This window comes from Triticum aestivum, chromosome 3A, assembly GCF_018294505.1.
Source record: "Triticum aestivum cultivar Chinese Spring chromosome 3A, IWGSC CS RefSeq v2.1, whole genome shotgun sequence".
NCBI classification, from domain to species: Eukaryota; Viridiplantae; Streptophyta; class Magnoliopsida; order Poales; family Poaceae; genus Triticum; species Triticum aestivum.
In genome coordinates, this window is record NC_057800.1 from 677,047,162 (window position 1) to 677,119,250 (window position 72,089).

General features: G+C 46.8%; 1 protein-coding gene and 1 long non-coding RNA gene across 4 annotated transcripts; one reads left to right on the top strand and one right to left on the bottom strand.

Annotated features, from left to right (window-relative positions):
• Positions 1-13,887: 13,887 nt before the first annotated feature.
• LOC123063137 (uncharacterized) lies at positions 13,888-31,935 on the top strand. 3 transcript variants are annotated; one of them, XR_006430094.1, is made up of 4 exons: positions 13,888-14,029; positions 18,806-18,983; positions 20,255-20,391; positions 21,497-31,935. It is a non-coding gene; the product is annotated as an uncharacterized lncRNA (long non-coding RNA). The 3 variants fall into 3 exon arrangements; XR_006430093.1 differs by having other exon boundaries at positions 22,497-31,935; XR_006430092.1 differs by having other exon boundaries at positions 20,255-31,935.
• Positions 19,534-39,909, bottom strand: LOC123063136 (MADS-box transcription factor 51). The gene is made up of 5 exons (XM_044486879.1): positions 39,542-39,909; positions 22,115-22,196; positions 21,703-21,752; positions 21,523-21,619; positions 19,534-20,026 (listed from the first exon to the last, which is right to left on the bottom strand). The coding sequence occupies exons 1-5, from the start codon at positions 39,724-39,726 to the stop codon at positions 19,937-19,939; spliced, it is 504 nt and encodes a 167-aa protein (XP_044342814.1). The 5' UTR covers positions 39,727-39,909; the 3' UTR covers positions 19,534-19,936.
• Between the last annotated feature and the right edge of the window lie 32,180 nt (positions 39,910-72,089).

Here is a 72,089-nt window from a genome sequence, read left to right on the forward strand (position 1 = left end):
GAAAGTACTATGCGATGGAAAACGCCTGGAAAACCAAAACAAAATTTTGGGATAATCTGGCTCCGAATACACACCCAGTCCGAAGTAAAAGGGTGCACTATCGTAAGACACCCAAGCTAGTTGCAAAGAAACAAAAACCCTCTACAGGGCATGAAACCGTACTGGAGGGATGGCTTAACGGACCCTGCAAAATTCATAGTACAGCGGATACAGTACCAATGCACAGCCTTAGAGCATGTTGGATACTCCGGCAGGTGGCCAAAAGTGGTGAGCATCTTCTTATCCCAAACGCCACAGAGCACCATCCCGTGGATAACAATACGATGTTAACAGTCTTTGAGACCTTTGCGTCAAATAATAGGCGCAAGCGAACACTTCGCACCATGGCCGGAATCTGCCACGTAGCAGCAATAAATCCATGGAGTGACACGGCTATTACCTTCAATGCCAGTGATGAACCTAAATTCCGAACAGCCCGAGCACCAGCCGCACTGGTCCTCAGTCCAATTGTGGACGGCTTTCGACTCACCAAAGTACTCATGGACGGCGGCAGCGGATTAAACCTCATCTATGAGGAAACTCTTCAAAAAATGGAAATAGACTGGAACCGCATTGAGCAAAGTAGCACAACCTTCAGGGGAATCATACCCAGTCGGGAGGCACGATGCGCTGGGAAAATCACACTAGATGTGGTATTCGGTACGCCAGAGAATTATAGGTCCGAAGAAATTACATTTCAAGTGGCCCCGTTCAGCAGTGGATACCACGCCCTTTTAGGACGTGAGGCGTTCACGATCTTCCAAGCCGTACCCCATTATGGGTACATGAAGCTCAAAATGCCCGGGCCCAACGGAATCATCACCCTCGCCAGTGATCCGGACACAGCACTCCGCGCCGAAAACAAAACAGCCGCACTGGCCCTCGAGGCATTATCCGAAGCCCTCTCGGCCGAGGAATTAGCCACGCTACGCTCCACAGTGGACAGGGACGACGTGATACTCGATAAGAGATCCAAGTCCACCTCTTTTAAACCGGCGGATGAAATAGTCAAATTCCAAGTCGACCCAACGGACCCTACAAAAACAGCCTCCATCGGGGCACAGTTAAACCCCGCCGTGGACGCCGCACTACGAGAGTTCCTGCGTGAGAATTGGGACATATTCGTTTGGCACCCCTCAGACATGCCAGGAATCCCACGCAGGCTGGCCGAGCATAGCCTCAATATCCTAAAGGGATTCAAGCCAGTCAAGCAAGCTCTTCGGTGTTTCTCCGAACCTAAGAGACAGGCCATGGGAGAGGAACTAGCCAAGTTATTGGAGGCCGGATTCATCAGAGAATAAAACACCCGGACTGGCTAGCAAACCTGGTGATGGTACCAAAGAAGGATAAATCCTGGCGCCTTTGTGTCGATTTCAAGGACCTCAATAAAGCTTGCCCAAAGGACCCATTCCCCCTCCCCCACATCGATCAAATTGTCGATGCTACCGCAAGACACGAGTCATTGTGTTTCCTTGACACATACTCCGATTACCACAAAATCAAGATGGTGGAGTCCGACCAAGCCGCAATGGCATTCATCACACCATACGGTCCCTTCTGTTTCAACACAATGCCTTTTGGGCTCAAAAACGCCGGCCCAACATATCAGCGCATGATTCAGACATGTCTGGAGAAACAAATCGGCAAAACAGTAGAGGCATACGTAGACGATGTGGTCGTCAAAACCAAACACGTCGACTCTTTGATAGACGACTTGAGGCTCACGTTCGACAACCTCCGAACATACGACATCAAGCTCAATCCGGAAAAATGCGTTTTCGGCGTACCAGCCGGAAAGCTCCTGGGTTTCATTGTCTCCAGTAGAGGTATCGAAGCTAATCCGGCCAAAATCTGAGCTTTGTCACAGTTGGCTACCCCAACAGACCTCAAACAAATCCAGAAGTTAACAGGATGCGTGGCGGCTCTAAGCCGCTTTATCTCCCGCTTAGGAGAAAAGGCTTTACCCCTTTATCGCCTCCTTCGGCGCACCGAACACTTTGAGTGGACGGACGCTGCCACAGCCGGATTGGAAGAAATAAAGGCCATTTTGGCAACCAACCCAATCCTGGCCGCGCCAAATATCGGCGAACCAATGCTGTTGTACATTGCGGCAACTAATCAAGTTGTAAGCGCAGTGCTCGTCGTCGAACGAGAAGCTGACGGACATAAATTCCCTCTTCAAAAGCCGGTATACTATGTATCCACTGTCCTCACTCCATGCAAATCACGGTACCCACATTATCAAAAGATAGCCTATGCGGTATTCATGGCATCCCGGAAGCTGCGACACTACTTTCAAGAGTGTTTGATTACAGTAGCCTCGGAAGTGCCACATAATGATATTATAAACAACCTCGACGCTACGGGCCGGATTGCTAAATGGGCCATTGAGCTCCTCCCGTTCGACATAACATACAAACCTCGACGAGCCATTAAGTCGCAAGTATTGGCCGACTTTGTCGCCGAATGGACGGAGGCCGAACTCCCTAAAGAGTACGACGCATACTCCAATTGGATCATGCACTTCGACGGTTCTAAAATGCTGGCTGGTCTAGGGGCTGGCGTCGTCCTGACGTCCCCAACCGGAGATACCGTTCAGTACGTACTGCAAATATTGTATACAGACTCCAACAACGCAGCCGAATACGAAGCTCTGTTGCATGGTCTTCGGATGGCAGTCTCCATGGGCATTCAACGCCTGGAGGTGCGTGGGGATTCAAACCTTGCAATATCCCAAATAAATGGAGACTTTGACGCCAAGGATCCGAAAATGGCGGCCTACCGAAACGCCGTCCTAAAAATGTCAGCTCGGTTCGAGGGGCTCGAATTTCACCATGTGGCTCGGGAAAACAATCAAGCGGCGGATATCCTCGCCCGCATCGGCGCAAAACGCGATGCGGTCCCCCCAACATATTTCTGGAAAGGCTGTTCAAGCCATCCATAGTATGGGAAGGGGACACCGGTAACAATAGTCCGGACCCGGCCAAAATGCCCGATACCGAACACACTGACACAATCGGAGGCTCTGCCACCAAAATAACACCTTCAACCCACGTAATAATGGCCATCATAGCCCCGTGGACAGAACCATTCCTGGCCTACCTAACTAGGCAGGAACTTCCGGAGGACCAAAATGAGGCACGCTGCATAGTGCGGCGATCTAAGGCCTACAGGGTCCACGAGGGAGAATTGTATAAAAAAAGCACTACCGGAGTCCTTCAAAGGTGCATCTCCGAAGAGGAAGGGCGGAACCTTTTGGCAGAAATCCACGCCGGACTCGGCGGTCACCACGCCGCAGCCCGGGCTCTTGTAAGCAAGGCCTTCCGTACAGGATTCTATTGGCCAACGGCCCGGGCAGACGCACAGGACTTGGTCCAACGTTGCGCCGGTTGCTAGCTCTTTGCAAATCAAAGCCACATGCCACCCACCGCCCTCCAAACAATCCCCATTACGTGGCCCTTCGCGGTCTGGGGGCTTGACATGGTTGGACCCCTTAAAGAGGGAACCCACAAGAAAAAATACTTACTGGTCATGGTGGATAAATTCACCAAATGGATAGAGGCCAAACCTGTTAAAACAGCCGAATCCGGACCAGTGATAGACTTCATATCTGGGGTCGTACACCGTTATGGCGTCCCCCACAGCATCATCACTGACAACGGCACAAACTTCACAGCCGATGAGGTAAAACTCTGGTGCAGCAAAATGGGCATCAAGCTCTATTATGCTTCAGTCTATCACCCACAAACCAACGGCCAAGTCGAGCGAGCAAACGGTCTTATAATGAGCGGCATTAAACCCAGATTAGTGTGTTCCTTAACGGAGTCTAACACGCACTGGGTAGAGGAGCTCGACTCCGTACTCTGGGGGCTGCGGACCACGCCGAATCGTAGTACCGGATATACACCCTTCTTTATGGTGTACGGCGCAGAGGCAGTCTTGCCCTGTGACATAATTCATGACTCACCTCGAGTGCGCATGTACGAAGAAAGAGAAGCCGAGCTCGATCGGCAGGACAGTCTGGACACCCTGGAGGAGGAGCACGACGTAGCCAAAGCCCGTTCCGCATTTTATTAGCAACAGGCTCGCAGATACCAAAGCAGAGAAGTACGGGCCAAAACTTATAACGTTGGTGAACTAGTTCTACGCCTGCCGGATAAGAAAAAGAACAAGCTCGAGCCCAAATGGGAAGGTCCCTTCATTATTGACCAAGTTCTGACCGGTGGAGCGTACCGACTGCGGGATGCATCGACTAGTCGACTCGAGCCGAACCCATGGAACGCGGCCAGGCTCCGAAGATTCTACGCCTAGCACCGGACTCTATGTTCGTCCCCTCCCTTTGTCCATTTTTTGCATATACATTATCTGTCTTGTTTTTCTTTCTTCCTTTCTTTTATTCTTTCTCTAGGCCTTCAAGGGCCAACTTGTGCCTCGCTTGCACATTATAGATGCGCTAGCCGCGCTCATCATACCTGGGGGCTTCTTTCACAGAAGCTTAATTATTTATCTGGGCCTCAGGCCCCGCACATGTGTCATGCTTCCGCATGTACCTTTTTTCGCCATTATATGCATCGATATGACTTAAGTTTTGGCCAAGCTGGGTTGCCTGGCTCTTGTATTTATGCCCTACGTTCCCGTTAATTCGGCTAGGGCATAAGGGGAGCACCTCTGCGATTGTTACTGCCGGGTCAGCCGGATGTGTACCTCAGACTGGGTGAAGCCGAAAGCTAGCGTTCTTAAGGGAATATTCGGTCGGTGAACAAAAGATGATTTTTATTTATTGTCCATATCTGCCCCCAGATGTTTTTCCTGCGTTTCCTATCGCAGTCCGGACATGCACTTTAGGGCATGCTTACCCAGGGAAAGGAACCCTTAACGGAACTATTCTCCCTGGAAGATGTTTCTTACTACCCATGTAATATAACATAACTAGTTGGGCACTTGTCTGTTCAAGCACTAATGACCCCTACGCCTGGTCTCCACGCATACCCCGGTTCTTATATAACTGAGCGGGTATTCGGATACACTCCGGACTATCGGGTCCCGAGGTTGAAGCGAAAAGGTCCGCCAAGACAAATGATCTACAATCCGGCTAGAAGGCATTATACATGTCACTTTAATTACATAGTCATGCAGACTGACTAAATTCCTCTTCTATACCATCCAACAGGCGGTCTAGCTTACAATCCTGTTGGGAATACTTTGCGGCTAATTCTACTTGCCCATAAACTAAGCTAACGGGGATCTCTTTTCCGTCGGGCCCCACAGGTCCGACCTCGGCCATGTGATTTGGGTCTGCCTTGGTATATCGCGTCTTCACCATGGCCTAGGCTTCTCTGGCACCCTGTCGGCAGGCCGATATCTTCCATAATCGGAAGCGCCGCCGTGCTCCCTTGAGCTTCTCCGCAAACTCTGCAACGCCCTCTGGCAGGAAGACGGACGGCCACAAGGCCTGGGCAACACCTTGCATCACCTGCCGAACTTGTTCGTGCAGATGTGAGAGCTCGGATAGAAGATCACCCGCAGACCCGGGCATTTCCTCCGCGGGACGACCCGTCAGCATACCTACAGACATAACGTTGTTAGTCGGCTTCTTCGCCGAACTCCTTTAAAAGGATTCGTTCAAGCACTTACTGAAAATGCCGCGCCGAAGCCGCTTATTCTCCTTCTCGGAGTCTGCAAGCTAGGCTCAAACGTCTTTTAGTTCCACGCTCAGCTTGATATTGGCGTCTTGGAGATTGTTTTTCTCCCGCCTAACCTCAGTCAGCACGCGTTTGCCAGCCTCTAGCTGTCGCATAACATGCTGGTCCTCCGGATTTTCTCCGGATTCATCTGCAACATCTATTGTTAGATCTGCAGCCACGCCGCACACTATATGGTAACCATCATTCTTTAAAGTAAATGTTACCAGCGGGTGACTTTTTCGGTTCCTGCAATGCGGCAACAGCGGCCCACAGTTGGGTCTTGCATTACTCTAACTCCTGTGACAGCCTAGTATTCTTCTCTGTAAGAACCTGCACAATAAAGATGATCCTTAAATCAGTTCTACTAACTATTTCAAGTCTCAGGGGCTACTGATACATATAAATCGTCAGATTTACTTACTCGTACATCCTTTACATACTGATCCGTGGCTCTGGCTAGACCATCTTGAGCATCTCGGAGATACGCCTCTCCAGAATTGAAGGCATCAAATGCCTCTGGTGAGAAACAAGCGTCACGGAGTACGGCCCAGCGGCGCCTATGATTCATGGCGCTTTCCACTTCTGAGTTTGTAGCGGATAATCTATCTGCATCCTCTGTAGGGGATTATCCGGCGCCCGCCCCATATCGGCTTCCGCCTCTATGTCCGGTCCTGGCGCCCGACTGGTGGTAGCGTGATTAGTAACATCGCCGGACATATTCCGGCGAGCGTTTTTCTGTTAAAGAAACACGGGCGTCATTGTATTTTGAGAAAGACGACAACCACGGAGCGGGGTTTTTGTCATACCTTTGCGCCGGCGTCTCTGTCCTGACCGCCTTCCTTTTTGGCCTACCTGGCCTCGGTGCCACTTGTTGGCGTGTTGTTGCGGGTTCGGCAGGGCGTCCCGAATGCCTTCCCTGTAAAAATGCCATGTGTATATGGTGGGTGAAGTGTCTAAAAAGGGATCCTAGTTTTTGGAGTTGGGATTTTTGGTTTTTCTTACGTGCGATGCAGGGAGCAGTCCGGGATAGTCGGTCGTAATGGCCACCATGGCATCATCGCAGCTTAACTGATAGAACTGCCGGTCTATCAGCTCCACGAATATAACCGAATCTTCTTCAAGTCCGGAGTCGAGGGCCCGATCAGGGTCCTCTGATTGTGGAGAAGGGCTGCTGACCTCCTTTATGGCTTTTCGCAGTTCCTGCCGCAAAGTGGCAAGGTGAATACTTACGACAAAGAATGCGGGAAAATGGGAATAGGGAGATATAACTTACCCAGCTTGGAGGATTGTACATGGAGAATCCATCCCGTGGCTTGATGTGGGTGAACTCCTCTTCCTCACCCTTGGACAATTCGGACAGAATTTTCGCTAAAGCGGCAGCATTCTCCGGACCCTTACGCCCGCAGCGGGTGGCGTCATCCGCCCCGTTAAAACACCACAAGGGGTGCCCACGATATTGAAGTGGTTGCACTCCCCGCATTATGCAAATCGACATAACTTCGATTACTGTCAATCCTGATCAAGCCAGTGCTTTAATCTAGTTCATTAGATAGAGTACTTCTCCATTGTCTTCAGCCTAGGGGCTCCGTGGGCGCCAACTTCGGCGTTTCTTCAGAGGAGCATTGTTGAACTCAGGAAGACCCCGCCGAACAGGGTCCGGAAGGGGAACGTCCTCCATATAAAACCATTCTGAAGGACAATCTTCGGATGACTTCTTTGGGGTACCAGACAGGTATCCGGTATCGGCGATGCGCCATATTTCGGCTCCGCCCACTTGATAAAGTGACCCCCTCTGTGTGTGAGGGACGAGGCAAAATAGCCTTTTCCACAACTCGAAGTGAGCCTCGCAGAGGAACAACTCGTAGAGAGCAACATAGCCAGCGATATGTAGGATGGAGGCAGGGGTGAAATTGTGTAATTGGAGGCCGTAGAACTCCAGGAGCCTGCGGAGGAATGGATGAATTGGAAATCCGAGTCCCCTTAATAAATAGGGAACAAGGCAGATTCGTTCCCCCATAGAGGGACAGGGAAAGCTCTCCGCTTGCTCCCCGCCATTGTAGGTGGCAAGACCGGCTCGAACGGGCACCATATACGCCGGAGGGAGAAATCCCTTAGTCTGCAGTTCGACTAATCGACTGTGAGGGACTGAACACCTCTCCCAATCGCCGGTCTTAGGGCTACGGGGGCGGGAGGAGGAGCTGCGGAGGTCGTCCATGCTGTAATGGATCTTTCCGAAACGCACTCTGATGGATTCTCGCTGGGGGAGGATGGTATGGATTGGATCTAAGGATCCCCATCCCTTTAATAGACAATTTATTTATCTGGCTGGGGGGTGAATGTAAAAACGCCCTGGCGCCTCGTATTCATTAGACGCATGGGAGATATCCCTTATTGGGCACATAAGCCAAGAGGTCCAAATATTTATGGGACCAGACACTGCTTTACAAACGTTCGGAAGATGGAGAAGAACCCGCCTTGCAATGCCGAAGACAACACTGCGCGCCGGATTCATCGTCATTGAAGCCTGGTTCAGGGGCTACTGAGGGAGTCCTGGATTAGGGGGTATCCGGACAGCCGGATTATATCCTTTGGCCGGACTATTGGACTATGAAGATACAGGATTGAAGACTTCGTCTCGTGTCCGGATGGGACTCTACTTGGCATGGAAGGCAAGCTAGGCAATACGGATATGTATATCTCCTCCTCTGTAACCGACCTTGTGTAACCCTAGCCCCCTCCGGTGTCTATATAAACCGGAGGGTTTTAGTCCGTAGGACAACATACAATCATACCATAGGCTAGCTTCTAGGGTTTAGCCTCTCCGATCTTGTGGTAGATCAACTCTTGTAATACTCATATCATCAAGAATAAATCAAGCAGGACGTAGGGTTTTACCTCCATCAAGAGGGCCCGAACCTAGGTAAAACATCGTGTCCCCTGCTTCCTGTTACCATCCGCCTTAGACGCACAGTTCGGGGGCCCCTACCTGAGATCCGCCGGTTTTGACACCGACACCTATCTTGTGGACATGCTTCTCTTCTGCCAGCATGAGAAGGAAGAAACCACTGGAGAGTCCATGGACATTTCTCATGTTATGTGGTCTGAACTTCTGTCTGCCATTTCTGAGCGCAAGTGCCCGATCTATGGTCCTTTCATCATGCTGCTCATCGAGAAGGCCTGGGCACATCATTATCCTAGGGCTGCGGTGGAAACGGGAGAGTTGATTTCTCATGATATCAAGCGTCTGAGGAAGAATGACAACTGGGGCACCCAGGCCCCTCGATCTGATGATCCACCTTCTGAGGCTGACATGGAGTCTGAGGACGAGGCTGAGGCCGACAAGGGTGAGGACTATGAGCCCTTCGGTGTGGAGCCCTCATGGGCTAAGAGGATTAAAGCGCAAGATGAAGAAACTTTTCTGCATGGAGTCTCTTGGCCAGTACATGTCTCATGTCTCTGAGAAGAAGGCCTGCAGACGTCACAAGGAGCTCATGCGCCAGTTGGGTGCCACTGTTAACAGCGGATCTGAGGAGAGGATCACCGACGAGGAGGAATGGGTCCAGCAGCATTGCCCATGGACCGATTCAGACGCCGAGCAGTTTCCGACCGACGACGGCGGTGCAGACGATCCCGATGAGATGTGATGTTCGAGATCCTCAGCTTGCTCTCACCTGGAGCCGTAGCAACGCTCTTTGCCCTTTTGGTGTCTCGCTGCCAAAGGGGGAGAGAGTTTAGGGATTTGTGTTGTTGCCGTGTTGCGAGTGTGTCTTTGTGGTTTGTGGTGTCTTGTGTTTTCTCGTCATTTTGCTTGGTTTGGTTTGGTGCCAATGAGACCTAAGTTCTAGACATATGGTGTGAGACATATGCTACCTTATCTTTACCTTTATTATCTATGTCTATCTAGTTCTGTGGTATCTTATGAGTTGCATGCTTTTCCTATTTTATACCCTACTCTCATGTATCCTATGCTTAGAATTGTTGGACTATAAAATATAGGGGGAGTATTGATCCTAATGTGTGTGTCTTGCATTCCAAAGGCACTACTAACTAGGTGCACACATTCAGGGGAGCCGGTCTATATTTTGTAGTTCTAAGTATCTCTACTTTCATGTCTTATCCCTGTGCAAATCCCTGGCTGTCATCAATCCACCAAAAAGGGGGAGATTGTTAAGGCATGTCTCTCTCTATGTAGTTTTGGTGATTGATGACAACATGTTTGCGGACTAACCGTGTGCTTTGAGCTTTTCAGAGATCCATCCTTGGCACGAGACGATTTCTTTCTCCTCAGAGTGTTTTTCAAGACGGTGTAGCTCTTTCATTTCTTGTTTGGTGGACTAGTTTCGTAGGAGTCACCGTACTATCAAGAGGGGGTCCGCTTTGGTATGCTAGGGTGGAATCATCACGTACACTTCCATTTCACACCCTCTGGGCCTTCCCGCGTCGTTGGAGGTTTGTTTCCCTGCTGGATGGGCAGTCTTTGGCCCCAGCGGTAGTACCGCAGTGCCCAGCGGTAGTACCGCTTGAGGGTCCTCAGCGGCAGTACCGCTGCGGTACCAGGCCACTACCACCTCGACTCGAGGGGGGCACATCTCGTGTCGGGTTGAGCGGCACTTGCAGCGGTAGTAGGTGCAGTAGTACCACTCGAGAGCGGTAGTACCGCCCTACCACCGCGGCAGTACCGCGCTAGGCACGATCCCTCCTCTTTCTTCAAGCCCTCCCTGGTTGGGCGGTAGTACCGCAAGGGGGAGCGGTAGTACCGCTGGGTCCAGCGGTAGTACCGCTGCCCCCTGCGGTAGTACCACCCTCTGCGGGGCTGCTTTGGGGGTAACGGTTGGATGGGGCCCTTTAGTATAAAAGGGGGTCCCCTTCTTCCTCGTTGACTTACCTCTTCCCCCATAAGCTCCATTAATGCTCCAAGCTCCATTTTCGCCCGATCTCTCTCCCTAACCAATCATACTTGTTGATTTGCTTGGGAGTGGTTGAGAAGGCCCCGATCTACACTTCCACCAAGAGAAATTTGATTCCACCACCAATACCTAGCGGATCTTGTTACTCCCAAAACGGTTGAGGTCACCACGGAGCCATAGTCCATTGTGGTGAAACTTCGTGGTGTTGTTGGGAGCCTCTGATTAAGTTGTGGAGATTGCCCCAACCTTGTTTGTAAAGGTCCGGTCGCCGCCTCCAAGGGCACCAATAGTGGAATCACGGCATCTCGCATTGTGTGAGGGCGTGAGGAAAATACGGTGGCCCTAATGGCTTCTTGGGGAGCATTATGCCTCCACACCGCTCTAACGGAGACGTACTTCCCCTCAAAAGGAAGGAACTTTGGTAACACATCCTCGTCTTCACCGGGTCCACTCTTGGTTATCTCCTACCTTTACTTGTGCAAGCTTATTAGTGTTACTTCTCTTGCTTGCTTGCATGTTCATTGTTGTTGCATCATATAGGTTGCTCACCTAGTTGCACCTCTAGACAACCTACTCTGATGCAAAGTTTAATTTGGTAAAGAAGAGCTAAAAATTATTAGTTGCCTATTCACCCCCCCCCCCCCCCCGCTCTAGTCAACCCTATCGATCCTTTCACATTGGAGCAAGATCAAGAGTGGAGATAAAGGCGCGCACAACCGAACAAGAAATGAGTTTTCAGCCCTTTGAAGCCCACATGATGACATACAAGGACATGGACGAAATATACAAGATGCCCCTTCGCAAAATTCGTCCATGGCATATTATATGTGTTGCGCCACCTTATATCTAGGTCAGGCCCATGTAATTTTGAAATACCTCTTGTAGGTTGTTATTAGAGTCTGTATCGTAAGGGAAACGACTCAGGAGGTATGTTTAGTCCCACCTTGCCAAGGATGGACCAAATTTCCTCTCTTTTCCCCTATAACTACATCCCTTAAGGCACCACTTAGACATGGATTTTGTTTAGATTAAAGTTCACCGTAGTTGCAACTTGCTTTCTTCATTTTGTTCAACGACTAGACAAAGACATTATAGAACCCCACTTTGATAAAGCATTCCTTATAAATTTACAATATCCAGATTGCAATATCAATTTCTAGCTTATTGTTCCTTTGCATGCGGGAAATAGACCCTCGTGGTCGGGCTGATCATGCTCTGGCGTGGTCAATAACCTTCCGGAGTTGGTTTAGCAATTGCTAAGGCGCGATGTCTTCGCACGTTCGTAGTCGGATCGTCAATGTCAACTTCCACCAAAAACAGTAGCTACCTCTCATCGAAATATCGGGACACCTTCGCCTCTATCTGCCCGTGCAGCTCTTAGACCTTTTTATAGTTGGATATTGGGTGATGGCACCAAGATTTTGCTTTTGGCATGACAACTAGACAGGTGGTTACACCTTGAAAACTCAGTTCATGGATATTTTTTTACCAACAAACTTGTAGTGTGCCTCGGATTTGGGATGTGCAGGATCTCAAACTCTCATTTAGGAGGTGTGTAGATGCTAAAATTATGAGTAGAATCTTACTATAAGACGGTCATTTGGGGGAGGGGGGGGGGGGGCTACTCTATGCTAGAAATGGCTCTGAAAATTTCATATTTTTACATGGTTGGATGTTAAGAACAAGATACTCACTAGAGATAGTCTATTGAAGAGCCAACATGTGGAAGACCGTACATGCTTATATTGCCACGAGCTTGAATCTGTTTTTCATCCCATTTGTGTGTGTGGGGGGGGTGGGGGGGGGGCTACTCTATGCTAGAAATGGCTCTGAAAATTTCATATTTTTACATGGTTGGATGTTAAGAACAAGATACTCACTAGAGATAGTCTATTGAAGAGCCAACATGTGGAAGACCGTACATGCTTATATTGCCACGAGCTTGAATCTGTTTTTCATCTCATGTTTGAATGCATTTTTGCTCAAGCTATTTGGGAGGTGACGGCTAGAATTTTTTAGTTTTCCTGTTCCAAGCTCTGTTTCTAATATCTACAATATGTGGTACAGTTTGGTTTGGATGCTTTGTTGCCCCCTTTTTAATAAAATGGGGCGGGGAAACAAAATTCATCTTCTACTCCGAAGCTCATTTGAGCTCGGGATGAACACTGAAATCAGAAAAAAAATTTGAAAAACATTAAAAAAAATCTGAAATTTCTTTTTGGGCGCAAACATTGACAAAAGTTTTACGTGCCCATAAAGTTTCATCTTGAAAAGATATTCGTGAAAGTCGTGGTAAAAACAAAACAAATCAGCACCCCAAAATGCTTTCGAATTGGAGCATCAATTTTGTTTTGTTTGCCACGACTTTCATGAATGTGATTTCAAGATGAAATCTTGTGAGCACGTAAAACTTTTTTCAATGTTTTCATAAAAAAAATTGATTTTTTAAATCAGATTTTACTGTTCACCGGGCTCATTTGAGCTCGAGCTAATAACTCCGCTTACGCGTGGAAACCCCTTTCGTCACAAATATGGCAAGGGCACTTTTGCATACGGACAAAACTTCGGCTGGACCAACGACTCACACAAATCATCTCTGTCTCCGAGATTTCACATGAAGCCCATGCTGCCCGCTGGACGCAGGAGGCAAAATTTCGTGTTTTGGCCATTTTCTAAAAGTTAATCAAGATCTGATTGTAGTTTGTAAAATTTCGGGATTTAATTCTTTTGCTATCGCTAGGGTCCATGATAATAGGGTGTAACAGCCTACCGCCAGGGACCTTGGCGGTAAAAAACACCCTACCGCCAAACAGTTTGACGGTAGCCTGTACAACCTATCACCAAGGTGCCTGACGGTAGTTGGGAGCATGCACTATGTTTCATACTTAGAAAAAATTTACGGTAGGACATACAACCCTATCGCAAGGCCTTTGGTGATAAAAAAAATGGTCAGATCACAATTTTTTTGCAAGGCAGGATCAGATCTCTATCAAATTTCCGAAAGGGGTCAAAACACGCCACTAGCCCCGCTAGCAGCTACTCGATGCATTGCACGGAGCATCCCACGAGCCGCCGCGTGCCCCAGCGACAAACTCCCAACCCAGCGTACCTCGCGTGCCTGCATACGGCGCTGTGGAGAGGCGTCAGGGGCCGCTGGCCAATGGTGGGTCGACACGCCGGCCCGCGTTTGCTTTCCTCCGGGCCGTGCCGCGACGTGGTACTACCCCACTCCGAGCTATAAAATGCGGCGGAAAACACCAAGGCCTGCCCCCCCCTCTCTCTCTCTGCTTGAGGCTGCGGCCGGGAGGCAGCCAAATGGCGACGCGCGCCTCCACTCCGGTCCTCCGGGAACCTGCGCTGCGCACACACTGCATGCCTCCAGGCGTCGCCGACTGAGTGGTAAGAAAAATATCTTCTCCTCCCTGTTGTTGATGGTTTTCTTGCCGCCTTGCCTTGCTTTTTGTCACCTTCCTCCTCCCATTTCCATCTGCTCTGCTCTTGCCTACTTTCGTTTTGCCTCGGTTCGTTCATGTCTTTGCCTTGATTTCTTGGAGAATCATCGAGGTCGTGTTCCTCTTGCATCGTTTGCCGCCATTGGTTCCTGAACTTGCTGATCTATCTAGATGCAGTCCGGGATTACAATCAATTGCAGCAAAAGAAGAAGAAAAGCTGGGGCAGATCTCATATTGTAGAGCGTGCGTGCTAGATGGGGAGGCGCCGGGAGGAAGGTGGAGAGAGGCGCAGTGCGGTGTGGTGGCCGTCGTCGTCTTGGGTGCCAGCTTAAATGGGCAAGCAGACTTTGAAGTAATGCCGGGGATCGAGTCCGGCGCGCTGGCAGATGAACCGGATGACATCCCACCGCTCCGGCCACCGCCGCACGGGCCCTGCCTAGGATGCAAAGCACGTCCGCGCCATGGGCTCCGGCGTTCCGTCGGTCCGCGCTGCGCAGGTGGCGACGCATGCAGGCCGATCAGGCGTGTTGCCGGACCCCGGACGCGGCCTTCTTGCTTTTTCGAGGCTCTTCTGTCGTGTAGTATAGTATGACTGGCCGGCCCAGAACATTGTAGAACATGCCAAAGATTCCCGCGGTTTTTTCACCCTTGCTTGCTTCTCTCTCTCCGCGTGCATTCATCAGTACCTGTCCAGTCCAGTCTAATACTTCAACGAGGAGTAGCTGCTTGACCCCCGGCACAGCCCAAGGGGCACCCGCCGCCTTCGCCCGCCCTGCAAAGGTGGGCGGCCTCTTTGGTGAAAGGCCTGTCGTTTAGTGACCCGAGGGCATGCCCGATATGGGACGGACGTAGCACAGTGACTCTCTGGCCGGTCGAAACGTATGCCTCTTGCACTGCACCTGCCACGCACGTGGGTGCGCGTGGGCAGCGAGCGGCGCGAGATCCTAGGCTGCTTATTAGGGCATTTCCAGCCGCGCCCCCAACAGGCCCTCCTCAGATGATTTTGTCGCGTCGGCGCCAAAAAAACGGCCCAGTGGCGCTCCCAGAAACCCGTTTTTCGCCGGCTCGGGCAAAAACTGGTGCCCGCGGACCCAGGCCGAACCCGGCGCCCTTGGGGACGCTTGGGGAGTCGGCGCAAGCGAAAAAGGCGCGTGGGCCCGCCTTGGCGGCAACCCGAGGGCCTTTTCCCGCCGTTTCTTGACGCTTTTCCCTCGCATCTCTCCCGCTCGCTCGCGTTCCTCCCGCCATTCTCTTCCTTTCTCCCGCCAAACCCCCTCCAGCTCGCCTTTCAGTCGCCGTCATGCCGCGCGCGGCGGCAACCACGACTGGCACCGTGGCCCAGCCGAAGCAGAGGAAGCCGAGGGCGCCGCCATCGAAGCCACCGGGCATGTCGAGCGCCGAATGGAGGGTGGAAGTTCAGCGACGCGACGCAGTCACCACCGACCGGCGGAACAGGGCCATTGCCAAGAAGGCCCGCGACAACGCGGCGCGTGCGACGGCGTCTTCCTCATCGGTTGACCACGCGGGGATGATGAATCCACCCGCCGTCAGCTACGCCCAGTACGCGCCCTGGGGACAGCAAGGCGTCGGCTCTCCATGGGGATCGTCGTCGCCCGGCTACGCCGACGGCGACGCGCACGGGGGGTTCAACCCAAACGTGGCCTTCCCCATGGCCACCTCGCGACGCGCACACCCTCGCCCGCCTTCGTCGGCGTGCAGTACCCTCCATACAACTACTCGCCGCACGCCGCCTACGCGTCCACACCGACGCCCCATCTCCGACGTGCTCCACTGCCCTTCTCGCACCTCGGCGACGCCGACGACACAGGAGCCGACATGGACGACATCATCGCGACAGGATCGATCGCGGCCGCCACGTCTCCCGGGTTCGCCACCCAGGACGAGGTAGTGGATCTCAATGGTGACATGGAGGCCGAGCTCGGCTACGTCTACGGCGAGGACGCGCACGAAGCGCAGGAACCCGAGGAGGAGGAGGAGGAGGAGGAGGAGGAGGAGGAGGAGCCGGCTCCTGTTCCGATGAAGGGGCGCCAGAAGAAGAAGCGGGCGGCTAGGTCAGACGAACCGCGCATCAAGTGGACGTCTAAGGAGGAGGAATGCCTCGCCGAAGTATGGAAAGTCGTCTGCCTCGACCCGACCACCGGCGCGAACCAGAGCTTGGAGACATACTGGGACCGCATCAAGGCCGAGTTCGACGAGCGGAAGCTCGTCGACCCGTACTTCAAAGGCGTCTACATGCAGCGCGGCTCCAAGGCGATGGCGAACCATTGGGGGCGTATCCAGTTGGCGTGCAACAAATGGCATGGAATCGTCGAGGAGGTCGCGGCTCGCCCGGAGAGCGGCGCCAGCGTTGAGGATCAGGTACGCACGCCATTCGCCCGCATATCTTCGTCGGCTACGCCCGCCGCCCGCCAACTGTTTGTTCCTCCGCGCAGCTGCTGCGTATGTTCGCCATGTATCGGGGCGACAACCAAGATGCCGACTTCAAGCACCTCCACGTCTACAAGCGCATTGACAAGTGCGAGAAGTGGGCGGAAGTCCGACGTGCCCTCGACAAGGCCAAGGAGACATACAAGCCGAACTTGACGACTCCGGGCGCAAGTCAGGGGCGGCCGGACGGCCACAAATTGGCAAAGAAGGGGAAAAACGCCGACGCGGCAACCGCGCGAGTGCAGGAGTCCATCGAGCATTGCCTCGCCGACGCCCAGGCTCGGGCCGTCGTACGTGAAGAGAAGACCGAGGCGCGGTGGTCGTCGCTGATGAAGAACAGCGCCATCAAGCTCGACCTGCTCCGGACGAATGTTGCCGTGAAGAAGAGGAACACCGACATGGCTTTTCTGATGGGCGGGGCGGACATGCTCCAGAGCGACGACGAGGAGCTCAGGGCGTGGTACATGGCGGAGCGCGGCCTCATCCTGAATCAGATGCGGACGGCAACGCCGACGACGCCGACGACACAAGCTCCCGCGCCCACGACCACACGGACGCCAAGCCCGAACGACGCCTTTACGTCGCCGCTCAGCAGTGCCGAAGCCGCGCCGACACAGCCCAGCACCGAAGCAGCTCCGACACCACCGAGCCCGAGCACGCCGACTCCGCCAACGCCTGGAGCCGACCCCGCCGAGTGAATCATGCACGCGAACTTGCGGCGTGCGATGCTCTATTTTTTGTAACGCCAGACTACGTCCGATTGCCGGATTTGTGGCGTCTTTTGAGGGCGGGAACGACCAAGTTTTAAATTTCCCCATCCTGGGGCCGGCGCTTGGGGGCGTGACTGGGAGCTAGGTCGCCCCCAGGGGCCGAACTAGCGCCGGCACGCCCCCAGGCCGCTCTATTTAGGCGCTCTGGGCATCTCCAGCCGTTGTGCCCCCTAGGAGGCATTTTTTCGGCCTTCTGGGGAGGCCTCGATGAATTTTTTCTTTAGGGGTGAGATTTGTTCCAGTCGTCGCCCCACCCACACACCTGCCCAGTCCACGTCCGCGCCGCTCTGGCCGCGCCCACGCCGTGTCGTCCGCCAACAACACGCCCACGCCGGAGTAGAATAGCTGGAGGAACTGGCTGGATCGGTGGGTGGAGGAGAGGTACATTGATGACGAGAAGAGCAGAACAGCCGGAGCTACGCGACGATGCCAGACTCGCCGTCTAGGGACTCGACGACGGCGCAGCAGTACGTGCCCAGCCCATCGTTCTACGCCTACCGGCGGACCTCGCGGTGGAGCTCCGCGTGCCACGGCCACGCGCGCAGCCTCTTCGGCGGCTACTCCTCGCCCGGCCACGCACGCTCCTCCTCCGCCCCGCCCACGCGCGCTCCGGCCGCGCCCCCGCCTCGCCAGCTCCGGCCAGTGGCCTCCTCGATCTCACTGTATGGCGGCTCCGGCCAGCGGCCTCCTCGAGCTCGCCCTGCGGCAGCTCCGGCACGCCCGGGCCGGCGCGCGACGAGCAGGGCGGCAGCGCGCGGCGCGCGGTGAGCAGAGGCCGGCGCGCGGCAAGGAGGCGGCCGCGACCAGCAGCGGGAGTGCCCGCGGGATCCAGCCGGAGTGGCACGGTGGAGCCTGGCAGGGAGGGGGCCGGAGAGGCGGTTGCCGGCGAGGGAGGGAGAGAGGATGGGAAGGGCCGCGGCGAGGGAGGGAGAGAGGTTGAGGAGGGTCGCGGCGAGGTAGGGAGAGAGGTTGGGGCGGGCCGCGGGAGAGAGGTTGGGGAGGGCGGCGTGGGAGAGAGCACGTGGGTGGGGCCCGGGAGAAAAAGTATACAGAGCTGAGTGGGAGGCTAACGGTGGGCCAATGACATGCAAAATCTTCTCTCTCCGCCCCCAACAGCCCCCCGGTGGTCTGGGTTCGCCCTGAGAGCGCCGGCTGTATTTTTTACCAAATCCGGCGAAAAGTAGGGTTTTGGGGGCGTGGCTGGAACGATTTTTAAGCGCCGGTGTCAAAAAAATGGTCTGGGGGCGTTTCTGGGGGGCTCGGCTCGAGATGGCCTTACTACGCGCCGCGCGCGGCACGGAGAGCGACTCTTTGGCCGCTGGTCTGCTTCCTCTCTCCCCCCGCCATTCCGTTTTGCTGTTGCTGCTTTTGGACTTTCTCCTCCCCTGCCCCTGTTTTGGACGACAGTATCTACGAGTTCTCGCTGCATCGCATGGCTCAATGCGTGTGCTCGAGTTCTTTCTTGCTGCTTTGGCTGATTTATATTACACTATTGCAATGTACAGCGGGGTCAACTAGCAAACATTAGCGACGGCCAGGAGGGAGGAGGACGTTTGTAGCTCCATTGGGCGTGCCGCCGTTGCCGGTGCCGGTGGTGACCGGCACTAGCTAGCTGGAGGCCGGATGGGCGTTCGCGTCGTACGTGGGGGCCTGGCCGTTCATCTGAGGTGCGCCGCGTGTCAGGTGTGTTTCACTCCTGTTCTTCCATTCCATTCCATGATCAACATGCTTTATGTACAGCATTTACATCGATTTAATAAACACTAACATCGAGAGGGCGAGAACAATGGAGTAGCTCAATGGTTGGGTTCGCAGTGGTGCCACCCAGCAACCAGAGTTGGACTCATGTTGGGACAAATATATAATTCTCGCTAAGGAGGCGTCAAAATAAATTGCCATTCCAGTTTTTTTTCCGTCCGCAATTACCTCCTCCTCCGCCACCGATTCCTTCTCTGCTCGCCGCAGCTCCCGTCCCCGTCCACTTCTCAAAGCTGCGCCGATCAAATCTTGGCCACCCCAGAAATGGTACATCAACAGGCCCAGCCCAAAGCCCACATGTACACCAACGATATAGAAGAACAAAGAGAGGCTGCAAATATTCTGTGCATCCACAAAGGCTACTACTCATATATTCTCACTTGTCTCGTAAACAAAACTTATATATTCTCACATAGGCATCGGCACCATGGAATCACAAACAAGCCTGATACTTTGCTTAATGCACACATGAATGTGATTTTTTTTCCCAACCAGGCAATGCCCCTTTTCATTAATTGCTTAACAGAAATACAGACGTCCGTCTCTGCGGTTAGACATGAATATGATCCTCACCAAGTTAACAGGAAACATCTGCATTCCGTTATATAAAGTGCATCTGCATAAACTGATTTCCCATTCAGTTGCTTTCTTTTGAGACAGAGATTATTCCGTTCCAGATAACAGGACTTGTTGACAACAGAATGATAGGTTGGCATAAATATATCACAGAGTCCGGACGAGGCACAAGGCAACCTTTTATTGAATTTGCAACCTTCTGCCTTGAGTCATACAAGCTGCAGCCCTGACAACTCTTCGATACCCAACAACTGGGGAAGAGTTGCATCTGCAGCAGAGCATCCCTTGTACAGAATGCAGGCTCAAGTCCTTCCTCCTTCCAGTCCCCTAGGGCCATTGGAGTTCTGGGCGCTTGCACTCGTGCTTGCGCCGCTATTTAGTTGCGCCAACATCTGCAGAAACAAAGCAAAGCTTGTAAATACTCTTTGTACATGGATTCAGACGGTCTATTTAGATGCTTACATTTTGTCTTGTTTAAATTTATCAACTATATTGCCTTGTAAAATGTCATTGTGTAGATTTAACTCTCCAACCAGGTTCTGTTTCAACACCTAATTTCCTGTTTGCAGGTAACTGACAGGAGATCTATACTGATGTCTCCATTTTGTCTGTCATTTCAGGCAGTCTGCAATACGACCGGCTTACTGATGCTATGGAATAAGCTAGACAATTCGCAGAATAATTGAATAGGAACCCACTTGTCACTGGCCTACTAAAACAAAATTCCTCACAAGGATTTCATTATCTTCGGCACGAGGTCAGATTTCCCTCTGCATACGTGTGTCTGTTGCTTGAAATATATCCACAAGTACAGTTCTAGACACACACACACAAAAGTACAGTTCTACACAATCAAGGGCTGTAGCACACAAACCTTTATGCCCTGTTTGGAATGGATATAGCTTTTGTGTGGGCACCAGTTTGAACTAAATACCTATCAGGATCTTGGTAGGTTGGTAGGGGAATTTGGGAATTGTCCTGACCAGAAAAGGGGAATGGGGATCGAAAGATTGAGGCGGATAAGCTAGGGTTCTAGTACAGGGAAACGTAAAGAAGGTCACATAAGAGTTTATAAAGAACTCGTGTGGTGAATCACAGGTAGTCTCAGTTACAGTTTACTGGAAGGGATTAATACAAGACTGAAATGAATTGAAACAGGGAAAGGTAATTTGCCCAGATGGCTTCTGGCCGTTGGATCTAAAAGTTCCTGACTGTCCGATTAACATAACTCTTTGGAGGTCCAAGAATACGTCTTCTCCTAGATTTGACGCCTTCTCCCCTGTTTCCAGACTGAACTTACTGTAACCTGGCGCTTTGATTCAGACCTGCATAATTTGGGATACTGACAATACCGATGCCCACACATACATCCATTCCAAACAGGTCCTTATGCTGAATTTAGAAAATCTAGTAGTAGCAGTTAACTCCTTCTGAGTTATGATGAAACTATCATAGGCAGTCACATGCATAGTAAAATATCCAGTGAGCTCTTTTTGCTCTGCCTATCATTTACCAACACGTAGGAACTAATATAACACACACATTCAGCCCATTATCTCAGGATGCAAGTACTTGATTGAACTTTTCTATAGTAGAATTGATTATCAAAATGGAAACTACATACCCTACACCAGTAGATAATAAAAATATATACTCAGTAGGAGAAAATATTTCCTTTAAGAAACCGAGAGGAATTAATTATGTCTAGTTAGAGCATCAAGATAGTGATGAAGCACTAAGCTGCTGAATTAGTGAAAGAGGGCCCTTGATGAAAATAGCTGAAAGCAGAGCCATTTTTCTGATGGAGCAAGGGTCTAACAGGAACCAGAGACTTGATGCATTGACACAAAAGTTAATTGCAGGTGTCTACAGAGCCACTGAAGTGTACCTTCTTGGATTTTGTATTCCTCAAAGCATCTGTCAAGAGTTTCTCCAGTTTCTCCAGCTTAGTGGCATCGGAGTCATCAGCATTATTTTGAAGAGACCTGCAGAATTGCACATAACCAGCTTAGGAAAAAACACAGTAAATAACATACCAGGAGAGATTATGAAAGGTCTCAATGGCTACCAGGAAGCGATGTCTTCAAGCCTTGACTGTATGTTTGAAGGATCACCATCCTGGTTCAGAACCAAAATATCATGTCAGAGATATGTAAGTATATAAACAATCATATGATTTGACTACCCTGGATACAAAATGATGTAAGTACAACCTAGTCTTAGGTTATAGAATATAGATGGCTTATTTGGATAAACTAGTAGCTACCAAAAATAATCCATATTTGTATTCATTTTGCTGGTCCTGTGCATAGGCGACATAATCCTTGATTACAAATGCTTCATCATGCTAAGGATATTTCTATGGAAACTTCAGAAATATAGACTGATTGAATCCACACTATAATGCTTGGCAGTTATACAATTTACACCTAAACAAGCTCTAAGATATGCAATAAGAAAAGCTATATAGATTAATTTACATTTTTGTTCCTTGCATCGCCTCCATTCACGTTCATTCCGGGTCCCGCAAATCTCTGATAGCGATCATATGTAGCTTCTATGCTGAAAACAAATGTAGCGCATTAACGTTTGGAAACTCACTGTAATAAAGCTGAAAGACTCTGTTCAAACAAAAATTCTAAGTATTGAGAAGAAACAGTACAATATAATTAATTTCTTTCTCTTTAATAATTTGGTGAATACCTGCATATAGGTTCATCATATCTTTTACCTGTCAAACAAAGTTCACACACTTTTATATTACTTTTCTCCTTATAAAACCATCTACTTTTGGACACTTGTTTAGAAGCTGAGATATATTTAGGCCTTTTTCTTAGCCCGTTTGTTTCCCTTCAAGTGCAGTGCTGTCATAATGAGGACATCAATTCAAGGGACGAGTAAAGCGACGGCGATACCATTGAGATGATGGAGTTGATGAATTTAGGCATGTTTGTTGAGGTTTCATTGAAGTGACATAGTAGAAAGAACTGAATACTGAACGACCTACATCTTTATTTGTGAGAAATAATTAAATGTTTAGTTAGTGACTTTTCAGACGACTCAAAGTAATGTTAGTGTTTTTTCAGACGACTCAAAGTAATGTTAGTGTTTTTTCAGACGACTCAAAATATACTATATATAGGGATTAACGAATATTTGCCAATGAACATTCCGTTTTAGGGTATTTGTCGAGATTATTACAAATATAATAGTCGTTGTTATATTTTTTTGAGTCATATGAAATGTCATGTAGTTCTAGTAGATTTTTTTGTTTACCAATTAAAAAATTCAGTTATGAAAACTAAAAAACAACTATTTCCTGTTGTTTATATTTGAGGTGTTAGCCGATTCAATATTTGACATGACAATTCTCTAAAGGGGGGTTGTAAAGTGGTATGAAATGTTGTAGTAGTAGGGTTAGGTAGACATAGGTGGAGAGTTCACTCCTCCGACTGAATCACCCCTCCATGGGCCCGAGGGCTCTTTGCCTACCCCAAGACGTTGTCTCCTCGGGGTTCTCCAAGGTCTTATCTCAAGAGTTTGGGCCTTTGGGGAAGGTGTATAACGCTACGGCTGCTACCACCGGTTCCTGGTTGTTATGCCTATCGGTATCTAGACTGGACCCACAGACCAAACTAGGCTTTTCTACGCACTTTGTCTTCACTCATGCTCACCCGGGAAGAACTTCTCAGTCGGTCATCCTTCGTCAAATTACCCCAGGCCAGGCATGCTTAATCTAGAGGTTCTTTGGAGATGAGCTTTCAGAAAAGAAGATGCACCTTGTTGATATGCGTAGTCTATCATTCGTATTAAGCGTGGATGTCACATACACCCCCACTCAGAGGAATCGACGTCCTCATCGGCCTAGCAATGACTGTTCTCTTTGGCAAAGTCTATGCGCTCAGTACCAGCACATGTGGCATGTCATGTGCCAGTACCAGCACATGTGGCATGTCATGTGCCATGACAGGCCACACATGCCCGTGTCCCTGAGCCACACACGCTCGTGTAACCGCAAGGGCCGGCTCTGATACCATTTGTAACACCCTGACAACCATCAGTGGTCTTGGTCGTTATGCCAGGTGGGATCTGCAATGGCCCCGCAAGTAGTCTTTCCTGGATACTTTGTCCTCACTCGTGGTCACCCGGGAAGAACTTAGCGGTCGGTCAACCATCCTCAAATTACCCCGTGCCAAGCACGCTTAGTCTGAAGGTTCTTTGGAGATAAGTATCCAAAAAGAAGGTGCACCTTGTTGATATGAGTAGTCTACCATTGGTATTAAGCCAGGATGTCACAAGGTGTTTGACCTAGAGTACAATACCCAACCAGTATAGTTACTTGCCCCTTCAACTACATTTTTTCGAGTTTTAAGCTAGGAACCACTATAAATTCCTTTTGAACAATATTATTATCTTCCTTTTAGATTTAAGAGTGTATCATCTTCACAAGCCCTTGCTCGATATTTTTCTTTTGTTCCATAACATTTGCACCATTCTTCGAGAATCGCTAGAACAACTAGAAAAAACAGGAACCTCAACAAGACCTCCCTCTTATCCACCTAAGAGATAGTTGATCTGGAGAGCTAAGACGGTAAGGATGCCCTTATTTCCATTCTTGACAGAAGAGACCAATAATTTCATGTAGGCCAAGACCACGGAAAAAGTCAATTTGCCTAACAGAAGCATAATCCATACTATAGGGCATTACTTGGTACAATTAACAGAGTTGTGACAAATAGGTTTGTGTCACGAAAAAAGAGCCAACCTTGATTATCGAACTACCGACTCGGTTCATCATGGATTCAGTGCGATGAGCTCAAAGATGGTGATAGGCGATTCAAGCAAAAGGGAGGCATCTATCCTTGTAGTGGGAGGGGTCTCTATACTCCGAGGTGGATCAGGCACAAAAATTAGCTTAGACCTCCACGAAAGCCTCTACATAGCTCGAGAAATAGGCCTACATGATGGCCATTATGTCTAAATGGGTGGTACAAGTATACAACTAAATATGCAGCAGAATATGTTGATATCCTTAAATTTCCTACTTCAGTATGACCCGTTACAAATATTTTATCAAACACAAACACATTTATATCACCACAATGAACATGGAAGCTTCCCTAGGTCTCGAGCCTCGCCTTAATGGAAATCAGTTTTGCACTCCTAAAGCCTTAACAAGAGCACTTCAAAGGTGTAAAAGGGTTGACGCAAGAGCTTGTTCTTGGATGTGCTCGCCCACCATACAAGCAAACTATTGGGTAGCATGGATATGGTTAGCTCATGATAATGATCCTCATCATCATTTGTGCAAATCCTGGATGAATGTGAGCCACAAGAAAACCAAATCCATGCAAAGACACTTTAAGCACTTGAGAAAGGACTCATGAGTGTATTGTCACGGTTGGGAAGCATCATTGCCGTCATGGCCCATGAAGCACCCTATCAAGGGAGTCTTTGAGAACACCCCAAAAGGAGTCGTAAAGGGACACACTATGGGAGTAGTGCTTCCACACTTCAGAGGTCATTGGTGACACTGAATGAATCCTTTTTCTCCACATCTTTCTATAGGAAGGCCTCCTTATTGGTGGCATACCAATGCTTGTCCATAGTTGGACACATGCAAGAGGAAAAGGATGAAGAAACTCTATCTTAAAAGATAAATTCTAGTAGATGAGAAAATACACTAACGGTGCATATAATCTAGCTAAGGAGTTTTGGTGATTAATGGCGAGACAAACAAGGGTACTAATTATTTCATATTAGGTCACTATGCTAAGTGGAAACAAAAATTGGCAACTCCTCATAAAGAAGTTTGCCCAGAGCTCAAATAGTTTGTAATTTTCTAGGATTTTAGTAGATCTAATATTCCACATTGAATCTAAGGACTACCATACAACCAAGAGAGTCACACACATTATAACTAGAATGAACACTTACAAATCTTCAAGCAATCCCTCGTGGTTTAAACACTTACTATCTCATGACAAACACTTTACGCTTTCCTGATACCTTCGGGCTAATCGTTCAAAACCACCTAACATAGTGATTTGTGTGAGTTGTTGACTAAACTAGTTGTTTTCCAAAGTTTCTTTTTGAAACTACTTAGTCTTATCCATAGCAGATAGGCTATGTCGTTATTCAGACTTCTCTGTTAGGCATGCTTCCCTTTGAGGTTTTCCCTGTCTAGTAGTTCCAAGCTAGTAAGTTTTGCTCCAACCACAATATAACTTTGGCACATTTGAGCGATGCTTTTTTGGAACCTCCAATTGGGATTTAGCCTTCCACCAAGATGTTTTCAGAGGGTGCTTTGTTAGGTCAAATACCTCCATGCAAGAACTATTCGGTATTTCCAACTGCCTCCTTTATGGCTAGACCATGTTTTTTTAACGTGTGGCACCTCTAAGTTATCTTCATCTGATACCTTCAGCTAGTTGGCTTCCAAAGGTAATTTTGGACCACCTGGCTCTCCATTTAGCAACGGAAGGCCTTTCATTCCTTAATATTTTGTCATTTCTGGTAGTCCAAATATTCCAACATGCAATAAAAATAACCTAGACAGAAAAGGCTTTGCAAACTCCTTCCTGGCCTTGTTAGCAATAGCACACATATCATTTCCACCAGGCCAACAGGCTTGTAGATAATTCTAGATCCTCATACTGAAATTACACATGAAGAAACAAAGATATGTGTCCTCTCTGGCATGTGTTGGGCATAGAATGCAATCCATTACACCAGATATACTCCAAGGCCTTCTTTGCAACATGTCCTTCATATTTAACGTGTCCATTATCATCATCCATGCAAACACTTTGATATTTATGGTGCAACAATTTTTGCAAATCACAATAGGATGGAATTGGAAATATTTGGAGAATGAACCAAATCATAGTACATTTTAGGTGTAAAACCATCATAGTTTCTCCAAGGCAAACATCATTTTTATCTGGTTGCCTATTCAGAGAGGATAGCATCTGCTGAATATCATGCAATTCCTGATAAGCAACATCAGATAGGGGTAGATGAAACAATGATAAAATGTCATCGCATTCCAACACCTCCTTCATAGTGATGTAAGGATCTTTAGCATAAGAGAAAAGCCTCACAGTGATGTAAGGATCTTTAGCATAAGAGAAAAGCCTCTGGAAGCTTTGTTGTAAAGGAATAACAGGCCTGGAGTGCTGCAAGAAATCATTCCAGAAAAGTATTGTGTCACCTTTGTTTACTTTTACCCATGTGACATTCCTGAAACCATCAACCAAGTTGAGAATGTCCTTCCACCAGTAAGAACCACAGGCAAGAATAAAGGCATGGAGGACACGGCAGAATTAAGCAGCTGCAATCGCCACCTTGGTCTAAGAAGGATGAGCTTGCAGTCAACCTCCTCTACATACAATCAACCAAAGGCAGCAACTCCAAAATCCTAGGCCTAGTAGTGCCCACAAAGAGACCTAGATAAGTAAAAGACAGCTTTCCTAGTTGGCAACCAAAAACTCCAGCAAGCCTTGAAGCCTCCTCTTCATTAATATTAATTGGCAGTAATGGAGATTTATGATAATTAACTACGAGGCCAGTAGATTTGGTCAATGTAGCTAGCATTTTCTTCAAAGCAAAAAAGGTGAGAGTCCACAACAGGCAGGATTATAAGTGTGTCATCGACATATTGGATTATGCGAAACTCTTTGTCATGGCATGGTATGGGGAGATGCGGCTCACCCCTTCGAAGCATCATGTTTACGATAGACTGCAATAAACCAGCAGCAAGCACAAAAAGAAGGGGGTAGAGGATCTCATTGCCCGACCCCTCTATGCCATTTAAAATGCCTTCCAGGTGTAGAACTGCACGCACCAGGCAGTTCACCCAAACGCTCAAGCTGGTGGAGAAAGGAGGGCTATGCATTTATACGTCAACACTCCCCCTCACGTGTTGCTCCCTCAAGCCTAAACGTGGACCGAAAGTGGGCTGCAATTTAGTTGCACCAGCCGGGTCTTGAACTCAAGACCACTTGGCTCTGATACCATGCAGAACTGCACGCACCAATCAGTTCAGCCAAAAGCTCAAGCTGATGGAGAAAGGTGGGCTATGCATTTATATGTCAACACCAAGTATACCAATAAGTAGTATTGATGAGGTTTCAGAAGCTAGAAATTCCTTAATCCATGAGATCCACCTGAGATCAAAACCCCGAGCTTGAAGGATTTGGAGGATGGCCTCATGTTTAATTGTGTCAAATGCCTTCTCAAAATCAAGCTTTAATATCACAATGGGTCTCTTAGACTGGTGTAGATATTCCAAAGTCCAGGACAAACTGTCTTAAACAGTTTTAGACATTATAAAACCATACTGATTCTTGTGCATAGTCCATGATGACACCCTAAAGCCTTTAAGTTCTGGAGGAGCCAATAGTTTGTACAAGGCCAGAGATCGCCTACTCCGTGTGGAGACCTACCCCGAGTTAGGCTTGGACCGGGTGTCCATGGTCATGGCGATAGGTGGGCTTAGACCTTGGCGGTTGGAAATCAAGGCCTTTGTGATCTTAGGACTTAATTGGTGTTTGATCCTCCACCAATGTGGGCGTATGATGATTGCACCAATACATCTTCGTGTTTGGAAGCCCTATCTCTTGCCCCCTTTACTTGTTGCAAGTTTTGCTTCCACATTACTCTCTTAGATACATAAACGATCCTACATGTAGCCCAAATGTTATAGCTTGTGTTGCGTGAGCGGAAGTAGGTTCAAATTGAGAAAATGTAAATCTACTAACATGGCAAGGAAAACTTCCCTCCATCAAGTTTTGTACATAATGGCACAATAGAATTATGTCCTTAGGAACTAAGAAGAAATACACCTAAAGAAATCGCCAATGGGCATGGCAGTTGATACACACAAAAAGTGGCTAGGGGGCAACATCTTGTAAGATAGCCTTGAACATCCCCTCATGAGCCAAGGTAGGTCCACATTTTGCAGAAATTAAATTCCTTTTTATATACCTCCAGGCATTTGTTTGTTTGTAAGTCTGAGGGCTAATAGGTAATGTTTGCTTCAGAAAGGAAGCATTGTGCCAATCCATACCCATTAGGACTTGAGTTGGGTTTAGGCCTCATAAACTAGGCCATTTCCACGAGGATAAACCAAGTTCCTCAAAAAATATAATTGAAGTAGCATTACATCAAAAACCATCTCACTCTCCAAGGCCCTCGTAACCTACGGGCTCAGGTTGCCCATTGGCTCCTTTGATTGTTGGTGTGCCCAGACAACCTGGTGAATGTGCACACTAGCATACTAGAGAAGAGGGGGGAGACCATGACCATGGGGGTAGCTGCAACCCAAGGACCTCTTCACCTTATTGTACCATGCGTCATTGTGGATCCCTTGAGCATTGAAGGAGAGGACATCAAAGCACAAGAATTATGACAAAGCAAGTATTATGGCAAAACTAGATGACTTGAGAAGAGGAAGGGCGCCATGATGACATGGGTGGCTACAACTCGGGGGGCTTTGAGGTGGTTTCATCATATATATTGGACGCCACAATCATGAACAACAAAAATGGTTCTAGTGTCAAAGATATGAGGGTATCCAAGATGAAAGGAGTAAGAACACAAAATATGATATGTGACAATGGGTTCTACTTGAGATAGAATCATTTGGTGGAGGGGGTTGGCGTAAGAATGAAGTTTGCCACAAGACACAAGTCAAACTTACAACCTAAATAAAGACATGACTTAAATGACCAAAAGTACACCTTAAACATCACAATGTCTTGTCAAGTTACTGTCTGAAGTTTGGATCGAAGTCTACATTAGATTATAAGAATATATAGACTAGAATTGCTAAGGAAAACCATAACATTTCATCAACACAATATATCCTAACACTGAAATTTCTCCATATAAAAGACTAAAGTTTAGCTTTAAATATGCAGGCTTGGGGACAAAACCCAATAAAAGCTTTATCTTTCCTAATCAATAGGTTCGTATTTTTATGAATGCATAGAAATACATGAAAAAACACTTAATTATATTAACATGAAATTTGGTGAAGGGAGTGAAAATTAGTGCAACACCATATATTCTCTTTTATAAAACAACTAATTCTTCATATATTATTAAAAGTTTACTTTGTGGTCAATATTGAAAAGCATAGATACACTCGGGTGACTCTTTACAAGGTAGAATATATTAAAATTTTGTATGTATCACTAAAGTTATTTTCAACCAAGTAAAAGGAACATCTTACGAAATTAAACTTCAAATATGAAAGGAGTTCACACTGAAGTACTAAAAATTGCAATATTCACTTGAAAAGCTAGTTTACAAAGGAAAATGTTCAAACGAAATCAAGTGTCTATATATGAAAGAATCATGCGAACAAAGAATATTGGTATAACATGATAATTATATATCATTGTAGGCACCATCAAGACGATACAAAGCAAAGTTCCTGTAAATCCTGTTGTTGCAGCAATTTCCACTTGAGAGAATATTTATCGCGTAGAATTTCCTATGACACCTTTTAAAACGAAGTTAGACCGAGAAATGCAAATGAACCATCAAACTTTAGAAATCACATTACCATAAAAATCACCAACCAGCAATCAGATCATTACATGCTATTGTAATACATCTTTGCGCAAGACGTTCCTTTTCAACAATTTCCATAAAAGATTTTGAAACGACTACAAAGTGACATCCAGTCCATAATTGAAGTACTAACAAGGTCAAATAATTTCCGATGCACTCGCCTATTTTCAATTCATAATGTAAAGTTTACTAGCTACAAATTATGTACTAAATTTATAACTCTTACTTTCAAAAAATTCTTCTAAATATACATGTATTTACATGTAGAAAATATTTGTGTTCATTAGACATGCACCAAAACATTTTGCAATATATATTATAGTGTATAAACAATAACTACATGTCACATTTAGGCAAAATTAGTCAAGTATCATAGCATCATCTATCCATTTGCTCAATTGCCAAGCACAAAACTTATAACACCTGCTAGACACAAAGAATAGGCTTAATGTAGACATCTTATAGGTAAACACCACTTTTTATTGAGCTTGCACGAATCTAATTGGATGATAGAATGATCTATCTGCATTGGATATCTAGACAATATCTAAGATGATATGCGACATCATCCTCTCCTTATTAATTACTCGTTACATAGACAAATTTGATATGGAGGCAAAGAAAACAGTGTAAGAGGTGAAACATCATCCTCTTTCCTCATCACCATGCCTATGTAGACAAAAACGTTAATGTGAAAGTCTAAGAGATGGCACCGAATGTAGGGCACTAAGAGAGGCCATATTTTGACACACTCTCCCTAGCCCAAGTCTTTTTCCAATGATAAATATTCCTTATGAAAGTTCACTATGGGGTCTTTCCATGGATATAAGGTCATTTTAGATAATTTATTGACTAGATTTTATTATCATGAGTAATTGGGATAATCGTGTTTGATAGATCTATTGCATTTTATTATTATCAGCACATCGAATTGGCGCAATCAGTATTTAGTCAAGAGGATATGCCTATGTTGTTGGATGGTCAGTGTAACTCGATTGGTTGAAGTCTCGAGAAAAGTGGTCATATTGTCATGTGAAATCTTAATGCATAGTTCTAAAAAAAGAAATCTTAATGCATGTGTAACATTCTTGAGGACTAGTGAGTTCTTCAAATGGATTTGAAATGACCTACAAAGGTTATGATTGTGATTTTATAGAGTAATGTGGTTAGCTTCTTGGGAATCATATGATGGAGAAATGTGGTTAGCTTCTTGTGCACTAATTAATTACTTGAAATGCTTGATTAATGATGTTGACCTGTTCATCCTACATGTTGTTTGTTGGAAATGTTGTATGTATAAGGGTATGCTACTTCGCATGATTGTTATGACAGAAGGACATTATCTATTCACCTAACAATGGGTGTTGACTTTGTGGATACTGATGTTAGAACTTGTATCTATTCACCTAACATACAAGACATTTTCTTTGAGTTTTGGTAGAATTTCATCAGTTCAGACTTTTGGTTGCGTTGGCTAATGCATGAAGCTTAACATAGTATCAAAGCCTAAGGTCCTAGTCAAGTCCTGGCTTTCACAATTTATCCAAGTGGATTCACATAATACGATATAATGTGATACTATGCATAATTTGTTTTTGCAGCATTGATGTGTATGGTATGGCCCATTATGTATGTGATGCATGTGTGTATTTTTCATGACATGCGAGTCATGAGTACCTCACCCAGGCTAAAGCCAATGAGCTATCATTAATTGTGTTAACGCCCTATGTGTCAACTTGTGATGAATCCATTTTTTCTATGTAATTTATTACTATCTGTTAGGGGTAACAACTTGTATTAGTACTTGGAGGCACATTGTACATGGACCATACAGATGGAGATCATCATGGAGAAGTGGAACAATGGTGATGGAGATCACCCCAATAATGTCAGGTGGATTTATTCATGTTACTTTACTCATATGCATGTTATATGGTAGAAGCAGAATGGCCCCTCGCAAAATATTAAGTAAAACGGATGCCCTCCCAATTAAGAACCTATTAGGCAACCCTCTGCTCCTCTGAATTCAAAACTCCACTACTCATTTATCAACTCCCAACTCCACTAGCATATTTTAGAATTTGGAAAAACGTTCGACAATCAAGTCCAACTCCTTACCTGCATTTTTGCTGACGGGACCAAAAAAATTTAAAGTATTGGTATTGTTCAACAACCATTGTTCAACCAAGCTTCACAGTTACTCAACACAATGGAATGTGCACTAGAGTTCGACAGGAAAATAGGCTTGGGTCCTGACCTTGACAGAAGTGTGTATGAAGGCGGTGCCCTGGTGACAGAAAGCTATGCCTTAGTTGTGCTAAGGGTGTGCTCGATTTTATTAACTCTGTCCCAAGGCCTTCAAATCTTCTTTTTCAACATAGTTGACTAAGGGCCAGGTTTGATTCCCTGAGGTCCACCTTAGTCAACCTTGAGTCACACAACTCAATCTTTGAGTTTATCAAGATCATTGGTCGCCATGTCAAGGCTCTTCTTATCGCAACCGATAACGGCCTTCCTGCATCCCCAGACAATGGTGACCCATTCAGCACAGGGATCTTGAGGCAAGAGTATGCATAGTTGGGCATGACCATGAATTTGAGTGTCAGCCGTCCAAGTATGTGGTTGAATGTTGTCTTGAAGTCCATGACCATCGAAGAGCACCTTCTCAGTGAGGAAATTGCGCACAATGGTGAAAGAAATGGACAAGGTAACATGTCTGATAGGTTTGGTAGAAGATCCACAGACTTCATTGGAAGAATTGCCTACCCAGCTTGATTGACAACCTTGGCATTTATTGGCCATCCAGTGCGCAAGTGAAAGTGACGCCAAGTGAAATCCTTCCGTCAATGAGCACATGGGCGAAGATTTAATTAGCTATCACTTGGATGAGACTAAAGGGAAACACCTAGACTGAATTGAGTTTTCGGGGTTGTTCTCTTGATCAAAGATGATGGCGGTGTCCGATCATTTGGTAGCTGCTTTTGGGAAGTCAATGATGGCTAACAACTGCCTTTCGACAACCTTGTATTGCTTTCTAAACACGTAGGAAGCCGAGCCTCCTGAATAATATATGGACCAGAATGTGGTTCAAAAAAAGGGTTGGTGTTGTCTCCTAATTATGTATCCACCTTAGCGATCGCCAACTCTTGGCCTCTTTTTGTAATGATTCACTCCGTTCGAACTACCTCAATGTAGGTGCAAATTTCTTGAGATTATGCTTGTGAGTTTAATGCACGAGGCACCACTTGTCAAAGTCGGCCTAGCCCCATGGCGTGAGTTGGAGAGCTACAATAGGGGTTCTTGGCCGATTGTATTCAAGAGGGGGGAAAGGGGGACGCACCCTCCCACTTCTTAGCTTTTCATGAATGGATGAAGGTCATGTGTTCCCTATCAGCTGATGGAGAACTTCATGATCCGACACCTTATCTAGCCCAAAAAAGATCTCGAGCTACTTGGCCTCTGCGACCTAACGACATTTTTTGGCTTATTAGAGTGCTCCTTATGGATCGATGACACAGACTCCAACGTCACCAGCCCTTCTGATGCGAACGGTCATGGCCGCTTCTTTTAGCCGCTCTTCCCCTTCTTCCTGGTTTTGGCCTTCTTTGCCACGAAAACCATTGGGAGAAAGGGTCATCCGAGCATTAGAAAAATTCAGTAGGAGATTCAAGGTTAATGTTTTTCCTAGATCCAAGGTGTTAATCCCCTCAACGAGCAGTTTCACAGCCATCTCGGGAGCTGGGTTAAAGTCTATTGGAGTCTACCGGTAGCCAGAACATCGTGGAAGCTCATGGTCTTCACCTCCTCCACCTGCGCCCATCCCGTTGCCCGTCCGTGTTGGCACGGGCAGATCGACCGCAGATGAACCAATCGCCGTGATACCCTTCCTCTTGGGAAGTATGATGATGAAGACATTGAAGAAACTGACATGCTGACTGCTAGATCAGGTTCGCGCAACCTCCTCCCCTGCCTGGCACGCCAAAGATGTTGGGGAAACGACGCCTACGGGATCACGTGGATCCCTTCTATGGTTCGGCAGGGAAAGAAGTGTGCACCAAGAGCAGATCCAACGATCAACGCGAGGGATTTTTACCCAGGTCCGGGCCGCTAAGAAGCGTAAAACCCTTGTCCCGCTTTACTGTATTGAGAGTTCTTGAGCTCTGGCTAGCTGCTATGCATGCAAACTGGGCCAGAAAGTCCAAAAGTCCCTCTTTGTATCGCCTTGGTCCTCCTTTTATACCAAGGGGTTACCACAGTGGCGTACAATGCATACAGGAGGTGTAAAGTTGCTACAGTGCACATACTTATCCCTGATGTCTTAGGACAAATGCATTTAATGCGCTGTTTACGTGTCCTTAACTTTCTTGGGGACGGAAAAAGAGCCCGTCCCATCCGTCGCCGCCTCACCCCATCTCGACACACATCCAGGATGACGAGGCTCGCAGGGCCAGGCTGGCAGGCTAGTCGCTGCGCTGGAGCGATGGCAGGGCGGTGGGATATTTGCCGTGTGCGAGTCTTGCCGGGGCCTCGCAGACGTCCCCGGCAAGAATCTTGTCGGGGCCTCGCAAATGTTCCCGGCAAGAATCTTGTCGGGGCCTCGCAAACGTTCACGTCAAGAATCTTGCTGGGAACTTTGCCTTTTGGTCTTCACAAAGATCTGCATGCCACCACGCAGACGCCCCTGGATCTTGGTCTTAACATTGTCGATGGTGTCAGAGCTCTCAACCTCAAGGGGGGTGGTCTTGCCGGGGCTTCGCTTCGCAACCCATCCTGGCAAGAACCTTCCCGGGAGCCCAGCTTGTGGTTTTCTTTGGTCGTCCCGTATTTGCTTCCAGTTGTCCCCGTCAAGCCTTGCCGCGGGTACGGCTGCAGCTGCCCGTGCACAAGTATGGGGTACTAAAGGGCCCAAACTTTAGTACACCGACACATAGCTATTGTCTTTGCAATGGATTAGACTTAGGCATGATAGTTTTTATGTACATGCATTTAATCAATCAATTACTATCTTATGTTGTCTTTGACAAATTTTGTTCTATGCAAAATTATGTTTTGGTTACACTGCACAAAAGAAGATGAGCAGTGACCCTGCAAATTTACCTATTGGAGTAGGTGTTTTATACTTTGTTTTTAGGTGTTTTTTAGTCTGCTTAGCTTTATGTCCTACACAGGAAGGCGGGGTGGCCGCGACTCTCTTAAGATGGAATAATGTTCTCCCTGCCTAGCCCTAGTCCCGGCCGTGCGTCCTCGTCGTCGGAGGGTGTGTGGAGGTGTGTATCTAGTGGATCTCATAGGATTCAGTCAGTGTTTGTCTTCGGTGGATCCGGGTGGACCAGTCTTCGCTCGTCTATGTTTATGTGTCTACTGGTTGTATCCTTCCAATCTATACTTTTGTTTATCGGCGGTGGTTCGTGTTCTGGTGTGCTGGTCCTCTAGAGTCATAGCAGGACGACTTGTTGACTATCTACTACAACTAGGTGCCTTTGCCTTGCTCCAGTGCTTGTAATTGTCACTAGGTGATCTGCGGACATAGTTATAATTATTGTTACTTATTGTGTTCTTTGTACTGTCATGGTGTTTGATGGATGTGAAATTCTTGCTCCTATGCTTTCAGTAGATGTCGGGTCTCGTGGTCAACTTCGACAAGAGTGAAATCATGGTGTTGGGCTACTCGCCTACCGAGTACCAGAGCATTGCTGAACGCCTCAATTGCCAGTTGGGCTCCTTCCCGACGTCATACCTCGGGATACCCATTAGTGACTCCCAGCTTTCCCTGGCGGATCTTCATCCCGCAGTGACTAAGCTCCAACACCGTGTTGAACCTTGGCAGGGCCGTTGGCTGTCCAAGGCGGCCCGGACTATGCTCATCAACTCTTCATTCTCCAGCTTGCTTTTGTACATCATGAGCTTCTATAGCCTCCATGAGGCCCTCCACCACAGGATCGCCAAGTATCAGGCGCATTTCTTCTGGGCTAGCGATGGCGACAAGCAAAAGTGCCATATGGTTCACTGGCCCAGCATCTGCAAGCGTTGTGGCCAAGGCGGGCTCAGGATCATGTCATCCAGACGCATGAACATTGCCTTGCTAACTCGTTGGTTGTTGCGGATTGCGAATGGGGAGGGCGGCCTTTGGCTTGACATCATCCGGAACAAATATCTCCATGGAAAACCACTTGCCTTGTGTTAGCGGACTGGCAGCTTGCAGTTTTGGCAGTCCATCATCTAGTTACTCCCAGTCCTCCGCAACAGGATCTCCATCGCGGCAGGGTCGGGGGAGACTACCCTTTTCTGGTTTGACAAATGGGTTGGGGATCGCCCCCTCGCCGCCCTATTCCCAGACTTGTTCGACATCGCGGTCGAACCTAGGATCTCCATCGAGATGGCCCTTATTGACTTAGGGCGTCTCGCGTTTCAGAGGCCATTTGGGCCCTCGGAACTTGCCGCATAGGAGGAACTCCTCGAGTGCATCAGGTTGCAGTCTCAGGACGTGGATCTACCGAGTGATCACATTTCCTGACATTTGGAGCCCTCGGGTCGGTTATCAACCAAATCCCTTTATCGGGCCATTGCGGTTGCCTTGCCACCACGCCCCTAGTTTAGATCTAGGTGATTAGACTACCTCTGAAGATCCAGATTTTCCTCTGGCAATGGATCCGGGGCCGAGCGCTCTTTGGCGTGGAGGTGCTCAAGCGGAATGGCCCTGGAGATGGGCTCTATCCCTTGTGCAGCACGAAGGACTCGAATCACATCTTCACATGTGTGTCGGCACAATTCCTTTGGAGTTGCTTCCGCGAAATGGTTGGTGGACGTTGGTACCACAACAACTTCCTCGACTTCTTTGAGGAAATCCAGGCCTTCCCGCAACGTGTCCGCCACATTAGGTGGCTGGGAATCAGGGTTATCGCCTGGACGCTTTGGACCGTCCGTAATAAACTTGTGATCCAACGTGTTCCTATTCGACATGCTATCGATGCAGTTTTCGAAATGTGTGGCTATTTGAAGCTCTGGCAGCCGCTTAGCCGCCCTTAGGATCGAGACGTCATCAACATCATCATTGTTGATCTTCGCGTGATGGAACTCCGCTTGGCGCCGCCGCACCCTCCTCCACCCCCTGAGCCGGATTAGCCCTTCGTGGCTTGTGTGTTGCCGCCTTTCTTTTCGTTTTTTATTAAGGGCTTATTGAGTTGTGCCCTCAGCAGAATCTTTTAGCACTCTATTTGTCTGCTATCTTTGCGTGCGTGTGCGATGTTAACATTTGTTGGATCTTGTGGCTCTCGTAGTTTGCTTTATATATAAAGCGGGGTGAAAGCCTCTTTCGGTAATGTTTGATGGATAGACTAACTTTATGAAAAAGAAGTGTTTTAAAGAGTGGGTACGAATGTGCATACGCATCTCGTTATCCACTTATCCTCGGTGTTTATAAATAAATAAAGAAGTAAAAAAGTTGCGTGCATACTTCCAGTATAACGATTTTCATGTGTTAAACGCCGCAAATGCCGCCACAGCGAACCTCCTCCCAGTGGTCCTCCCCTCTCCGCTCGACCCCACAGTGAATGTCAGTTCGCATCGGATCCAGGGACTCGAATGCTCATAGCAGTTCGCATCAGATCCAGGACTCGATCACTCACGCCGGTGCCTTCGATCCAACAACTGGATCACTCACGCCGGCGCTCCAACAAATCAAGCCGGTGCCTTTGATCCAGTGATTGGATCACTCACGCCAGCGCTCCAACAGATCGGGTGGATGCCTTCGATCCATCGCTCGCGCCCGCGCTCCAACTGATCGATCAGGCCGGTGCCTTCGGTCCTAGCGGGCTCTGTGCTGTGGCTCGGGCCAAGTCAAAGGATGTGCCCCCGCATGGTCTGGTCGCAGCCTGCCCACCAGATCTGATGGCGGCCAGGTTCTACTGGCTGTTGGCGTCCAGATCGGACCAGAAGATGTCCGCTACGGCTGGATCTTCATCGTGAAGGATGCCGTGAAGCCGTTGTTGGTGCGTCTAGCGTGAAATTGGTGATGTTGCGGGATGCAGCCGGAAGGCCCTTTCGTGGTTTTGGCGGCTCTTGCTCTGGCCAATTTGCTTCGACGGTGAGATGCAATCTACAAATGACAACTTGACGCAGAGGGTATGATTGTGCAGTGGTGCCAAGCCCCAACATTGCTCTGAGATTGTGGAAAAGTGGTGGCGACAACAGATGATTGACTCCGAGTTGATGGTGCTTCTTGAGTACCTGGTCTCGAGCTCCGGGATGAAAACCCTAGGTCTGACCATGGTTGGTTATGACTGGCAATGACGATGTCTTCCGTCGTTACCTTGTTGAAGGCATTGCTTGGATATGCTCGGACCCGTTCTTCTGGGTGAAAAACTTAGAATTTGACCTTTGGTGGTTGGATCCGGTGACGATGATGCTTGTGCGGCATTTCCTTTCTAAAGGCGTTGCTGTTGAAGAACCTCGTTGTCTTCGTGGTGTCAAGAGATAGTTGGTGCGGATATGGTCGCTCTTGTAGTTTGTCGATCGCAGTTGTTCGCTTTGGTGTCATTTTCTTTTTTCTAACTTAGGCAAAGCTTTAGTCTTGTATGACTTTGCTACTCGCCTTTGTGTTTTTGTGTGTGTGCATTCTATCTATACAGAAGTCGGGTGTGTGCTCATTGTGTTTTGTATCCACTTGATGCTTCATTTTGAGTTAATAGAATCCGCCCTTCATCGGAAAAAAATGTGTTAAACTCAACAGTATAGGCCTGACGTTAACTTCCGGTGCTTCCACTGTCGGCATCTGGCGATGGGAAATTCGTCACCGGTCAAAGAGGACGCACAAACAAAAATCGTAATCACCAGGCGGGCAGCATGTGTTGGTTGACCATGCAGGAGCCAACAAAAGGCAACAGGCTCAAGTGTCCTAGGCGGAAGAATACGAGCGCACGGTCCACGCCATTAGAGAAGTTTTTTTTTTTGCGAGGACGCCATTAGAGAAGCTTCCCCGGCGCAGTGCAATACTACGCTTTTCCCTCGAACGAAGCAAAACGCCATCTCAAAAGCAGAGCACATGCCCCTGCTCACGCTCATGCAAGGTGGTGGTACCAATACTAGCAGTGCACAGATAAAAAAGCCAAGATGCTAGGCAGGTTCGTGCAAGGTGGAAAGCCTGCCGGGGATTGTCTCAAGCATATGGCGTGCGCCCCGCAGAGCAGCCGTCTGCAACCGTTAAGCTAAGGGGAAATCGTAGAAAATCGACCGAGCGCACGCCGCGGTCCGCGGATTCTACCAGGCGAATCCAGAGTACTGGCTTTGAAGAGCAGGTAAAAAAAAAGTGCGCGGCGGCGAGCGTGCACCTGGAGGAGGAGTACTCGTAGAGCTTTCCGGCGGGGGAGAAGACGAGCAGCGCGACATCGGCGTCGCAGAGGAGCGAGAGCTCGAAGGCCTTCTTGAAGAGCCCCGAGCGGCGCTTGGAGAAGCACACCTGCCGGTTGGTCCGGTCCTCGATCCGCCGCAGCTCCACACGCCCGCGCCGCGCCATCTTCCGCCGGGAAAGCAGTCTCCTCCTCCTCCGGCGCCGCTCGCCTCTCTCTTTTCTCGCTTCCTGGTTGGTAGGGGTCGGGGAGTGTGGCGGTCGCGGGGCGGGCAGAGAGGGGAACTCCGGCTCGGGCCACCGTGGGGGAGAGGAGGCGTGAGAGGGACGGGTCGTGGGGTGACGTGGGTTCCATGTGTTGACGGATTGCTGTACACCTCAGACGGGGCTCTCTCGTGGTCCCTTATCTTGGGCTCCCAAGCAGCTGCCTGTCCCCCATTCGGAATCGAGAACGTCGGTATCCCCTGGGCTTTTCTGCTGCGCGCACACAGCCAAGTCGTATTAACATGAACCGACTGATTATTTTTCGGCAATGACATGACTGACGGATAAAAAACCAATACTTTACATGGGGCCACTGGCAACAATATTTTTCGGCAATGACATGACTGGACTAACGATACTTTATGTAAATTTATCCTAATTAAAATTGCATGATACTGCTTGGTGTCCAACAGAGAGAATCCAAGAGACGCTGTTTTGCTTATAAAATTCAGTGATCCAGAGCGCAGCGCACCGTGACCATGAGCCAGGCAACCTTAGTAAATTCCAGATTGGGAATGCGGGGGATGAACCTGGCCCTTTCAATTTCAAACGAACAGGGACGGGCGCGCGTCACAATTCGACTGCTGCTGCACGACCGCTTCCACCTATCCTTATCCACCCGGGCTCCACGCTGGAAAAGAACGGGCCGAGCCAGGTTGGAATGTGTGGACGCGGAGCGCTCCAGCTAGGAATCCCACGCGCTCGATCGAAAAATATCTGCCTGCTCGGGCTGCCGACATATCTGCGCGGGCCATGGGCACTTAGCCGAAACTAGTTAAATTTTGCGAGGATAAGGATACCCTGGAGGGCAAGGGCTGCTGTGCGTCGCGTGGTCCTCAGCCTCACCTGCTTTCCTTTTGTTTCTGCTACTACTACTGGGTCCCGGCGCAGGCAAGTACTCCCTCCGTTCTAAAATATTTGTCTTTTTAGTTATTTCAAATGGCTACCACATACAGATGTATATAGACATATTTTAGAATGTAGATTCACTCATTTTGTTCAGTATGTAGTCACTTGCTGAAATCTCTAGAAAGACAAATATTTAGGAACAGAGAGAGTATTAGAAAATAGATACCTCAAAGAAAAAGTATATAAAAAATATAAATACTTAAACGCGCAGCTGCGCTATCTGAGCGTTGCGAGCGCACACGTGTAATCTGTCTGATGCATGCATGTGCTGATGCTTTGACTATTTAACACAACAGTCAACAATTCGTGGCAGTGTGTGGGGACTGTGCTAGCGTGCATGTGGATAGCCACCGCCGATGCACATGCATGTGCTAACTTTTCACCGTTGGTTTCCCCGCGATGTGCTATTCAAAAGTAGATCCCATTTGAATATGTTTTGATGATTTTTTAAAAGTAACTTTCATGCTATATGAGGCAACTTTAGTGCTAAAAATCTGCAACTTTGATACTCCCTCCATTTCACAATGTAGTGCTTCCTCTATCCACGTGTTTCAATTTTGACCGTAAATTTAACTATCGAGACCGATTGCGGCGGGAGTAAAAATTATATCAGTGAATTCGTATTCGACAGAAGTTTTCAATTATATAATTTTTTCTTCCGCCGCAATTGGTCTCGTTGGTTAAATTTATGGTCAAAGTTGGACCTCGGGAAGCGCGAACGCACTATATTTTGGAATGGAGGGAGTATTAAAGAAATTGCATTGTGTGTATAAGTGAATTCACCTAGTAGCCTCCTAATTAGTTGTGTGCACTCATGTAATAGGTGGTTATCATGGTCCAGAAACTAAGTTGTAGATTGTTTAGTTGCCTACCATACTGTGAAAGTTGCTTACCATAGAGTGGAAACTTCTCTAACATGGCTTCAGAAACCAAGTTGCCTAAGTCGCTAGAAGTTGGCTATGAGTGATCCACAATTGCCTACAATACCATGGAAGTTGTCCATAAGGGACCTAAGTTGCCTACAATGTCAAAAGGTTTTTATGGGATCTAAGTCATCTATCATGATTTCAAAATTTAAAACTATGTGGGGATGGATGTGAAGGAAATATGCCCTAGAGGCAATAGTGAAGTTGTTATTTATATTTTCTTATATCATGATAAATGTTTATTGTTCATGCTAGAATTGTATTAACCGAAAACTTAGTACATGTGTGAATACATAGACAAACAGAGTGTCACTAGTTTGCCTCTACTTAACTAGCTCGTTGAATCAATGATGGTTATGTTTCCTAACTATAGACATGAGTCGTCATTTGATTAACGGGATCACATCATTAGAGAATGATGTGATTGACTTGACCCATTCCGTTAGCTTAGCACGATGATCGTTTAGTTTGTTGCTATTGCTTTCTTCATGACTTATACATGTTCCTATGACTATGAGATTATGCAACTCCCGAGTATCGGAGGAACACTTTGTGTGCTACCAAACATCACAACGTAACTGGGTGATTATAAAGGTGCTCTACAGGTGTCTCCGATGGTACTTGTTGAGTTGGCATAGATCGATATTAGGATTTGTCACTCCGATTGTTGGAGAGTTATCTCTGGGCCCTCTCGGTAATACACATCACTATAAGCCTTGCAAGCATTGTGACTAATGAGTTAGTTGCGAGATGATGTATTATGGAATGAGTAAAGAGACTTGCCGGTAATGAGATTGAATTAGGTATGAGGATACCGACGATCGAATCTCGGGCAAGTAACATACCGATGACAAAGGGAACAACGTATGTTGTTATGTGGTTTGACCGATAAAGATCTTCGTAGAATATGTAGGAACCAATACGAGCATCCAGGTTCTGCTATTGGTTATTGACCGGAGACGAGACTCGGTCATGTCTACATAGTTCTCGAACCCGTAGGGTCCGCACGCTTAAAGTTCGGTGACGATCGGTATTATGAGTTTATGTGTTTTGATGTACCGAAGGTAGTTCGGAGTCCCGGATGTGATCACGGACATGACAAGGAGTCTCGAAATGGTCGAGACATAAAGATTGATATATTGGACAGCTATATTCGGACATGGGAAGTGTTCCGGATGGTTTCGGAGAAAACCGGAGTGCTGGAGGGGTTACCGGAACCCCCGGGGAAGTATTGGGCCTTAGTGGGCCTGAGGGGAGAGAGAGGGCTGCAGCCCAGGAGGTGGCGTGTCCCCTCCCATGAGGAGTCCAAATTGGACTAGGGGAGGGGGTGCCCCCTCTTTCCCTCTCCCTCTCCCTCTCCCTCTCTTTCCTTCCCCCTTTCCCCTTCCTAGTAGGACTAGGAAAGGATGAATCCTGCTCCTACTAGGAGGAGGATTCCTCCTCTCCTTGGGGCGCACCAAGGACGGCCGGCCTCCCCCTTGCTCCTTTATATATGGGGGCGGGGAGGGGGGGGGCACCCAAAGACACACAAGTTGATTGTTCCAAGCCGTGCGCGGTGCCCCCCTCCACCATAATCCACCTCGATCATATCGTAGCGGTGCTTAGGTGAAGCCCTATGTTGGTAGCAACATCATCACCATCATCACGCCGTCGTGCTGAAGGAACTCTCCCGTGAAGCTCTGCTGGATCGGAGTTCGTGGGACGTCATTGAGCTGAACGTGTTCTGAACTCGGAGGTGCCGTGCGTTCGGTACTTGGATCGGTCAGATCATGAAGACGTACAACTAAATCAACCGCGTTCTCATAACGCTTCCACTTACGGTCTACGAGGGTACCTGGACAATACTCTCCCCTCTTGTTGCTATGCATCACCATGATCTTGCATGTGCGTAGGGAAATTTTGAAATTACTACGTTCCCCAACAGTGGCATCCGAGCCAGGTTTATGCGTAGAAGTTTTATGCACGAGTAGAACACAAAGGAGTTGTGGGCGTAGGTGAAAGAACATGCGGTGCCCCCATGTTTGGTTTTGGTAATTGATGACAATCTCTATGGACTAATGGTTGCCTTGAGTTATATTTGAAGGTTTTGTCTATAGGCTTTTCTTGGAGTACATGTGTTGGTTTCAAGGAGAGTTTGTGTCGAGCAAGGTGCTATTCAAGGAATTATCCAAAGATTGGTCATTTGAGAGTTGAGCTTATTGCAAGCATGTCCTGAAGAAGAAGATTGTGTGATCATTCATGTTTACCTTCAAGACATCATCCAAACGAAGAGAGTTGGAAAGATTCAAGGTTGATCAAGACTAAGTCAAGAGTGAATCAAGTTGATCAACTCACAAAGCGTAGAAGATGTATCGAGAGGGATCAAGTGATCCCATGGTTTGGTAAGCATTGTCCATTGTGCTTTGTGTACTAACCCATGGTCTATGTGAGAGTTCTACGTGGGGTTAGGTACGTGTTCATGGGCTTGTGTCAAGAGGAAGATATCACTCAACCCATGGAGAGGATGACATCAAGTGGGGATCGTCATCAAGATTGCCGTGTGCAAGTTCAAGTGGATCATCGCGAAGAGATCAAGTGCTTGAAGCTTGCCGGCCATTGTGGTGACAATGGACTTGTGAAGATGTGCCGAAGAGTGGCTCACCCATAGTGGACTATGGGGGAGCAATCATCTAGTCTTCATCGTGCCAACGCAATCAAGTAAGGTGGTCCAACTTGAGGGAGTCAAGATCGTCATCATCTAGCTCAAGTGGACCATGTGCAAGGCAAAGGTTTGCTCTTGATAGGTTTTCTATTTTACCGGTCTCATGGTGGTAGTTTGGAGACCGGGTTATAGGATCGTTTGTCGTACTATCAAGGGGGGCTCTCAAGTTGGTAGCTTGATCGTATCGTTAGTAGAGAGCTCAAACCATTGCATCCTTGCATCATCTTTCTTGGTTCTTGTTTGGTTCTCTTTGTGAGTCTTAGAGCTTATGGTCATCTTGATGACAAGTTTGAGTTCATCGAAAACGGAGTTCGCATGCATCTTCTATGATGTTTTTGATGTTGGAGGTTTTGCCGATTCTTCTCGGTTGGAGGTTTCACTCCTCTTTTTGTTAGGCATACCTCCCCTGCCTCCGCTATTTTGATGCTACTCGTCGTCTTGTTTCCAACAAGCTTGAGTTTGCTCAATTTGGAGCTCATATGCAGAAGTTATGGCAGTTCTTGTTTTCTTGAGTGTGGTTTTGTCAGGGTCCCAGCGGTAGTACCGTGGTACCCAGCGGTAGTACCGCTGAGGGGTCACAAGCAGCAGTACCGCTCCGCAGCGGTAGTACCGGCGGTGACTCCGCAGCAGTACTACCGCTGGCTTACCAGGTCCCTACCGCGTCACTTCGAGGGGTCTTTTTCTGTGTCGGATTGTGCGGTACCTCGCTGCGGCAGTAGTGCGGTAGTACCGCTCCTTAGTGGCAGTACCGCCCTTCCTCCGCGGTAGTACCGCCCGGTTCCCTCTTTCCCTTTACCCTTCGTTCTGTGCGGCAGTACCGCCGAAGGGAGCGGTAGTACCGCTTAACCCAGCGGTAGTACCGCTGTCTCCTGCGGTACTACCACCCCAAGGTTCATGTTTTGTTGCTCCTTTTCCCCGTTTCTTCCACCTGAGCGGTAGTACCACTCGTGGAGCGGTAGCACCGCTTGTGTGCGGGCTGAGCACATAACGGTTGGATTTTCCCCCTCCTATAAAAGGGAGTCTTCTTCCCCAATGAACCTTATCCTTTGAGCTCGTGTTCTTCCCCCATTGTTGACCTTCTTCGAGCTTGCTAACTCTCAATCCCTCCATGGATTCTTGCTAGTTTTTGAGGGAAAAGAGAGAGGAGATCTAGATCCACATTTCCACCAATCACTTTCTCCTCTATGTGAGGGGAACCCCTTGGATCTAGATCTTGGAGTTCTTGGTGTTCTCTTTCTTTTTCTTCCTCTCATTTTCCTCCCTAGCATTAGTTGCTTCGGTGGGATTTGAGAGAGAAGGACTTGGGCACTCCGTGTGCCCTTGCCATTGCATTTGGTGCATCGGTTTGAGTTCTCCACGTGATACATGGAAGTTACAAGTTGAGAAGCTTATTACTCTTGGGTGCTTGGTACCCTTGAGCTTGTTCCTCTTGGGTGCTTGGGCGCCCTAGACGGTTGTTGGTGTTCGGAGCTCAATCATTGTGGTGCAAAGCTCCGGGCAAGCGTCGGGGTCTCCAATTAGGTTGTGGAGATCGCCCCGAGCAATTTGATGGGTACCGGTGACCGCCCCCAAGGGTTGCCAAAGTGTACGGGTTCGGTGACCGCCCCTAAGGGTGGCCATTTGTACGGGTTCGGTGACCGCCCTCAAGGGTCCCTTAGTGGAATCACGTCATCTTGCATTGTGCGAGAGCGTGAGGAGATTACGGTGGCCCTAGAGGCTTCTTGGGGAGCATTGTGCCTCCACACCACTCCAAACGGAGATTAGCATCCGCAAGGGTGTGAACTTCGGGATACATCGTCGTCTCCTCGTGCCTCGGTTATCTCTTACCCGAGCCCTTTACTTATGCACTTTACTTTGTGATAGCCATATTGTTTCTTGTCATATATCTTGCTATCACATAGTTGCTTATCTTTCTCAGCATAAGTTGTTGGTGCACATAGGTGAGCCTAGTTGTTTTAGGTTTTGTGCTTGGCAAATTAACCGTTAGGTTTATTCCGCATTTGTTCAAGCCTAAACCGTAATTATTTTAAAACACCTATTCACCCCCCCTCTAGGCGACATCCACGATCTTTCAGTAGGTATATACATATTGCTTGCCGTCACTAGTTGATTCTTGATTCAGCGGCATCGTTGGATGAAGCGGCCCAGACCGACATTACGCGTACGCTTACACGAGACTGGTTCTACCGACGTGCTTCGCACACAGCTGGCTAGTGGGTGTCTATTTCTCCAGCTTTAGTTGAATTGGATTCAATGAACATGGTTCTTTCTGAAGATCAAAAAGAAATCACTATACCGCGTTGTGGTTTTTGATGCGTAGGTAAGAACGGTTCTTGCTCAGCCCGTAGCAGCCACGTAAAACTTGCAACAACAAAGTAGACAATGTCTAACTTGTTTTTGCAGGGCATGTTGTGATGTGATATGGTCAAGACATGATGCTAAATTTTATTGTATGAGATGATCATGTTTTGTAACACAGTTATCGGCAACTGGCAGGAGCCATATGGTTGTCGCTTTATTGTATGAAATACAATCGCCATGTAATTACTTTACTTTATCACTAAGCGGTAGCGATAGTCGTGGAGGCAATAGTTGGCGTGACGACAACGATGCTTCGATGAAGATCAAGGTGTCAATCCGGTGACGATGGTGATCATGACGGTGCTTTGGAGATGGAGATCACAGGCACAAGATGATGATGGCCATATCATATCACTTATATTGATTGCATGTGATGTTTATCTTTTATGCATCTTATTTTGCTTAGATTGACGGTAGCATTATAAGATGATCTCTCACTAAATTTCAAGGTATAAGTGTTCTCCCTGAGTATGCACCATTGCGAAAGTTCGTCGTGCCGAGACACCACGTGATGATCGGGTGTGATAAGCTCTACGTTCACATACAACGGGTGCAAGCCAGTTTTGCACACGCAGAATACTCGGGTTAAACTTGACGAGCCTAGCATATGCAGATATGGCCTCGGAACACTGAGACCGAAAGGTCGAGCATGAATCATATAGTAGATATGATCAACATAGTGATGTTCACCATTGAAAACTACTCCATCTCACGTGATGATCGGACATGGTTTAGTTGATATGGATCACATGATCACTTAGATGATTAGAGGATGTCTGTCTAAGTGGGAGTTCTTTAGTAATATAATTAATTGAACTTTAATTTATCATGAACTTAGCACCTGATAGTATTTTGCATGTCTATATTGTTGTAGATAGATGGCCCGTGTTGTTGTTCCATTGAATTTTAATGCGTTCCTTGAGAAAGCAAAGTTGAAAGATGATGGTAGCAATTACATGGGCTGGGTTCGTAACTTGAGGATTATCCTCATTGCTGCACAGAAGAATTACATCCTGGAAGCGCCGCTAGGTGCCAAACCCGATGCGGGAGCAACGCCAGATGTTATGAACGTCTGGCAGAGCAAAGCTGATGACCACTCGATAGTTTAGTGTGCCATGCTTTACGACTTAGAACCAGGACTTCAACGATGTTTGGAACGTCATGGGGCATATGAGATGTTCCAGGAGTTGAAGTTAATATTTCAAGCAAATGCCCGGATTGAGAGATATGAAGTCTCGAATAAGTTCTACAACTGCAAGATGGAGGAGAATAGTTCTGTCAGTGAACATATACTTAGAGTGTCTGGGTACCATAACCACTTGACTCAACTGGGAGTTAATCTTCCTGTTGATAGTGTCATTGACAGAGTTCTTCAATCACTGCCACCAAGCTACAAGAGTTTCGTGGTGAACTATAATATGCAACAGATGGATAAGACGATTCCCGAGCTCTTCACAATGCTAAAGGCTGCGAAGGTAGAAATCAAGCAGGAGCATCAAGTGTTGATGGTCAACAAGACCACCAGTTTCAAGAAAAAGGGTAAAGGGGAGAAGGGGACCTTCAAGAAGAATGACAAGCAAGTTGCTGCTCAAGTGAAGAAGCCCAAGTCTGGACCTAAACCTGAGACTGAGTGCTTCTACTGCAAATGGACTGGTCACTGGAAGCGGAACTGCCCCAAGTATTTGGCGGATAAGAAGGATGGCAAGGTGAATAAAGGTATATGTGATATACATGTTATTGATGTGTACCTTACTAATGCTCGCAGTAGCACCTGGGTATTTGATACTGGTTCTTTTGCTAATATTTGCAACTCGAAACAGGGGCTACGGATTAAGCGAAGATTGGCTAAGGACGAGGTGACGATGCGCGTGGGAAATGGTTCCAAAGTCGATGTGATCGCGGTCGACACACTACCTCTACATCTACCTTCGGGATTAGTGTTAGACCTGAATAATCGTTATTTGGTGCCAGCATTGAGCATGAACATTATATTTGGATCTTGTTTAATACGAGACGGTTATTCATTTAAATCTGAGAATAATGGTTGTTCTATTTATATGAGTAATATCTTTTATGGTCATGCACCCTTGAAGAGTGGTATATTTTTGATGAATCTCGATAGTAGTGATACACATATTCATAATATTGAAGCTAAAAGATGCAGAGTTGATAATGATAGTGCAACTTATTTATGGCACTGCCGTTTAGGTCATATTGGTGTAAAGCGCATGAAGAAACTCCATTCTGATGGACTTTTGGAATCACTTGATTATGAATCACTTGGTACTTGCGAACCATGCCTCATGGGCAAGATTACTAAAACACTGTTCTCCGGAACTATGGAGCGAGCAACAGATTTGTTGGAAATCGTACATACTGATGTGTGGTCCGATGAATATCTAGGCTCGCGGTGGATATCGTTATTTTCTCACCTTCACAAATGATGTGAGCAGATATGGGTATATCTACTTGATGAAACATAAGTCTGAAACATTTGAAAAGTTCAAAGAATTTCAGAGTGAAGTGGAAAATCATCGTAACAAGAAAAGAAAGTTTCTACGATCTGATCATGGAGGAGAATATTTGAGTTACAAGTTTGGTCTTCATTTGAAACAATGCAGAATAGTTTCGCAACTCACGCCCCCCGGAACACCACAACGTAATGGTGTGTCCGAACGTCATAATCGTACTTTACTAGATATGGTACGATCTATGATGTCTCTTACTGATTTACCGCTATCATTTTGGGGTTATGCTTTAGATACGACTGCATTTACGTTAAATAGGGCACCATATAAATCCGTTGAGACAACGCTTTATGAACTATGGTTTGGCAAGAAACCAAAGTTGTCGTTTCTTAAAGTTTGGGGTTGCGATACTTATGTGAAAAAGCTTCAACCTGATAAGCTCGAACCCAAATCGGAGAAATGTGTCTTCATAGGATACCCAAAGGATACTGTTGGGTACACCTTCTATCATAGATCCGAAGGCAAGACATTCGTTGCTAAGAATGGATCCTTTCTAGAGAAGGAGTTTCTCTCGAAAGAAGTGAGTGGGACGAAAGTAGAACTTGATGAGGTAACAATACCTACTCCCTTATTGGAAAGTAGTTCATCATAGAAATCTATTCCTGTGACTCCTACACCAATTAGTGAGGAAGCTAATGATGAAGATCATGTAACTTTATATCAAGTTACTATCGAACCTCGTAGGTCAACCAGAGTAAGATCCGCACCAGAGTGGTACGGTAATCCTGTTCTAAAGGTCATGTTACTTGACCATGACGAACCTACGAACTATGAGGAAGCGATGATGAGCCCAAATTCCGAAAAATGGCTTGATGCCATGAAATCTGAGATGGGATCCATGTATGAGACCAAAGTGTGGACTTTGGTTGACTTGCCCGATGATCGGCAAGCCATCAAGAATAAATGGATCTTCAAGAAGAAGACGATGCTGACGGTAATGTTACTATCTACAAAGCTCGACTTGTTGCAAAAGGTTTTCGACAAGTTCAAGGAGTTGACTACGATGAGACCTTCTCACCCGTAGCGATGCTTAAATCCGTCCGAATCATGTTAGCAATTGCCACATTTTATGATTATGAAATTTGGCAAATGGATGTAAAGACTGCATTCATGAATGGATTTCTAGAAGAATAATTGTATATGATGCAACCTGAAGGTTTTATTGATCCAAAGGGCGCTAACAAGTATGCAAGCTCCAGCGATCCATCTATGGACTGGTGCAAGCATCTCGGAGTTGGAATAAACATTTTGATAGTGTGATCAAAGCATATGGGTTTATACAGACTTTTGGAGAAGCCTGTATTTACAAGAAAGTGAGTGAGAGTTCTGTAGCATTTCTAATATTATATGTGGATGACATATTGATGATTGGAAATGATATAGAATTTCTGGATAACTTAAACGGATACTTGAATAAGAGTTTTTCAATGAAAGACCTCGGTGAAGCTGCTTATATATTGGGTATCAAAATCTATAGAGATAGATCAAGATGCTTAATTGGACTTTCACAAAGCACATACCTTGATAAAATTTTGGAGAAGTTCAAAATGGATCAAGCAAAGAAAGGGTTCTTGCCTGTTTTACAAGGTGTGAAGTTGAGTCAGACTCAATGCCCGACCATTGCAGAAGATAGAGAGAAAATGAAAGATGTTCCCTATGCTTCAGCCATAGGCTCTATCATGTATGCAATGCTGTGTACCAGACCTGATGTGTGCCTTGCTATTAGTTTAGCAGGGAGGTACCAAAGTAATCTAGGAGTGGATCACTGGACAACGGTCAAGAACATCCTGAAATACTTGAAAAGGACTAAGGATATGTTTCTCGTTTATGGAGATGACAAAGAGCTCGTTGTAAATGGTTACGTCGATGCAAGCTTTGACACTGATCCGGATGACTGTAAGTCACAAACCAGATACGTATTTTTATTGAACGGTGGAGCTGTTAGTTGGTGCAGTTCTAAGCAAAGCATCATGGCGGGATCTACGTCTGAAGCGGAGTACATAGCTGCTTCAGAAGCAACAAATGGAGTCTGAATGAAGGAGTTCATATCCGATCTGGGTGTCATACCTAGTGCATCGGGTCCAATGAAAATCTTTTGTGACAATACTGGTGCAATTGCCTTGGCAAAGGAATCCAGATTTCACAAAAGAACCAAGCACATCAAGAGACACTTCAATCCATCCGCAATCAAGTCAAGGAAGGAGACATAGAGATTTGCAAGACCCGTTGACTAAGCCTCTCTCACGAGCAAAACATGATCAGCACCAAGACTCCATGGGTGTTAGAATCGTTACTGTGTAATCTAGATTATTGACTCTAGTGCAAGTGGGAGACTGAAGGAAATAGGCCCTAGAGGCAATAATAAAGTTGTTATTTATATTTCCTTATATCATGATAAATGTTTATTATTCATGCTAGAATTGTATTAACCGGAAACTTAGTACATGTGTGAATACATAGACAAATAGAGTGTCACTAGTTTGCCTCTACTTGACTAGCTCGTTGAATCAATGATGGTTATGTTTCCTAACCATAGACATGAGTTGTCATTTGATTAACGGGATCACATCATTAGAGAATGATGTGATTTACTTGACCCATTCCGTTAGCTTAGCACGATGATCGTTTAGTTTGTTGCTATTGCTTTCTTCATGACTTATACATGTTCCTATGACTATGAGATTATGCAACTCCCGAGTACCGGAGGAATACTTTGTGTGCTACCAAACGTCACAACGTAACTGGGTGATTATAAAGGTGCTCTACAGGTGTCTCCGATGGTACTTGTTGAGTTGTCATAGATCGAGATTAGGATTTGTCACTCCGATTGTTGGAGAGTTATCTCTAGGCCCTCTCGGTAATACACATCACTATAAGCCTTGCAAGCATTGTGACTAATGAGTTAGTTGCGGGATGATGTATTATGGAACGAGTAAAGAGACTTGCCGGTAACAAGATTGAACTAGGTATGAGTATACCGACGATCGAATCTCGGACAAGTAACATACCGATGACAAAGGGAACAACATATGTTGTTATGCGGTTTGACCGATAAAGATCTTCGTAGAAAATGTAGGAAACATTATGAGCATCCAAGTTCCTCTATTGGTTATTGACCGGAGACGAGTCTCGGTCATGTCTACATAGTTCTCGAACCCGTAGGGTCCGCACGCTTAAAGTTCGGTGACGATCGGTATTATGAGTTTATGTGTTTTGATGTACCGAAGGTAGTTCGGAGTCCCGGATGTGATCACGGACATGATGAGGAGTCCCGAAATGGTCGAGACATAAAGATTGATATATTGGACGACTATATTCAGACACGGGAAGTGTTCTGGATGGTTCCGGAGAAAACCGGAGTGCCGGAGGGGTTACCGGAACCCCCCGGGGAAGTATTGGGTCTTAGTGGGCCTGAGGGGAGAGAGAGGGCTGCAGCCCAGGAGGTGGCGCGCCCCCTCCCATGAGGAGTCCTAATTGGACTAGGGGAGGGGGCGCGGCCCCTCTTTCCCTCTCCCTCTCCCTCTCTTTCCTTCCCCCTCCCCCTTCCTAGTAGGACTAGGAAAGGATGAATCCTACTCCTACTAGGAGGAGGATTCCTTTTCTCCTTGGGGCGCACCAAGGCCGGCCGGCCTCCCCCCTTGCTCCTTTATATACGGGGGCGGGGGGGGGGGGCACCCAAATACACACAAGTTGATTATTCCAAGCCGTGTGCGGTGCCCCCCTCCACCATAATCCACCTCGATCATATCGTAGCGGTGCTTAGGCGAAGCCCTGTGTCGGTAGCAACATCATCACCGTCATCATGCCGTCGTGCTGACGGCACTCTCCCGTGAAGCTCTGATGGATTGGTGTTCTTGGGACATCATCGAGCTAAACGTGTGCTAAACTCGGAGGTGCCGTGCGTTCAGTACTTGGATCGGTCGGATTGTGAAGACGTACGACTACATTAACCATGTTCTCATAACGCTTCCGCTTACGGTCTACGAGTGTACATGGCCGATACTCTCCCCTCTCGTTGCTATGCATCACCATGATCTTGCGTGTGCGTAGGGAAAATTTGAAATTACTACGTTCCCTAACAGGATGGTATAAGATCTCCGTGCTTTCCTTTTCTAGGGGGGGGGGAGGTGGTTCTGCCCGCCAACACTACTGTGCATGCAAGTATTGGCTATCCATGTTGCGACGAGCTCTTCAAAACTAAACCGCACATGAATATGTTTCGGTGTTTTTTTCAAAAAGCAACTGTAATGCCAGATGAGGCAACTTTAGTGCAAAACAGAAGCAACTTCACTCCATTAAAAATAACTAATTACCAACAATAAGCAACAAATTAGTAATAGAGAACAACTTCGAAACAAATGCATATGGCATCATATCACCTTCATAAACAACTTCCTTTTTAATAGAGTCAACTTTAGTGCTAAAAATAGGCAACTTGTCTATGTTTCGTGTCCTAATTAATTTTGTCTGGAATTCTCCTAACTTCCTCACCGGTACTTCTAAGTTTCCTATTGTTCATGGTCATAAGTCGTTATTTCTAAATTTTCTATAATACTATAATGTCATCTACCATTGATACTCTTGTGTCTGCTATTGCTAGTTATGGTAGGCAACTTGGTAGTGAATCGAGGCAACTTTAGAGTATTTGTAGGCAACTTAGAAAAATAATGATAAACCACTTCGCGATATTGTAGGCAACTATTTCTGCAAAGTTAGGTAACTCGGCAGCAATGATAAGAAGCTAACCATCAAAAAATACATAACTGAGTAGTCGTGATAGGCAAGTTGGACAATGTTAGCAAAATTCACAGATACACATAGTCCAGCGAAGTTGTTCTGTATGGTTTGTGTTTTTTTTTCTTTTTTATGTAAACCAACCTAATAGACAGTCTACTAGGATAAAAAGAAGAAGTTGCTTTCATGTAGCACTATAGTTGCCTCCATCGCACCCAAAGTTGCCCACACAAAAAGTTTGACGAAACCTACCCATATGAGATCTAGTTTTGAAGAACTCGTCGTGAGAAACTCAATGGTGAAAATGGAATTGGAGTTCGATGCTTGAATCAAAAGTTATGACTTTTAAGAATTTTTGAACCCCCAACAAATGCATGTGACGACAAGATCTAGGCTGATTTAACAGGATCGTGTGTGGGGGGGAGTATTTTCTTTTTTGGAAGCGTGTGCAGAGTACCAATTGTATTTTCTATATATGGCAGGAGCGTTGGATCACATGAGCAGGCGCCCGAGCGCTCGCTAGCCACGTCCTATAAAAAAAGGTTGGAGATGCGATCCGAAACGGTCCCGGCGCGGCGGCGCCGTTGCTGGATGCAGCTGTGATGGTGACTCATGAAAGCAGGCGAATTTGATTTGCCGTGCTGATAGAAGCAGCACGAGAAATTTGCTTGTACCCACACAATGCGTAGCCCCAGGGTGATACCCCATACGTCATATAAGAGTAATTCCAACGCGCCAACACAAACGGACGGTGGATTTGTCCGCTTTTTGTCCGTTTGGGCCAGCCGCTCGCTCGGCATCCGCCTTTTTTAAGATTTGGGTCGGCAGTGCGCCCAAGGGTTGCGACCCATTTCATGTACGCACACAAAATTCGAAAAAGGATCGTGGCCATAGATCATGAGAACGGCCATGTCGTCGCCCGAAGTTCATGCTGGCACCATGCCAGCTTTAGAAAAACAGCACACAGTTCAGCTGGCGAACTTGCCAGCTGCCGGTACACATGCCAGCACACAAAAAATGGGCGGGAGAGTTTGACCACGCCATCACGGCCGTGGTAATGCCAGCACACTTGCCGGCATACAAAAAAGGATGGCGCTCGCCGCCATAGATCACTAGTCGACAAACTTGAGCATGTCGGCATGTATCTTCTCAAACCACAGTCTATTCCTCGGTGACACGGTGTTGAGATCCACCTTCATGATCTCCACCCCCGTGATCATGCTCGCGAGACCACTTATTTCGCCTTGGTCTTGGCGTTGGCGGCCTCGATCTCTAGCATCTTGGCTTGCTTCTCCGCCTCCATCTCAAGCATCCTCGCTTGCTTCTCCGCATCCATCTCAAGCCTCCTCCTTTGGATCTCCATGAAGGCATTCATTTGTTCTTCCTTGTATCGCCGGCGCTCCTCCTCCCTTGAGTTCTTCTTGGTCATCATGCCCTCCACGCCTGCGATCAAGGCGTTCGACGCCGTATCCTGCTTGTCCTCCTTCTTGGAGTTGGTCTTCCCCCACGGCTGTGGCTTCTCGTCGTCTTCCTCTTCCACGGCCTCCCCCCCCCCGCAACTTGAGGGTGGCATATTGCGCCTTGAACTTCTCCTCGTCTTTGATGACCCTCGATGTCTACTACACAACCTTCTTCTTGTAGACGTTGTTGGGCCTCCAAGTGCGGAGGTTTGTAGGACAGTAGCAAATTTCCCTCAAGTGGATGACCTAAGGTTTATCAATCCGTAGGAGGTGTAGGATGAAGATGGTCTCTCTCAAGCAACCCTGCAACCAAATAACAAAGAGTCTCTTGTGTCCCCAACACACCCAATACAATGGTAAATTGTATAGGTGCACTAGTTCAGCGAAGAGATGGTGATACAAGTGCAATATGGATAGTAGATAATGGTTTTTGTAATCTGAAAATATAAAAACAGCAAGGTAACTAATGTTAAAAGTGAGCATAAACGGTATTGCAATGCTAGGAAACAAGGACTAGGGTTCATACTTTCACTAGTGCAAGTCCTCTCAATAATAATAACATAATTGGATCATATAACTATCCCTCAACATGCAACAAAGAGTCACTCCAAAGTCACTAATAGCGGAGAACAAACAAGATATTATGGTAGGGTACAAAACCACCTCAAAGTTATTCTTTCCAATCAATCCGTTGGGCTATTCCTATAAGTGTCACAAACAGCCCTAGAGTTCGTACTAGAATAACACCTTAAGACACAAATCAACCAAAACATTAATGTCACCTAGATACTCCAATGTCACCTCAAGTATCCGTGGGTATGATTATACAATATGCATCACACAATCTCAGATTCATCTATTCAAACCAACACAAAGTACTTCAAAGAGTGCCCCAAAGATTCTACCGGAGAGTCAAGACAAAAACGTGTGCCAACCCCTATGCATAGGTTCATGGGTGGAACCCTCAAGTTGATCACCAAAACATACATCAAGTGGATCACGTGATATCCCATTGTCACCACAGATAAGCACGGCAAGACATACATCAAGTGTTCTCAAATCCTTAAAGACTCAATCCGATAAGATAACTTCAAAGGGAAAACTCAATCCATTACAAGAGAGTAGAGGGGGGAGAAAACATCATAAGATCCAACTATAATAGCAAAGCTCGCGATACATCAAGATCGTACCACCTCAAGAACACGAGAGAGAGAGAGAGAGATCAAACACATAGCTATTGGTACATACCCTCAGCCCCGATGGAGAACTACTCCCTCCTCGTCATGGAGAGCACCGGGATGATGAAGATGGCCACCGGAGAAGGATTCCCCCTCCGGCAGGGTGCCGGAACGGGTCTAGTTTGGCTTTCGGTGGCTACGGAGGCTTCTGGCGGCGGAACTCCCGATCTATTCTCGTCTCTGATAGTTTTAGGGTATATGGATATATATAGGCGGAAGAAATACATCAAGGGAGCCACGAGGGGCCCACGAGGGTGGAGGGTGCACCCAGGGGGGTGGGCGCCCCCCTGCCTTGTGCTCTCCTCGTTGATCCCTGCCGTGCACTCCAAGTCTCCCATATTGCTTTCTTTCCAAAAATAAATTTTCCGAAGGTTTCATTCCGTTTGGACTCTGTTTGATATTCCTTTTCTGCGAAACACTGAAACAAGGGAAAAACAGAAACTGGCACTAGGCCCTGGGTTAATAGGTTAGTCCCAAAAATCATATAAAATAGCATATAAATGCATATAAAACATCTGAGGTTGATAATATAATAGCATGGAACAATCAAAAATTATAGATACGTTGGAGACGTATCAACCCTCCAACAACGGGAGAGGTTTAAGCACTTGCCATCGTGTTGGACCTTGAATGCCTCCAAAGCTTGGAATGCCTACAAATGAATTGCATGCAAGCATATTGGCAAAAGGATATGGAAATGGACATGCAAGCATAAATGGAATGACTCAAAGAGGGCCGCTTGCTAGCATACCATGTCTTGCATGCCGATGCCGCTCACGGGGCATGCCTCGATGCTCTCAAGAGTGGCACAAAACTTGTTGCACTCTCATTGGATCACCTTCCAACGCTTTGAAATGGACATCCATCCGCGCGTGATTTGCATTTGGTATGGTGCAAATTTCTTGTGCTCATGGGACTCACGATGGACACGACTCCAAAAGGTTGATGCCTTTTGTTCGGCGCCGGTCTTGGGGTCTTGCCCAGTGTCCCTCCAACACTCACAAAGAAGCTTGTCCTCAGCCACCGTGTACGCCTTCGTCCGCCTGCTCTTGCGCTTCGGCTTGGTTGGCGAGCTCGTCCTCAAAAAAAGGCCCCCCTTCGATGTCCAACTCATCCTATTCCTTGAGACCGTAGTCCTCCGAAAACTCGTGGTCGAGCGGGAAGTCGTCCAGGTCCACGCCGACCTGATCATGCATGAAGGCGACCTGATCTTGATCAAAGGTGGACGGCGTGAATGGCCCTCGGCCGTCCTGGCTTCGTGTCTCGTCGGGATCATAGCTAGCCCCGGCGGCACTGCCAGCAGCCGGCGCACCACCCTCGAAGATGATGTTTTGCATGTGGTCATCATCGCCGAAGGCCGGCATTCCATCGAACAGGTTGCGTGTGCCCGGCAGCACGTCGCTAGCATCTGCCACACGTGTTTCCTCGCCCCTCCGGATGACGAGTGATGGTGTCCTGGACTAGGGGGTACTCACCACATCGTCTCCCGATCAGTTGGATTGGGCCGAGGACCCCCATGACCGTTTACTCATGGGCCAGTTCGGACAGCCGAAGACATATACGAGGAAGATTCCACAAGACTTGGTGATCAAGACAAGGACTCCTCTCCACCAACGTATTCGACTAGGGCTCTTGTTATCCTAGGCCTCTGATATGTTATATAAGCCGAGGCCAAGCTAATCAATAGAGATTTTTATGATATTATTCATCATACCCTTAGGTTTTAGATCACAGCATATGATCTCGAGGTAGATCAACTCTGTACTTGATACTCCATCAATATAAACAAGAGCATGACGTAGGGTTTTACCTCCATCAAGAAGGCCCGAACCTGGGTAAACATCGTGTCTACTGTCTCCTATTACCATCAATCCATGATACACGGCTTGGGACCCACTACCCGAGATCTACCGGTTTTGACACCAACAATGATGATTTCATTGAGAGTTCCGCTGTGTGATCGGCAAAGGATCAATGGCTCGCCCGTAGATTAACTGCGACGCCGACATCTTCGTCACCAGCTTGACTAGTCACCTTGGCTCGACTGAGGACCATCCTCCATCTCCGATCGTCATGTTTGGACAGGGGCCTTCATCAGCATCAACTCCGATCTCTATCATAATCGTAGAGTAATCATCCATGGAGCTCGGGGGCTCAACGTCAACATTGCCCTCGGGCGGTCGTGCTGCGTTTCTGGACAGTGAACTTGTATCCGCTATCACTGCCTTCTCAAGCGTCAGTTTGATGATTGCTTCGGTAGAATTGTGCGGAATTAAGTCTACAATAGCCATGCAAAATTTCGTTGAGTTCCGATGGAGGAATATCCGGCAATCCACGATATACCGGAGCCCTGTCAAATCTGGAGGGGAATCTGGACGAGTTTAGGGCATGGTATCCAGAGCCCAGCTCAGAGGTCCTTTGAAAGATCCAACCGTTCATTTACTGCGGAATTCCCATATCTACCACCCCTCCAAATTTCAGCTCGATCCGACGGTTCAAACTCCGGGAACCTTCCAACGAGTGGACCAATTTTCGGATCTGTTTCCCGCGCGAATACGGATCCAACCCGAATTCATGTTTCTTTATGAACGTGATATTGGACAACCTTCTTAAAAGAATTTTCTTCTAGGGTATTGTGCGTTGTTTTTAAACACGTGCCCATAAAATTTGGTTCTCTTCTTTGCCTTGGAATAGTATTGATTCTTGGAATAAGTGCAAATATGCTTTTATCACTAAGTATTTTCCTCCCGCAAAAATTATTTCCTTTAGAACCCAAATCATGAATTTCAAGCAACTTGAACATGAACATGTTGCGCAATCTTGGGAAAGGATGAAAATTATGCTAAGGAATTGCCCAACTCAGTGGTTAAATCTTTGGATGATCATACACATTTTTTATGCGGGATTGAATTTTGTTTCTCATAATCTTTTAGATTCCGCCGTGGGTGGTACTTTTATGAAAATTACTTTGGGTGAAGCCACCAAATTGCTTGATAATATTATGGCAAATTATTCACAATGACATACTGAAAAGGCTCCTACTAGTAAAAAAGTTAATTCGGTTGAAGACATTTCTTCTTTGAGTGAAAAGTTGATGCTCTTGTGAAATTGGTTGCTAGTAGAAGTGCTCCTATTGATCTTAATGATATGCCTTTGTCTACTTTGATTGAGCAAAATAGTGATGCTATTGATAGCAATAATTTCAACAACAATGCTTATAGAGGTAATGTTAATCCTAGGCCTTTTCCTAGTAATTCCTTTAACAATAATGGTAATTCCTATGGAAATCAATCTTATAATAAACATAGGAAGACCTCTGATCTTGAGAACAATATTAAAGAATTTATCAATACACAAAAAGTTTTCAACACTTCCATAGAAGAAAAGTTGAACAAGATTGATGATTTGTCTAGAAGTGTTGATAGAATTGCTCATGATGTGGAAAATCTCAAGATGATTTATTTTTCCTAAAGTAGATGAATCAATTAAAGCTCTTTATGTTTCTATGGATGAAAGTAAGAAAAGAACTGCTATGCTTAGAGCTAAAAGAGAATTTTTAGAAAAAGCTTTTTCTAGTGATTATTCTTGCAAAAGTGATGAAGATCTTAAAATGATTGGTGTTTCTTATATTGATTCCTTGTTTAGTAAAGTTAAGAATGTTGAAAAAGGGACTGGAGAAGAGTCAACTTTAGGTAGAAGGCGTCCCAATATTTCGGAGGGTGAAAATCTTGTTGAGAAAATTGATGAATGTGGGTTTGGGGAGGTGAAAACTTTAGCTAGTGACGTGCCAGCTATTTTGGATTACAAAGACTTTAATTATGATAGTTGCTCTTTGATTGATTGTATTTCTTTGTTGCAATCCATGATAAATTCACCCCATGCTTATGAAGAAAACAAAGATTTTACTAAACATATTGTTGATGCTATGATGAAAGCTTTGGAAGAAAAATTGGAATTAGAAGTTTCAATCCCTAGAAAATTGCAGGATGAGTGGGAACCTACTATCGAAGTCAAGATTAAAAATTATGAGTGTTTTGCTTTGTGTGACTTGGATGCTAGTGTTTCCACAATTCCGAAATCTTTATGTGATGTGCTTGGTCTTATCGATCTTGAATCATGTTCTTTGCATTTGCACTTGGCGGATTGTACTATTAAAAAGCCTATGGGAAGAATTAATGATGTTCTTATTCTTGCAAATAGTAATTATGTGCCCATAGATTTTATTGTTCTTGATATTGATTACAATCCGTCTTGTCCTATTATTCTTGGTAGACCGTTTTTACGCACTATCGGTGACGTGATTGATATGAAAGAAGGCAATATTAATTTCCAATTTACTTTGAGGAAGGGTATGGAACACTTTACTAGGACTAGAATTAATCCACCTTATGAATCAATCATGAGGGCATCTTATGGATCTCGAACCAAAGATGACAAAACTTAGATCGTTGCTTTATGCCTAGCTAAGGGCGTAAAACTATAGCGCTGGTTGGGAGGCAACCTAATGAATAAAATTTATTTTTGCTTGTTGCTTTCTGTTCTTGAGTGTTAGCACAATTATCCTACTGTTATTATTGTGTTTTTATGTTTAATTAGTGTTTGTTCCAAGTAAAGCCTTTAGGATCAATTGGGCAATATTTGTTTGATCTTGTTGAAAAAACAAAAACTTATACGCTCACGAAATTAATTTTCATTTTTTTACCATAGAGTGATAAAATACCCATTCCAATTGTAGTAGATCAATATACAAATTTCTCAGGTCGTCCTAATTTTTCAGAGTTTTTTGAGTTACAGAAGTATTCGAAATAGTCAGATTGCTACAGACTATTCTGTTTTGACAGATTCTGTTTTCTTTGTGTTGTGTGCTTATTTTGATGGCTCTATGGTTTTCTTTGATGAGTTTTTGCCATAGAAAAGTTGGAATAAAGTAGATATAATACAAAAACAAAATATGAATTGGTTTGGTACAACACCTATAGTAGTGGTTTGTTATTCTTATACTAACGGATCTCACGAAGGCTTTGTTGAGTTTTGTGCGGTTGAAGTTTTCAAGTTTTGTGTTACCTTACGATGGATGAAGGAAGGATGTAAGAGCCTAAGCTTGGGGATGCCCCGGCATCCCAAGCTATTATCTAAGAATGAGAAACCAACTAAGCTTGGGGATGCCCCCGAGTGGCATCCCCGCTTTCTTCCAACAACTATCGGTATTTTACTCGAGACTATATTTTTATTCGTCACATGATATGTGTTTTACTTGGAGCGTCTTGTATGATATGTGTCTTTGCTTGTTTTATTTTGTGTTTTAAGTCATCAATCCTTGCTGGACACACCTATTTGAGAGAGCCAAAATTATGTCATGACGTGTTAGAATTGCTCTCTGTGCTTCACTTAAATCTTTTATGAGCTAGGACTTGCTCTAGTGCTTCACTTATATCTTTTTGAGCACGGTGTGCTTTTTATTTTTGAAGAAATGCTCTCTTGCTTCACTTAGATTTATTTGAGAGTTAGTAAAATTTTGAATAGATTCTCTCTTGCTTCACTTAAATTATTTTGAGAGAAAGAAAATTTGTTATGCTCATGATCTTCACTTATATTTGTTTGAGCTTATGAAAAGCAACAGATGAAAATTAGTACCAAAGTGATAGATATCCAAGAAGGATAAAAAAAGAAAATGTCATGATGATCATTGTACAAAATAAACTTGATTCTTAATAATAGTTATGAGATATGATGATGTGATATTTGTGTTATGTTGATGAGTAATTATGCTCTAGTAAGAATATTAGTGTTAAGGTTTGTGATTCCCTATGCATGCACGAAAGTAAATAGTCATGCAATGAAAATTATATCCTACTTGTGGTGCATTATTAAGTGTTAATTATTATTAATGCTTGCTTATGAGATTATTCGTTTCTTGGTTGGTCGCTTCTCAATCTTTTTTGCTAGCCTTCATTTTGCACTAAGTATGACCTCTACTTGTGCATCCAAAATCCTTTAAACCAGTTTTGCCACATGAGTCCACTATATCTACCTATATGCGATATTCTTTTGCCATTCTAAGCAAATTTTCATGTGACATCTCTAATTTTCAAAATAAACTTCTCTTTTGTGTGTTTGTTTCACTCGCGGAGCGGTGAGGGGTGGCTAATACTTTCCATGCTAGATGTGTTATTCTCAAGATGAGTGTTTATTCACTTGTCATTGCACGAGAGTAAGGCAAAGGTATTAAGGATGCCCAGTCCCGAAATGCAAAAACAAATAAATTTACTTTATGTTGTCAAATAATAAATTTCTTGGAAAGTGTTGGTATGGAGGGCACCCGTGGATACGGTTAGCCATGGAAAGTGAAAGTTATGGTGAAAAAAGGAATAAACTTTATTTTCTGTTTGGGAACCACCTATGATATATCTAAGCATGGAAAGTATTGGGAACTCTAAGTCGTTTTCATTGGTTGGATGGATACACCTCCGAAAATGTTTTTTCTCAATTTTTTTTGCTTTGAGCTCTGGCACCTCTACAAACCCCTGCTTCCCTCTGCCAAGGGACTTTCTTTTACTTTATGCAATTTTTATTTTGAAATTTGAGTCTCCATCTTCTCTCATAAAAGCACCAACTAGGAGGCAATATGGTCGTGCCCAAGTATTGGGTGTAGTTAATATACAAGTGGGTTTCATGAATGGATCAATGTTTGAGCATGATGAGCTAGGGATAACTTATTTTAGCATTGATATTTTGAAAGACATGGTTGCTTGTTGATATGGTTGAGTATCTAAATTATTATGTCAAAACTAGACTATTGCTTTGAATCACATAAAATTCCAAATGTCCATGCTATAAAGAAAAGAATATGATATGACTTGATGAACAACACTCCATGATACGTCTCCATCGTATCTACTTTTCCAAACACTTTTGCCTTTGTTTTGGACTCTAACTTGTATGATTTGAATGGAACTAACCCGGACTGAAGTTGTTTTCTGCAGAATTGCCATGGTGTTATTTTTGTGCAGAAATAAAAGTTCTCAGAATGACCTGAAAATCAACGGAGAATATTTTTGGAATATATAAAAAATACTAGCGAAAGAATCAAGGATGGGGGGTGCGCCCCCTGTCCACGAGGGTGGGGGCGCGCCCCCTGCCTCGTGGCCCCCCTAGTGCTCCACCGACCGCAACTCCAACTCTATATCACTACAAAAAAAGACACATCCGTGACATTTTGGGCCGAACGAATTTTTTTCTGTCATACATATGACACTTCTATGACGATAATTGTGACAAAACCCGGTATCATCATAGATGTGGTGGGCTCCTACTTCTATGACAAAAAATCATGACAGAAAATGGGCTTTTGTTCCTGGGCGGGCCGAAGACGCCTCTGCATGACATTCTTTGGGCCGTCCATGACGGAAAAAACCGTGGTAGAAGCGAGGGGGAGGAAAATTTCGGGGAGTTCCCGGTTACGGTGGGAGGTCAGGGGCCGAGAGATGCGCATTTCTCTCGTACACGTACACGTGTGTGTGCGAGGCATTGGCTCTAACTGAACCCGAGCGAGGCGTTCGGCTCTAACTGAACTCGAGCGATTGCACTGCAGGCTACGCATTACTGAACCCGAGCGATCGATCGATGGCTGTTAACTGAACCCAATCGAGCGATTCCTTCGCTACTGCTGCTAACTGAAGCCGATCGATGGGATGAACAGTGAGCATTGTGTGTGTGTGGGGGGGGGGGGTTGGATGAACATTGAGCGGTGGCGTTGCCTCTGGATGAACAGGACCCTGTGGTGTGGTGGAGGGCTGGATAAATAGTAGACGATGGAGGGGTGCCCGTGGAGGGGTGGATGAACAGGACCCCGTGGTGTGGAGGGCTGGATGAACAATAGACGGTGGAGGGGTGGTTGAACAGGACCCTGTGGTGTGGAGGGCTGGATGAACAGTAGACGGTGGAGGGGTGCCCATGGAGGGGTGGTTGAACAGGAACCCGTGGTGTGGAGGGCTGGATGAACAGTAGACGGTGGAGGGGTGCCCGTGGAGGGGTGGTTGAACAGGACCCCGTGGTGTGGAGGGCTGGATGAACAGTAGATGGTGGAGGGGTGGTTGAACAGTAGCCGGTGGAGTAGCGCGCGGTGGAGGCTGGATGAACAAGAGCCCGTGGAGGCTGGAGGAGGTCGACGGTGGAGATGAACAGTATCCCTTGGAGTCCCGTTTTGTGGTACGCCACACCCCTCCCGATGAACAGGGGCCCCATTTCGACCGTAGTGCTCCAACACAAGTCCATTTCATCCGTTCTGTGGTACACCACACCCCTCCCGATCAACAGGACCCCCGTTTCGACCGTAGGAGGTCCGTTTCCTCCATTTTGCGGTACGCCAGACCCCTCCCGATGAACAGGATCCCGTTTCGAACGTGGCCGGTCGAACACAAGGCCGTTTCCTCTGTTCTGCGGTATGCCAGGCCTCGTTTCCATCGCCTGTTCCGTCCAAGCCCTCCCGATGAACACGACGCATTCCGTTGCCTCCCCATGAACACGAGCATTCCGTTGCCTCCCCATGAACACAACGCATTCCGTTGCCTCCCCATGAACACGACGACGACACTGTTTCTCCGTTTCGACCCAGCCATGTACACGAGCCCTGGCCGTACGTATGCGCGAGTAGGCATTTGAGACCCCGCCCGTATGTACACATACGTGACCGTATTTTCTTTCTTGCACCCTGGCCGTTGTACGTACGTGTAAATGCTACATGCGCGCCTCTACTACGACACATGCGCGCCTCTACATCGACCAGTATGTACGTACACGTTCACCACCAGAATGACAACACTACGTATGCTTCGACCAGGTGGGTCCCGACTGTCAGGCACTTCCTTGCGTGCGAAGATGTAGCTGGTGGGTCCCAGCAGTCAGGGGCCGTGGACCCAGCTGTCAGCCTCTCCACGTATAATCCACGTCCAATGGAAGCCGTTCCTTGACCATGTTGACCACGCCGCTCCGAGAGCACCAGGGCAGTGGACGACGGCGAGGCCTAGGAAGGGGACGACGCGGAGCCGGGGAAGACGCGGCAGTGGATGCCCACAGGTAGAGGAGTACGAGGGTTCACTGGTTCGCTGCGGTGTGAGGCTGTCGTCGCCGCAGAATAATAGGGGGTGTGGGTGAGTAGAGGGATGGTCTGGCCAGCGGTGGGAGTAGTAGGGGGCGGTGATGCCTCCGCCGCATCGCAGCCGGCCACGGGAGGCAGGAGCACGAGGCACGACCGGCGCTAGTTTGGGCGGCTGGAGCAAGAAGACCAGAGGTTGAAGAAGCACTGCGGCCGTTGGATGGACATCGTACGGTCACTGGAGCTAGAATCATGCATATTGACTAATTTGACAAAGCCCTCCGTCCCCGTCAACTTAGTAGGCCCTTAAGTCAGCCTGACACTATACTGGGTCCCAGCTAACAGGGGGAGTATTCATTTTTTGTGTGCATAATAAGGAGGTACTACCTTGCATGCGAAGATATAGCTGGTGGGTCCGAGCTGTCAGTGGCGGTAACGTTTTTTCGCGAAATACAGAGGCCCTTTCGGTGGGTCCCTGATGTCAGGTGGAGGAATCATTATTTTGTGCGTAATAAGGAGGCATTTCCTTGCGTGCGGCCATGGACCCAGCTGTCGGCCTCTCCACGTAAAGTCCACTTCAGATGCATGTCGGTCGTTGCCCACGTTGACCAGGCCGCGCCGAGAGCACCAGGGCGGTGGACGACGGCGAGACCTAGGAAGGGGATGACACGGAGGCAGGGAAGACTCGGCAGTTGTTTCCCACGCGGAGGGGAGTACGGCTGTACGAGGGTTTACTGGTTTGTCTGCCGTCGCCAGAGAATAATAGCAGGTGTGGGTGAGTAGAGGGATGGCTAGGCTAGCGATGGGAGTACGGTCGGGCGGTGAGGCCTGTGCGGTAGCACAGCCGGCCGCGAGGAGGAGGGAGCAGGCAGTCCCGCCGGCGCTTGTTTGAGCGGCTGGAGCAGGAAGAGCAGAGATTGAAGAAGCACGACGGCCGTTGGATGGACATCCAACAATCAGTGCTTGTGCGTCAACCTTTTTTTAGGAAAGCCTCAAATCTGTGGAAAACAGCATACAACCCATCTGCCATTATTTCTAATAATTTACAGCCCATTTGCTAATTCTTAAAGTTTTTTTGGAGCCCATATTCTTTTTGTTAGCATTACAGCCCATATTGTGGCGACGGTTAAAAAATTATACGAAATTTTGCATATTTTGGTGCGGTCTGAACTGTTTTTAATACCGAAATTTCGACTCACATTCAAACTGATTTTAAAAATAAATGTATATCAATATAAAATCCAACAAATTCTCCACGCATAAAAATTAATGTAATTTAAAATCTTGAAATGAAAAAAAGATATTTGAAACTAATGCCGGTTTGATGTGTTTTAAAAATGTACAACCCATTTCTCATTACTGATGGGCCATTTTCTCAGCCAGCCGAATGAAAGCTCTCCTCGTCTTGAAAGATTTGCAGCCCAACAGGCCTGACAAAGCGACTTACTTGGCAAATCACAAAAAAACTGGGCTGTGGCCGTGGACCCAGCTGTCAGTCTCTTCACGTACAGTACTCTTCCGATGGAAGTCTTTCCTTGACCACGTTGACCACGCCGCGTGGAGAGCACCACAGCGGTGGACAACGACGAGGCCTAGGAAGGGGATGACGCGACAGTGGAAGCCCGCGTGGAGAGGACTACGAGGGTTCACTTGTTCGGCTGCGGTGTGAGGCTGCCGCCGCCACAGGGCCTGGCCAACGGTGGGAATAGTAGGGGGCGGTGAGGCCTGTGCCGCAGCACAGCCGGCCACGGGAGGCAGGAGCATGCGACACGACCGGCGCTGCTTTGGGCGGCTGGAGCAAGAAGACCAGAGTTTGAAGAAGCACTACGGCCGTTGGATGGACATCGTACGGTCACTGGAGCTAGAATCGTTCACATTGACTAAGTTGACAAAGCCCTTCGTCCTCGTCAACTTAGTAGGCCCGCAAGTCAGCCTCCCAGCAAGGTGGGTCCCAGCTAGCCGGGGGAGTATTCATTTTTTTGTGCGTAATAAGGAGGCACTTCCGGTGGGCCCGAGCTGACAGCGGGGGGAACATTTTTCTTATGAAATACGGTGGCCCGTCCGGTGGGTCCCAGCAGTCAGGGGGAAACGATTTTTTTCACAAAATACTGGTGGCCCGTCCGGTGGGTCCCCGCTGTCAGGTGGAGGAATAATTATTTTCCGCGTAATAAGGAGGCACTTCCTTGCGGCTGTCGTGGACCCAGTTGTCAGCCTCTCCACGTACAGTACTCTTCCGATGGATGTCGGTCGTTGACCATGTTGACCATGCCGTGCCGAGAGCACTAGGGCGGTGGACGACGGCGAGGACTAGGAAGGGGACGACTCGGAGCCGGGGAAGACGCAGCAGTGATGCCCACGCGAAGAGGAGTACGAGGGTTCACTTGTTCGGCTGCGGTGTGAGGCTGCTGTCGCCGCAGAATAACAGGGGGTGTGGGTGAGTAGAGGGATGGCCTGGCCAGCGGTGGGAGTAGTAGGGGGCGGTGAGGCCTCCGCGGCATCACAGCCGGCCACGGGAGGCAGGAGCACGCGGCACGACTAGCGCTGGTTTGGGCGGCTGGAGCAAGAAGACCAGAGGTTGAAGAAGCACTATGGCCGTTGGATGAACATCGTACGGTAACAGGAGCTAGAATCGTTCATATTGACTAAGTTTACAAAGCCCTCCGTCCCCGTCAACTTGGTAGGCCCACAAGTCAGCCTCCCACTATGCTGGGTTCCAGCTGGCAGGGGGAATATTCATTTTTTGTGCGTAATAAGGAGGCACTTCCTTGCGTGCGAAGATAGCTGGTGGGTCCGACATGTCAGCGGGGGGCACTTTATTTCACGAAATACAGAGGCCCTTCCGGTGGGTCCCAGATGTCAGGTGGAGGAATCATTATTTTGCGTGTAATAAGGAGGCATTTCCTTGTGTGCGGCCGTGGACCCAGCTGTCAGCCTCTCCACACATAGTCTACTTCCGATGGTGTCGTTCGTTGACCATGTTGACCACGCCGCGCCGAGCGCATCCAAGGTGGTGGACGACGGCGAGGCCCCGGACAACAACGAGCCGAAGATGGGAAGACACGGGAGTAGAGTCGCAGACAGAGAGGTGTACGAGGGTTAACTGGTTTTAGTGCGGTGTGGTTCGGCAGTTGGTGGAGAAGAACAGGAGGTGTGGAGGGGTGGAGGGATGGCCTGGCCAATGGTGGAGTAGCGCTTCATAGCGAAGCGTGCTAAGTAGAGCTGCTAGCAGTAGGAGGCGGGAGGTGGTCCCAGCGGCGCTGGAGGAAGAAGACGAGAGATTGAAGATGGATGCCGGTCGTTGGATGTAAATCCAACGGCTAACATGCCAGAATCATTTGTTGACTAAATTGACAACGACTTGCATTGGCTTCGACCTATTGGCCCACATTTCAGCCTCCAAAAATGTGGCACGTATTCAACCCATTTTTTCAGAATTTACAGTCTTTTTTTTGTGCGGTAGAATTTACAGTCAATTTGATCTTTTTTTAATTACAACCATTAGCTGGGCTGGGTGAACAAATAATGTAGCGTCCATGCGGCCCGCTTATTTTATTTCCTAAAAAATTACAGGCCATTTGCACTTTCTCGAAATACACGATTTTCCTAGGCTAATTCTAATTATAATGTTTGGTTGGGCCAGCAATGTTATCAAAAAATAAAAAGGCGCTGAGCATTTTGTTATAAATATATTTAAATAATAAGTGATATTATTACATTTGTCCTTAAATCTTACCAAGCTTTTGTACACAATCACTAGGATTTTCGTGCCAAAACAATCCAGGATTTTATTTGTTAAGAAATTATTTTTATAAGTTAATAAGATGTGGGATATTGTTTTCTTACATATGTAAGTATCTGTTAAATATATGATGACAATAAAAATAATATATAATAACATATAAAATATTTTTTTAGAAAAACAGGAAGCATCTCTCCGGTTCCATTGCTGAGAACGAAACCACAACATATTCTGATACAACAGCTCAAAGAGCAGTTCGAAAGCAAAGGTAGAAAAGCTACAAACTAGGGGGGTGGATGAACAAGTTCTCTGAATAACACAAATCACCCGAGCGGTGCCAAAGGCAGAGCGGATAGAGCACTCAAATGACACAAGGAGGGTCTAGAGAAGCCTTCATGGTCTTCAGCCGAGGGGCCGTGTCAGCCTGCGGCGACCAGTAAGCAAGCGGAGACACCGGGCTGGAAGGCGTAGCATGGTGGATGTCCCTCTTTTTCGGCGCAGGTGCCCATCATCTTCATTAGAGATCTTGAGACGAGCCACTGGGTCCAGCCCCAGAGCAGGTCAAGCCTTGTTCAGCCACAAGTGATCGCCAACGGTTTCTGGAGGGATCTTGTTAGGGTTTCCACGAAGCTCATCAACCTGTCCTTGTCCGATCCGGAGGAGAGAATCGCCCAGTTCCTCACCATGTTCCTGATCAACCTCAAGACCTGTGAATGGAAATCCAGGAGGTGTTACTGAGAATCATAACATTTCTATATTTCCAGAGGCACCAAAGGATAGCTGAGCTAACAGTGTTTAAAACTGAGCACTTTTTGGTAGCAATCGAGAATCTGGCGACAGATTCGAAGGATGAGCCAATCTGACTATAGAAATATTCCTCAATGTGGGCCCAGAGATGTTTAGCAACTATACATTCAAAAAATAGGTGAGAACAAGACTCTTGTTCCAAGCAGTAAACACAATCAAGGGGTTTGATGATGTGTCTCTTCCTAAGGTTATCCCTAGTCATCAGTTTGTTTTTGGAGAGAAGCCAGAGAAATACATGAATTTTAGGGGGAACTCTCAATTTCCAGACAGCAGGGATAAACACGGGTTGAACACCTCTAAAGTTGATAACATGATAGAGGGAGCTGGAGGAATACTTCCCCTTATTGTCCAGCTGCCAAATCAGGGCATCCGGCTCGGCAGTAAAGGTAATGCTTTTGGCAATTTCCTCCAACTGGAACCATTGTTCCATGAGACTATCACTAAAGTTCCTTCTAAAAGAGAGTTTTAGGCATTGACCGTCCCAAACTTCATTGACACTTTTGTTAAGCTCATTGCGGACAGAGTAAATAGGCCAACATTGGACTGCTAGGGGGGATGTGCCAAACCAAGTATCTTCCCAAAACCTGGTTCTTCTCCCATCCCCTATGTTCCATCTATAGCCAAATTTCACAGCATGCATAATAGATTTTAATCCTTTCCAGAATCTAGAGGTCTTAGGGTTGGAGGAAGGGACAAAAATATTAGGTTTATTTCCTAGGTATTTATGGGAAATAAGAAGCTTCCAGGGTTTCAGGTCTTCCTAATAGAATCTTTTAATCCAAGACCCTAGAAGACAGATGTTAATGGAGGTTAGGTATGCCTAGGCCTCCAAAATCTTTTTTCATAGAGACTAGGGCCCAATTAGCAAGGTGTAGCTTCCTATTTCCCTCAAAATCATTCCACAAGCAATGAGACATCTGAGAATTGATGAGGTTCACTGCCCATTTAGGGAACTTGAAGAGGGAGAGGAGATACACTGGAATGCTAGCCAAACAAACTTGTATGAGGATCAATCTACCTCTGTAAGAGAGAAGTTTGCCCCTCCACCCAGCAATCCTTTTAATGATTTTATCCAGAAGGGGTTGGATATCCTCTCTCCTCAGTTTATCATAGTGGAGAGGGATACCTAGGTACTTAATGGGGAAGTTACCTTTATTACAGACTAGAATGGAGAGGAAGTCAGCTAACTCCTGATCATCCATGTTGATAGGGATGATTTCACTTTTAGAGTAGTTGATTCTCATGCCTGAGACTTGTTCAAAACAGGTTAGAACAGTTTTCAGATTGCTAGCATGTGTGGAGTCATTGTCTAAAAAAAGGATAGTATCATCTGCATATTGAAGGCAGATGATGCCACCAGGGCAGACCTCAGGACAGAGCCCTGCAATCAGACTGTGATCAGCAGCTTTGCTTAGCATTTTAGTAAGAACGACTACTACTAAATTAAACAAAAGCGGGGAGATGGGGTCACCTTGCCTAAGGCCTTTACCAGCAAGGAAAAAATCACTTTCACAGTTATTTAACTTGACCCCAACAGACCCCCCATGAGTAAGTTACTAGATCCAACTAGTCCATTTACCCCCAAAACCTCTAAGCTCTAGGAGTTTCATAAGGAAATCAAGGTCAACTTTATCGAAGGCAGTCTAAACTAGAACTATCATCTAGAGAAAAATTCTCACACACAGAGCCTTCAGATCTGTTTTGGTGAGGGTAAATAAAGGAAGAGCATTAAATGCCATCATTAAGAGAAGTAACATCTACACCAATCTT

Excerpts from the sequence above, each read along its gene's own strand:
- LOC123063136 (XM_044486879.1), bottom strand. The coding sequence starts at position 39,726 with ATGGCGCGGCGCGGGCGTGTGGAGCTGCGGCGGATCGAGGACCGGACC. Across the intron at positions 22,197-39,541 it reads TACGAGTACTCCTCCTCCAG|CATAGAAGCTACATATGATC; the intron begins GTGCACGCTCGC and ends ATTTGTTTTCAG. Across the intron at positions 21,620-21,702 it reads CTTGAAGACATCGCTTCCTG|GTCTCTTCAAAATAATGCTG; the intron begins GTAGCCATTGAG and ends GCAATTCTGCAG.